Below are 70,148 nucleotides of genomic sequence, written 5' to 3' on the forward strand. Positions count from 1 at the left end.
TCTGTTTGTTTGCGTCGTAGGACACGGAGTGAACGACGAGGTTCCCGACTGCGACCAAGCAACTGAGGACCAGTTCTGCGACCCCGAACCCGAAGGACAGTGCTTCGATCAGGACTTCCCGCAAGGGTTTGACGATGGCAAGTTCAATTCCGCCCTTTGATGCATGTTTTTGTCCTAGTTTTTATAAACACAACCCGATGGCCTGTTTTATAAAATTGCATGGTTTTACGTGCCGTAACCATGGTAGGATAGCCACCCTTGTTGTGACAACCATACCTTGACCACCTGATTTTATAAAGAAAATGCGTGTGTGTGGGAAAGGGTAAAATGTGGATTTGAGAAACGAGTCGGACGGGATGGATGGCATTTCTATGTGAATTGCCGTTGGTGTGCTCGTACCTGTGTGGTTGAGCGTGGAGGGGAGATATCCATCTTGTCACCCCTAAGGACCGAGTTGATGTGTCGTCTCACCTAGCTTCCTGTCGTGCAAACCACTTGACCGTTGTATGGGCAACGGCTTGGCCTAACCCCACTAGTTAGTCTGATAGCCATCAGGAGAGCTGGGAGCAACGGGTGATCAAGGAGACGGGATAAGCTCTGTGTGACTTATGCCCCGGTTAAACCTCGGTGGTAGGTCGAATGACCCCTTGATAAATCCCGTGGTGGCTAGTCAGGTCTAGCTAAGGTGGGTAAGGGCTTCGATAGGATCTGCACCGGCACTAAGGTGTTCGTGCTGTGGTACCCCACCTGTGGGTAAAGTTGCACACCTCTGCAGAGTTGAAAATCTATTCGAATAGCCGTGCCCACGGTATTGGGCAAGTTATGGTGTGGTCACATAACTAGTGTTTCTCTTTGGGAATGGTTGGGCTGGCGTGAGTTGTTTGGAAAGTGTCCGGCAGTTGTGCCGTGTGCTACGGCGGACGGGGAGTCCGGTAGCAGTTTAAAACTTGGATCCTGTGTGGATCAACATCGTGTATTCTTGGTGCCAGAAAACTCGTTTTGGAAATGGATTTTAAACGAACCCTTGCATACAATTGAGTTTTTCGCAAACGAACCATAACCTACCCTTGGATCGTCCTGTGCATATGATTACTGTTGTACCCCCCCCCCCCTCCGTGGGTGCGATTAGACTTGCTGAGTACGTTTGTACTCACCCCTTTCTTACTTTTACAGTGGAAGACCCAGACTACGTCCCCGAAGACGACGAGTAGGGTTTCGTCCTGCACCCAGTCTTGCCTGTGGTTGAGGCCACCGTTGGATTCCGCATGGCGCAAGACTCTGATGATCCTCTTTTCGTAACTAGTGTAGTGGTGTGGGTTTTAGTTGTAATCCTCGCGATAGTGGCGCTTCACTGCCCATTACCGCGAAGAGTTGTACGGTGATGTGCCATCTGTTGTAATAAAAGTGTTATCAGCCTCCTGGGACTGATAAATTAACACTTTTAAGTCTTCCCTGATGGGGGACGCTTCACATAGCCAACAATCTCCTCTTGGGAGCCATTAGATTCATCAAACTCCACATCACATGTTTCTTCAACTAACCCGGAAGTTTGATTGAATACTCTATATGCTTTGGAGTTTGATGCATAACCAAGAAAGAAACCTTCATCACACCTACTCTCAAACTTACCGAGCCTTTTCTTCTTATAGATGAAGCATTTGCAACCAAAGACTCGAAAGTATGATATATTTGGTTTCCTTCCGGTGATGAGCTCATATGGAGTTTTCTTGAGGAGTCGGTGAGGATACACTCGGTTGGATGCATGACACGCCGTGTTGATTGCTTCCGTCCAAAACTTCTCGGACGTGCCATAATCATCCAACATTACTCTTGCAAGAGTGATGAGTGTCTTGTTCTTTCTTTCCACCACTCCATTTTGTTGAGGCGTGTAGGTGGCAGAAAACTCATGTTTGATTCCCTCTTCATCACACCATTCTTCAATCTTCGCATTCTTGAACTCAGTGCCGTTGTCACTCCGGATCTTCACTATTTGGGAATTGTATTCCCTTTGAGCTTTTCTTGCAAATGACTTGAAGATTTCCGGAGTTTCACTCTTATCGCCTAGAAACATGACCCAAGTGTAACGTGAAAAATCATCAACAATTACTAGGCAATAGAGGTTACCACCAATGCTCTTGTATGTAGTTGGACCAAAGAGATCCATGTGTAGTAGCTCGAGCGGCTTGGAGGTAGACAACATCGTCTTGATGGGATGATGTGTTGCAACTTGCTTCCCGGCTTGACATGCTTTGCACAACTTGTTCTTGTCAAAAGTGACGTCCTTCAAGCCGGTGATCATTCCTTTCTTGTGGGCTTTCTTGAGGTTGCTCATGCCAATATGAGCAATTCTTCTATGCCAAAGCCACCCAAGATACGACTTGGTGAAGAGACATGTCATGGTGCTTGTTTGCTTTGAAGAGAAATCCACTAAATAGATGTTGCCATGCCTAAACCCCGTGAATACCAATGACTTGTCTTTTTCATGAGTCACTACAACACCATTCTTATCAAAGGCACACGTTAGTCCAAGATCACATAGTTGAGCAATAGAAATAAGATTAAAACTAAGTGTTTCTACAAACAAAACATTTGAAATGGATAAATCTTTTGAAATTGCAATTCTACCCAAAACTAAGACTTTCCCCCTTGAGTTATCACCATAGGTGACATGTTCATGATCGCCAGGGTCTTCAAGAGAGGTGAACATGCTATCATTGCCGGTCATATGTTGAGAGCAACCGCTATCAAGTACCCAATGTTTTCCACCGGCTTTGTAGTTCACCTACACACATGAGAATTCATTTTTGAGTTTTAGGAACCCAAACAAGCTTTGGGCCTTGCACATGTGTGACAAGAGCTTTTGGGACCCAAAGTTGCTTGGGGAGCTTCTTCTTCGACTCCTTAGCAATTTTGCCAATGAACTTGGCCTTCACTTTGCCCTTCACATTACTCAAGAGAAAATGGTTATTTTGGAACATTGATGAGTAATTCTTGGGTAATTTAGGAAGATGACGTGATGGTAAGGTGCACTCCCTAGTGTGGTGCCCGGTGACTTGGCAATGTTGGCAATATGAACCGACTTTCTTGATGAAGCTTGTCTTGATCTCCGGGGAAGAAGTTGTAGCCATGTTTGGCTCCGGAAATGAACCAAGACCTCTCTTGCCATAGTCACGGGCATTGTTGAAGAGAATCTCCTTGTGGATGTATTCTCCTCTTGAGAGCTTCTCCACACAACTCTTGAGACTTGCCACTTGATCCATCAATTCCTTTTCCCTAGAAGGAGCAAGCTTGGGCACAATATTAGTAGCATTTGCATCAATGAGTAGGTCATCACATAAAGTAGAAGCCGCAGGTGGCCGGCCCGTCCACCCCTCCCTCGCTCGTCGTCTTTCTCCTCCACGGGCGGTGGCTGCGAGCGGTCTGTGTCGCTTGCCTTGCTATCGATTCATGGGCATGGCGGCTTCGCGTCGCGAGAATGACGCGGGGCAACGGCTAGTGGGTCGAGCGCCTGGGCGAGCCGCTGCACGCCTGCGCCGGAGTGACGCGCCTGCACTCCCCGGGAGGGGAGGAGAAGACCTCTGTGGGGCTGCGCGCCGGGGAGGCCAGCCGCCGGCGTGGCCGCTGCCGTGACGGGCTGGCCGCTGGGGAGAATCGACGCGCCGTTCGTCGCCTCTGTTCGTGTCCCGCGAGGAGCAGCGGCGTGTGATGCTTCTGCAGGAGAAGAAAGCCCCGTGACAGGATAAAGAAGTTGGGGCAAAACTGACATTCCCTTTGGCTGTCCAATTAAATCAACTAAACTACTGCTAACAGTGTTATGGATGCTGTTTTACGGTGTCCTTCAGCCGAGACGTAATTTTTAATGGCCTTCAGCAAAATCCACCTTTTAACGGTGTCCCTGCGAAAATTTTGCTAAGGTTTTAAATCTCCCTATAGCTATTTGAAGCTATAGTCCCTATAGCTATTTGTAGCAGTGTCCACATATTTGAGCTTACTACAATTTAGCCGCTATAGCATGCTATACCTTCATGTAGCTTCTCTATTAGCTTTTTTAAAAAAACTCTATATTAGCTGTTTTAGGCACCCGCAGAGGTTAAAATAAGCTACTCTCTATAGTACCGACGTGTCACTGCCACCTCAACTTAGGGTCTGTTTGGATCCAGGAGCAAATAGCAAAAAGGCAAATGGCAAAATTTTTACTCCTGTCACATCAGATGTTTGGATGCTAATTAGAAGTATTAAATATAGTTTAATTAAAAAACTAATTACATAGATGAGGACTAAATGACGAGACGAATCTATTAATCCTAATTAATCCATAATTAGCAAAATTACGGTAGCATTTGCCCTTTTGCATTTTGAGGTGTTTGAATCCAAAAGTGCAAAAAAAGTGCAAAAAAGCAAAAGTTTTGCACTTTCTCTTTCTCTTTCCATTGGATCCAAACATGCCCTTACATACAGTATTAAACGGCAACCGCTCCAGCAGTTTACCTACAGCCGTGGGTTCCGACATTTTATTAAAAAAACGGCCGCTAGGCTCTGCCCGCCCCACGCGAATCGGCCCCAGGCTCCACCCGTGCGTCCGCCAGGCTCCGCCTATGCCAGCGCGCGCAAGCCACTGAGGTCCGCCCCCGCGGACGCCGGCCACCGGGCTACGCTCGGCCCCTACGCGCGCCAGCCGTCAAGCTCCGCCCCTGCGGACGCCGGCCGTCGGGCTCCGTGGCCCCCGCGAGCGCCGGCCACCGAGCTTGGCCCCTGTGGACGCCGCTTGTTAGCCGGAACACCGGCGATAAACACCCGAGCACACACACACGAACACAAGGAATCCGTGTTGCTAAAATGTTGCAGCGTTTTCTAATTCTGTATTATCTTTCTATTGAAGATTACAACCGAAAGAAAAGAAGCGCTGGAGCACTTCTCTCGCCGTGAAATTGCCGCGTCCATCCCCACGATACGCGACGCGAGAGCGAGTACAGAACGCGGAGGACTCGGACTGCGCGAGCTATTCTCGCCACCAACGCACGCATGGCTGCACACACACAGATCGTGAGCTCATGCATGGACTCTTGACATGCTAACAAACTAAACAGCTAGACGCAGATAATTGAACAAGCTTGACACGATAACATTTCACCCCCTCAAGCTTTGTTCATTTTACTTCCAGAACTCCAAGCTTCAGTCGCTGCTCAACGAACTTGTTGCGCGCCAGAGGCTTGGTCATGATGTCCGCCAATTGTCGTTCTGTCCCGATGCCTTCGACCTTCACCTTCCCTGCATCTGCATGCTCTCGAATATAGTGATATCGAGTATCAATGTGCCTGCTTCTCTCATGAAACACCGGATTCTTCACAAGAGCAATGGCGGACTGATTATCAATCTTCAGTGCAAACAACCTGGCTTCTTCATTCCTCAATTCACCCATCAGCTGTGCCAGCCACACACCCTGGCAAGTTGCCATGGTGACTGCAATGTACTCCGCTTCACAGGAGCTCAACGCCATAACACGTTGATTTTGTGACTGCCAACTGATCACATTCTGCCCAAGGAGGAAGAGAACACCAGACGTACTCTTTTGGGTGTCGACGTCGCCGGCCATGTCGCAGTAGCCGATCAGCTTCGCCTCGCCATCCTGCCTGGTTGAAAGGATCGATGGACCAAGAGGGGGGTGAATTGGGCCTTTTTCAATTTCTAAAACAAGATAAAGCAACCTTAACCTATGCAAAAACTAGAAAAGCACCAATTCACCAACCGGATAACTAAACAACTTACACAAGCTAGATAAGATGAAAGGAGATAAAGCCTAGCAAGGTAGAGCTAACTAGTGATCCCTAAATCAAGCACATGAATGAATTGCATGAAAGATAATGCTTGAGAAAGTAAAGTGGACAAGGGACAACCGGATTTTTCCCGTGGTGTCGATGTGTTGGCACACACCCCTAATCCACGTTGTGACACTCACAAAGAGTATTGTCACCTCCCAAGTCACCAAGACGAGGGCGCTCACTAAGAGTCTCCGTTCACCATCCTGGTGTGGTGGAGATCAAGCCACGTACAAATCTCTTCTCCGGGCTTCCACAATCCTTGGCAAGCTCCGCGAGAATCACCTCGATCACCAAGATCGCCTAGGTGATGCCAATCACCAAGAGTAACAAGCTAAGGCCTTCACTTGAGCAGGAACCAATCACCAAGAATGGATGCACACAAGCTTCTCTCTACTCAAGTCCTTAATCTTGCTTCTTGAATGATTGAAATAACAAGTGTATGAAATGTTGAAGCTCAAGGTGGCTCTTGACTAAAGTAAGTGTGTTTGGGTGTTGCCTGGTGTCAAGAGTAGTAGAATGACTCATTGGAGGGGTATATATGGGCAGCTCACACGAATAGAGCCGTTGGAGAAAAAGCTGCCAGAAAAACTGCGTATCGCCGGTTAATCCGACGTCCCTCCAATAGTCATCGTCGGTTTAACCGGTGAATGTAAACTGCCTCTTCTGAAAACTAGCCGTTACAGCTTGGGCAGATTAACCGTCGTTGCATCGGTTTAACCGGTGAGTGTAGTCATCCATTGACCAACTGAAATACCAAGTCACTGGACAACTGCACCGACGTCCAATTTCAAATAGCGTCGGTTTAACCGGTGAGTGTAGTTGTCCACTGATCAACTGAAAACCGAGTCTCTGGACAACTGCACCGACGTCCAATTTCAAATAACGTCGATTTAACCGGTGTATTAACTTGTCCTGACCTGTAGACCATGTTTAACCGATGTATTGAAAACTTGAGGCGTCGGTTAATCCGGTGATAAGGATTTTTCTGATTTTGCCTTTTCTGACTTGAGTCTTGAATGAAATCCAAATATTTCTTGAAATATAAGTTAAGAACCACTTATTTGAGCTTCTAGAAACCTGAGTGACCATTGTGTGCATCCATTTTCAAATGACCATGTCCATGCTCAAGTTACTAAGCCTAAACCCCTCTTAATAGTGCGATCACTACAAAACTATAAAACCTATACTAACCTAAGTGTCCTGCTCAACCTTATGACACTTAGGACTAGAAAGATCCTTAGTCTTGACATATTATTGAGTTGAATGCCGAGATCGCCTTTTTGAATAATGAAAATTAGGGGCCTCTTTTGACATATAACCAAATGAGCGATAATGATCTATAAAGCTGCACAAACTCATTAGTCACAATAATGGTTGTCATTAATCATCGAAACATACCTTGAGGGCCTAGATGCTTACACTGGTGTAGAGACACCCGCAGTTAATCGTCCTGGCGACGTAGCGCAGCAGCCTCTGGACCGCCGCCAGGTGCTCGATGGTGGGCTTCTCCATGAATCTACTCACGTATCCCACCGAATATGCAAGGTCTGGACGCGTGTTGATGAGGTAGCGCAAGCAGCCGACGAGGCTGCGGTACTCTGTCGCGTTCATCGCCGGTGCCGAGCTCTCCTTGTTCAGCTTGAACTGAGGCTCCATCGGAGTATGCACGGGATTGCAGCCAGCCAAGCCCGCCTTCTCCATGATCCTTGCCACGTACGCGCTCTGGTTCAGGGTCATTCCCTCGGCTTCCTGCTTCACTTCGATCCCAAGGTAGAAGCTCAGGGCTCCAAGGTCACTCATCAGGAATAGCCGCGCCATCTCCTTCTTGAACCTGTCAATCTCATCCACGTCGCTTGATGAGATCATCAACATACACACCCACCAGGAGACTTGATGCGCCATCTCCACGAGCATATACTCCGTGCTCGCACTTGCTTTGCTTGAAGCCGATGGCACAGAGGCTGTGATCCAGCATGATGTTCCAAGCCCGGGGAGCTTGGCGCAGCCCGTACAATGCCTTGTTGAGCCGCAGCACCTTCTCTTCCTCCCCTTCTTGCACAAAGCCCGGTGGCTGGACGACGTACACCTCCTTGCTCAGCTCTCCATTTAGAAAGCCGATTTGACGTCCATATGGTGGACGACCCACCCCTCCTGGGCAGCCATGGCGAGCAGCACTCGAACTGACTCGAGCCACGCCACAAGTGCGAAGACGTCATCGAAATCCATGCCTTGCTTCTACACGTAGCCTTTCGCTACCAATCTGGCCTTGTGCTTGACCACATTCCCTTGTGCATCCTTCTTCAACTTGTACACCCATTTGAGTCCGATCGATCGGTGCCCAGGTGGGAGATTGGTGAGGCGCCATGCCTTGTTCCGCTCGATGGCCGCCATCTCCTCCAGCATTGCCCCGCGCCATGGAGCGTGCTGCCCCGCGTCTGTGAACATCGTGGGCTCTTCTCCCGCCGCTAGCATGAGCTCTCCGTAGTCAAGCTCGCGTGCCGCTAGGCCCGGGACTTCCGCATCCCCAATGATGTTGTCGAGGGTGCGAAGTCGGAGCGGGCAGCTGGTGTTGTGATCGGCGTCGAGGTGGGCACTGTCTAGCGCCCCACTGCTGTGCTGGGCCCTGTCCAGCAATCCACTGCTCGTAGGCTCCTGTCCTGGCCCGGCCGCGCTCTCCTGCGTAGTGCCGGCCGATGTCGCGAGCGCGCCTGGGAGTGTTAGTGTCAGGGTACGGGGTGTCGGGGCAGGAGACGTAGCCATCGCAGGTGTCGCTGTCGCAGGCGACCATCCACCCCGCGCCAGTGTTGCCGACATTGTTGTTGCCTCCGCAGGTGCCGTCACAGCTTGTGACGGCTGCTCTTCATGCACCTTCTCCTCATCCACAACAAACTCCCGGCTCCTCACTCCCGGCTCCTCTCCCCTTCGGCGTCACTCCAGCCCCAGCCCGCGTCCTCATCGAACACGACATCACGAGAGACATGGACGCGCCATGCCACCGGGTCGTGCACCCGGTATGCTTTGGCCCCTGGTTTGTAGCCAAGCAACACCATCTTCTTGCTCCGGTCCTCAAGCTTGCTCCGGTGTGGCTTCACTGTCTTCACGTGCGCCACGCACCCGAACGTGCGCAGGTGATGCACCGCCGGCTTGACACCGTGCCACGCCTCATACGGTGTATCGCCCGGCGAGGCTCTTCGTCGGTGCACGGTTGAGGAGATATACGGCCGTCACGATGGCCTCACCCCAGAACTCCGCGGGCACACCTCTTCCCCTTCAGCAGGCTCCGCGCCATCGCCACCACCGTTTGGTTCCAACGCTCGAAGATGTCGTTCTACTGCGGCAAGTATGGCGCCGATAGGTGCCAACGCACGCCATGTCCTGCACACCACTCGCCAAACTCAATTGAGGTGAACTCACCCCGGTGATCGGTGCACAGCACCCGGAGCGCTCGACATGTCTCTACCTTGATGAGTGCTTGCCACTGCTTGATCGCAGCCGGCGCCTTGTCCTTTGTCTTCAGCAGCCTCACCCACATGTACCATGAGTGGTCGTCGACGAGCAGCAGGAAGTGGCGCCAGCCTCCAGGTGTCGCCGGTGTGATGGGCCCGCAGAGGTCGCCGTGGACCAGGTCCGGCACCCCCTGCGCCTAGTACTTGGCCGCTATAGGGATCGAGGTTCGCCGCTGCTTCGTCGCCACGCAGCAATTGCACAGCTGCTCGACGTGCTCGATCTCAGGGAGTCCTTGCACCATGTCGTCTTGCGCCAGCTTCCTCAGCGCGTCGAAGTGAAGATGCCCAAATCTCTCGTGCCAAGGCCACGCATTGTCCCCGCGCCGCACCAGCATGCACACCGGCTTGGCGATCGTCACACGGAGGAGGTACAGGCGCCCTAGGGATCGATGTACCCGCGCCACCAGTCGCCGCCACTGATCCTAGATCCGCAGCACGCCGGTGTCGATGTCCACCTTGCAACCTCCCTCATCAAGCTGCCCGAGGCTCACGATGTTCACCATGAGCCGCGGGATGTAGTAGACCCTTGAGAGACCCTAGTGCTCGCCGGTCTTCGCCTCGAATAGAATGGATCCGCAACCCTCAATCGAGAACACAGACCCATCCCCAAATATGATCGTACCTTGGATGCTGGTGTCGAGCTCACTGAAGACATCCTGCGCCCCCTTCATGTGATTGGTGGCCCCAGTATCCAAATACCAGAGCCCTGCGTCGCGCTCGCCATCGCCATCAAGCTTTGGCACCACCTTCTTCTCCACCAGGTGCACGGTGGCGGATGCCGGTGCCGCCTCAACATAGACCGACGCCACTGCAAAGAAGAGAGCAGGCCCCTCATCCTCCTCTCCTTGGGCCACATGGGCCTCCATGCGCTTGGGCCTTGTTGGGCCTTCCTGGGCCGAATGACCGGTCTTGCCACATCTCCGGCACTGGTCCAGCCCAATGCTGCGCCCGCCGCCCGACGAGGAACCTGGACCGCCTTCCTTCTTGCTCGTGCCGCTGCCACGGCACCCGCGCGAGCGTCGCTTCCCCTGAGCGCCGCCGCCGCTACTTCCGCTGCCGTGGGCGTTCTGATCCTACTACCACAGATCGTCCTGCTCCCGCTGTCACCGACGGGCCATCCATTGCTCCTCTGTGAGGTAGAGCTTCCCATCCGCGCGCATCGGAGCTGGCTTGTCGTCAGTCGCCACCTTGAGGCGCCCGGTGATCTCCTCCACCGAGAGCGTGTCGATGTCGAGGAGCGTCTCGATTGAGACGACCAGTTGCCGATATCTTGGTCGCGCCACGCGTAGGTACTTGGTCACCACCTTGGCCTCTGGCTCCGGATCGCTGAGGATTGATAGCCGCTGCACGATATTCGTCAGGCGAAGGGTGAAGTCTTCCACTGGCTCACCGTCGCGAAATGCAATCTGTTCATACTCCGCGCGCAGGTTTTGAGCTATAGACTTCCGCACCCGATCATCCCCGATCCGCATTGTCCGGATCGCCTCCCACGCCGCCTTGGCCGACGCCTTGGTCGCCAGGGTGGGGACCATCTCCGTCGGGACACCGGTGTAGATCGCCTCCACCGCAGTGCGGTCATCGTGGAAGTCGACGTCCCCAACCTCGATCACTTCCCAGAGGTGGCGCGCCTACAGCTTCAGCTTCATCAGCAACGACCACGAATCGTAATTCGTCTTGGTCAGTTGCGGCTAGTTGCTGGAGCCGCCGCTCTCACGGATGACACGCTCGACGACGACCTCCCGGGAGCGGCGCGACCCGCACCAGCCCCTGGCATCGCGGGTGGGCAACTGACGCGAGGACGAGCGGCTTGGTGACGGCGTGCGCTTCAGTGACTTCCCCTTCGGCGAACGCGGCGGCATCTTCTCGCCGCCTAATCCCTCCTTGTCACCGCCCGACGTCCCGACCTTGTCCGCCGGCGGCAGCGATCGTCCTCGAGGCTTCGGTGACGCCATCATGATATGGGTCCTAGTTTACAGCTCTGATACCAACTGTTAGCCAGAACACCGGCGATCACCGGCAAACACCTGAGCACACACACGCGAACACAAGGAATCGGTGTTGCCAAAATATTGCAGCGTTTTCTAACTCTGTATTATCTTTTTATTGGAGATTACAACCGAAAGAAAAGAAGCGTTGGAGCGCTTCTCTCGCCGCGAAATTGCCACGTCAATCCTCACGACGCGCAATGCGAGAGCGAGTCCAGAACGTGGAGGACTCGGACTACGCGAGCTATTCTCGCCACCAACGCACACACGGCTGCACACCGATCATGAGCTCATGCATGCATGGACTCTTGACATGCTAACAAACTAAACAGCTAGACACAGATAATTGAAACAAGCTTGAGACGATAACACCGCTCGCCTATCTCCTACCTTGTTGCCGCGCGCGCCGGCGGCCCTCATCTCCGCGCGTGCGCTCCAGATACCTGCTCGCCCCGAGCCAGGGACCTTGCGGGCATGCTCGAGCTCCACTGACGAGAAGCCAGCAGGCGGGCGCCGAGCTACGCGGCCGAGGGTGCGGTGCCGAGCTCCCGCCCGCCCGCAAGCGCTCCGGCGGCCATGCGTTCGGCCTCCGCCGGCGCGGGCGCGCCGGTGGCCCTGCGTGGGCCTCGCTGCGCCCGCGCCCCTAGCGGCAAAGCGTGCCGGCGGCCGAGCCGCCCCCCAGTCGACGGCCGCGTTCCACCCGCTCGCGCCCGATCCCTTCCCTCCCCGTGCGGGACGCCGGTGGCCGCACCTCGTCCTCCTCCCCGCGCCGCCCCGCACCGACGGACGCGCCCCTTCCTCCCGTGCCAAACGCCGGCCGCCGCACTCTCGCCTTTGCCCGCCCTGTTCGCGCCGCCGGCCGCACCCCGGCCGTCCGCCGGCCCAAGCAGCTCGCCGGCGTTGGTACGGTGGCAATGGCAGGGGAGTTGGAAAGGGAGACGGGGGGTAGGAAGCGCGGACGGAGCACCACAGCGCCGAGCAGAGAGGGGGACCGAGTCTGACCGAGACGAGACGAGCTGGACCCACTTGGTGTCGGGAGCCGTGCTATCGGCTCTCGCCAGAGCTAGCGACGTGCTTTTCTCTCTCTTCGTTTCTCTCTGCTTCACGTAATAAGAAGAAAGGTGACGTGGAACTGTTGTAGCCCTCTCTTAAAGTCATGCCGTAAGGGCCTGTTCGGATCCAACGAAAAGAGATTGAGAAAGTGCAAAACTTTTGCTCCTTTGCACTTTTTTTGCATTTTTGGATCCAAACACCCCAAAGTGCAAAAGGGCAAATGCTACCGTAATTTTGCTAATTATGGATTAATTAGGCTTAATAGATTCGTCTCGTTATTTAGTCCTCATCTATGTAATTAGTTTTTTAATTAAACTATATTTAATACTTCTAATTAGCGTCCAAACATCTGATGTGACCGGAGCAAAAATTTTACCATTTGCCCTTTTGCCATTTGCCCTTGGATCCAAACAGCACCTAAATCCCTAAGCCCGCTATTTAAAATATTGCTTCCCTGCTGTCCGCAGCGGCTCGAACAACACCTCGTTCGCCGCGCGCATCATCTCCTTGGGCGACGCGTAGCCGTCCACCTCCATGTAGAACAGGTGCACCACCTTGGAGATGTTCCAGAACTCCCGCCGGCACTGCCATGGCACCTCGCCGCCCTCCCGGACCAGCATCCTCAGCAGCTCCCTCCTGGATGCCGCGATGACGCTCCTCACCTCCGCCTTGGCCGCCTCGACGGAGCCGCCGTGTTGGCGAGCGAGCAGCAGGACGCTGTTGATCTTCCCCTGCCTCTTCTCCCTCTCGCACGACTGGATGTCGTTCAGGAGGCGGCCGCAGATGTTCATGTGCCGGAACAGCTCGGCGTACTCGGCTCCCCGGACCACGTCCTCCGTCAGCTCCGGCCCGACGAAGAAGAGGAACGTGAGGACGGTGGTGCCCAGCCCGAACGACGGCTCCGCGGCGGCCATGTACTCCTCCATGGACGGCGCCGCGCTCCCGCTCATCCGCCACCCCGCCTCCACCATCATGACCCTCGCCATCTCCACCCACTGCATATGCAATCGAGAGAGCGTCATCATCAGCCGGCTCGATCTCGATCTCGATCAAACGTCGATCGCCGGAATGATCGGTACGGTTCTCCGGAGCTTACCCGTTCGGCGATGTGGTGGATGACGCTGCGGTTCTGCACCGCCGCGGCCCTCGCCGCGAGGTCGTTGCTCGTGTCGTACACGGCGCGGAAGACGATCTCCACGCGCTCCGAGCAGAAGCCGACTTGTTCGTACGCGTCCCACCTGCATACGCCGATCAGAATTCAGGAAGCAACGAAGCATCAGCTAGTGAAGGATGAGGTGTGGCTATCTGCAGGACGTGCATTTCGATCAGGGCGACGAGGTTCTCCATCTCCTCCCTCGACTCCCTGACGTCGAAGAGGTCGTCGACAATGGTCGCCAGGATGTTGGTCTTGGCCGCCGCGATGCGGGCCTCGGACATCTCGGCGGGGAACATGGTGGCAGCGGACGGGAAGAGGCAGGTCAGCGGCATCACTCTCGCGTAGTCCAGCTCGTCCAGCCTCATCTCTTTGGCCCACCTATTTAAACGTTAACGAGATAGAGCAGAAAAAAAAGTTTAAATCAGCTTCATCCCCAGTGGTTTGTAGAATGGAATATTCTCTTAGTTGGATTCTGGACACGGCAGCGATAAGGAGGAGGGTTGATGGAGATCGATCCGGACCTCTCGACGCATTGAAGCTCCTCTTGGTACATAGCCTGAGCGGAGTGGAACCCATCCACAGCCAGAGAAAAAATTTCTTCATCTGCGTGACAAGTGCTGATCCGACGTCGGATCAATTATCGACGGTCTAAAAATTGATGCTAAACGATCATATTCATATCATCTAGGGTGACAATCTCACCGGTATGCCGACTTCAGCATCTGGAAGCCCTGCTCCTTGAAGTGTTCTATGTGCCACCTGTGCTCCAGCCTGTCCACGTTGGAGTGGAAGGGAAATTTGAGCACATGTTCCACCTGGAAAATTAAACACCCTACACACTGAGAAGGGGTTCTGAATCCTGATGACAGAGATTCGGTAGCAGCTACCTCCACGGGGTCTACAGTTCTTGATATCTTGCCGGAACGCAGCTGTTCCTTCAGGAGCTCGGACGACCAGGAGCCGATGCTCTCCAGGATCAGCTCGCCGTCCGTGATCTGGACGTGCGAGGCTTTCAGCAGCTCCAGCAAGGCCTCAGTGTCGTTGAGGTGCCCCTGGATCGAGCCGTGGAAACTGGACTCGCTGCTGAATTGGGACAACCCATCTGCGCAAAAGCTTTGCTTTCAGCCTGCAGGCGATTCCGATCCGAATGCGAGGAATTTTAACCGAAACCAAGCAGGAGATGGTGGAGTCTTTTGCTTACCGGATGAGACGTCGTACCCGTGCAAACGCAGGAGGCGGAACGCCATCGCGCATGTCGCCATGTCCAGCATGATCTCCTCGTCGTTGGCGAGCCAGGACCTGCAAATCTAACAATTAGACCCTGGTCATGGACCACCCGACCCGGTCCGCACCGAAACAGTCTGATCTGACCCGATCCAACTAATATGTTGACCGGGTTTGGGTGAAATTTACGACCTGTCATAAAAATCGGACCGAGCACATACCATTTTATTTTACCCTAACCCGAAAAAATCCAACCCAATCTAATCAAATCCAAAACTTTTGTACATAAAAGGAATTCAAATTTTACCTAGCCCAATCCGAACCCGACCCAACCAAAAATTTTGACCTAATGGTCAAGTCAGTTCAGATCAGGCTCTCGGGTTGAAGAAAAAACAAAAGGTTTTTTTACCAGATCCAAACCCGACACCATAAATGATCAGGTCTACTGACAGTCCAGTCACGCTACAAGCTTCGCCACCTGTATATCATGTCGAGTGTGCTGTTTATCTCGGACAAGAAGCTCCTTGAGATGCCCATGTTCTCCAGAGTGTCCACCATGCGAAGCCGGGAGTAGGCGCTCCGAGGATACACGGTGGGCACTGCAGCAAGTCATGGCCGTCGCCATGTATGTTACTAGCTACAAATCTGATCTTTCTTAGGAAGTGGGATCTTAGCTTGTTTTGCACCTGCGCTACCGAACTTGGCGACGACGGAGTCCAAGTAGTCGAGCGCTCTGTCATTGTGGCTGTGGATCGCGGCGGCGGCTGTCGTGGCCGGCGAGTCGAAGAAGGACCCGTTCTTCCTCTGGTACGCCGCCGCCGCCTCGTCCCAGTCCAGTGAGTCCCCCAGACCTTCGGCTACGTAGGCCATGAAAGCTTGGCTGCCTCCAGAAGCAGCCATGCTGTTCAGTTGGCGATCGAGCACAAGGTTATTAATGCTGTGCAACGACACAGATAGCAATGAGGAAGAGACGGACGAACCATCTGAGCTCGCTGTCACGCAGCCGAAGGACGGCGTCGACGTCGGCTTGGCGGACCAGGGGGATCTCCAGCCCCATGTCGATGGCACGCGCGACCATGCCGGGGAAGATGACGTCGAACCCGGCCGGCGCGGCGCAGCTGTCGTCCGTCACGCAGGACCAGTTGCGCCCGATGAAACGGAGCCCTGCAACGGCGCCGTCGGCGGCGAGCGAGCGTGAGATCGAGTCCGGCCGGCGCGTGTAAAGATGAGGACGACGACAGCGCCGGCGGCCGGCGGGAACGAATACCTTTCGCGACGGCGTCGCCGCCGACGCCCCACGTCGTGAGCGCGAGGACGCACGCCAGCGTGGACGAGAGCGCGTCCTTGCGCAGCGAGGGGTCGCCGGCCCCCCACGACCCGTCGTCCCGTCGCTGGCTCCGCAGGATCCAGTCCACGCACCCCGGGTACCGCGGCGACGGAGGGGACCCCGCCGCCGCCGGCACCATCGCGACCCACGCCGTGTCGTACGCCGACGGCGTCGGCGCCTCGCCGCTCAGGAGTCGCTCCCTGATCGCCGCCGCCCTGTCCTCCTGCTTATTACCCCGCTCCAGCACTCCCGCGGCGTGCGAGCCGGTCCGCCGCGCGCGCGGCTGCACCGACAGCTGAGGCTTGCGGCGACAGCGGTGGCTCTGCGGCGGCGCCCGCGCCACTCCCCATCGAGGTCGAGGAGCAGCGGGGGACCGGTGCCCAAACAGGGCGAGATGAGGCGCGGCGAGGGCGAGCCCCAACGGCGTCATGGCCGCCACTGCACGCACAGCTCTCGCTAAAAGTCAAAGAGTTCAGACTAAGCTGCAGAGGTCGATGCTTCGGGGACGACGAGGATGCTACGTTTTGTAGAGCCGAGATGACGATGGCGAGAAGAGAAAAATGCGAAAGATGACGGGCGGAATCTAAGCTCTCACCGTCTCACTGTTTCTGATGTTCTCTCTCGCACTGAATCGAACATGGAGAGGCTCCAAGATACTGGTCGCCGCGTCGTTTGATGATTTTTCAGCTAGTTCCTATGCAACTTCGGAGGATTTCTTTTTGTAACGTCAAAGTCTTGGTGAGCATCTATACGGGCGGGCGTCAACTAACCCACCACGTACTCATCACGTCTTGTACAGTAAGTCAGCCCAGACTTGAAGCACGTGTGGTGACCAGCATGCGCACACGGTTGACTAAGCATCCAACAGTACTCGTTGCTGCCTTGCTGGGCCTGATTTTTTTTCCTTTTTTCCGAGACAGGCTCGACGAACAACTTCGCCTCGGAATAAGGTCTCCACCTCGGATGGTGCTTTCTCAGGGGCGCCTACAACAAAATAGATTATATTTTTAGAAAAATGATTGGTACCAGTTTCGTATTTTGAAATTTCAAGTGAGTTAGTTTTGAATATTTTATATTTAACCGGAATTTATTTTATTTTTATAAAATGGAAAGACACCTTTGGAACCAATCAATGACTGAATTTTTTGAGTTTTGACAATTGAATAGCCTTTGGTGTCTGATCTTGTAGTTCAGATTTTGAAAACCGGACTATTGTGCTTGTTGGAGGGTAGAAGTTGGACTTTTTCCGGGGAAAAATAGATGGGATACTGGGATGTGTGGGGAAGGATTCTTTTAGCAGCGTTCGAAGAGGTCGTTTGACTATGACTTTCAAAATTTTGTAATTCGGATACTGCTTGTGGCTCATAAACCTGTGACATCCAGTCATATATTTCCATTTTAGAGTATGTATATCAGAATATGTGGACGAAAGACCTGCACAACGGCCAATCGGACAATCTATCGACGGGCACATGTTTGGACTTGAATTATGGTTGGATCTTTTCTTCTACATGTGGTCTTGGAAAGAGAACTCGTTTAGATGCACATACATGCATTCTACGCATGCACGGAAACCATGCAGAAAACTGGCTGGAAGATGTACCGTGTTCCCGCCTCACCGGTCACAAAGTCCCGGTCACGATAGTTATGTTCGGTTGGCTTTTCCAACTTTTCTAAAAGACTGGCTTCAAAGTAACAGACTAGCTGCACATTTGTCCTTAAATAGTGAGACAATGTCACACCCGGTTTAGAAAAGGTAATCAGATGCATCCTATATGTGCGCCAATATCAAGTTTCGCACATACAGTAGCCGTCACAAGTGAGTACCCGAAACAATCCATTAACGAAATAGAGTGTAATAGTACTTTTATTACATGACCAACAGTCTTAATCTTAAATAAATAAATAAACATCAATAACTAGCAGCGGACTTCAACTTCACAGGCAGATAACTGGGAGACATACGCTTAGTATTCTTCGAAATCTTTAGGGATCAGACAATTATCTTGTTCTGAGCAGCATTATTTTTAATAAAGTAAGTGTGAGTACACTTACGGTTGGTACTCAGCAAGTGGAGTAAATTATATGACATGCAAGCCTATAATCAAGGAAAACCTGACATGATTTGACTGCGATAAGTATTTTTAGTTGATCAAGTTTTATTAAGCAAGCATTAACTAAGTGTAAGTATATACCAACCCTTAATCAAAATTTCAGAGATAAATAATCCACAATATAAATAAATAAATGAATAAGGAACATCGATTTAGATCATGTTTAAGTTTAATTTTCATGTGAGTGTCCAAGCCGCTCTTAACCGTGAGCACGTTTGATATATCAGTTTTCACTCTGCAGAGGTTGGACACTTTACCCACAATTCGTGTTTTCCTTGATGCCCGGGTTTGCAAGGCCCTTAAACACTTCCAAAGTGAATGACAGGGATTCACTACAAGGCCTTTATAAGATTCCCTAACTTATGACAATCCGCTAAAATTTCAAGTCAAAGTAGTCATAACCCTCCCTAATGAGGAAACGCCTTAGTCAAGGACCACATATATCAATATGCCTCAAGAGGACCGAGCTATACCCCGACGATGCAACCCCTCTTGCCCTTTTGGTAAGATTATCATAAGCTAAAGTTTCTAATTAATTAGCCAAGACCAGAGCCATGTAGTATCGTGATTGCACTGTTTTTCTGGGTGGTTGTCCATATTCCAATTAATATAATGATCTTAATTACCATCAATAAAGTATTCTATAACATGTGTAAACTAGTGTAACATGATTTTTAGATTATCGAACCAAAATCTAAGTAATAGAAACTAGCGTAGTTACAACATAAATATAATAACCCAGGTTTAATCAAGAAAGTTCAAAAGAAACTGGGCACATCCTTAGTTTGGGATCCATCGTATTCTAGACACATGCATGCATATAAAGTAATTATGTGTATTTATAAATATATTGGGACTGAAGTATGATCAAGGACCACTTGCCTTCATTAATGAACTGCGGCTGCTCGGGAACGTCTTCGAAGCTCGGCTCTTGCAGACCCTCGAACTGCGTATCATCTATCGTAACACACAAATACATACAAGCAAACAAATACAATAAATAAGAAATAGTACATCAATCAATATGAATAGAGCAAAATAATATAATAAAGCTACTGCATATGTCCTAAGGATCGCGTGAGCATAAGAATTGATGAAAATAGAGTTAAAACGGAGAAGGTAGGGCTAAAATATGATTCTAGGGGCTTATTTGTAGAAGATTTGAAACTAAAAGAGCTCTGACTGAAGAAACCGAGGGCTAGATCATAATTAAACCTTAGACTTAGGGGTTAGATTATAAAATAGAAGGATTTAGGACTGCGAGTTCTATTTTTGAATAAGTCAGGGGCCTACAAAACTCGAGGGCTTAAGCGCAAATTGGCCACGGGTTGACCGGTATTGGATCCTATTGACTCAGGTTAGATTAGATTCAAACTGTTGGATCTAGATCTAACGGCCAAGGACGCTGGGCGGCGCGGGGGCGGCGGCGCGAGGCGCCGGCAGCGGTTGTGTGCGGCGGTGAGCGGCGGCGCATCGCCGGGGAGACGCATAAACGCGCTCCCGGCCTCGGTTTCGAGCGGGGATCGCACTGGGAGATAGCGGGCGTCGCAAGGAACCGATCTAAGGGCTTTGTGGGGACGGCAGAATCGGCCGGAGCGGCGGCACGACGGCAAGCGGCGGCTCGGGATCGACGACGAGGTCGTGCGGGCGCGGGGAAACAAGAGAGGGGGAGAGAAGCGGTGGGTGAGCATCCTCACCACCATGTGAAGCTTCTAGAGCACTCGTTCGTTGGCGCGGAGCAGCGGAGTGGTGGCACGGCGAGTTCCTGAAGTGCGGCGGCAATGGCGACGGCGGAGACCTCGGTGCTAGGGCTTCGCGGGCAGAGGCAGCGACTGCGGCTTGGGATAGTTAGGGCACGGGTCGGGGCCTTAAACAGGGGCGGTTGAGGCTCCTGGGCGTGCGGGCCCGAGGCGGCGCGTGGCAGAACGCCACAGCACCGGGGTCGGACTCGGCCTCGATCCCGAGCCTTGCTCGAGGTCGGGGATGACCCTAGCGGGTGGGCCCTGGCAGTCAGCGGGAGAAGGAGGGAAAAGAGAGAAGAGCAGCCCACGTGGTGGAGGTGGGCCGGGGGAAGGGAAAGGCCAGCGCGCGGTGTGGCCTGGGCCGGGGCGTTGTTGGGCCGCGCGGAGGAAAGGAAAGAAAGGAAGGAAAGGCCGCCTAGGCTGGGCCGTGCGGGAGAGAAGAGAGGGCCGGTTGGGCTGGGCCGCAAGGAGAGAAAGAAAGAGGGAAAAAGAAAAAGAAGGATGGGCCGGCCCAACTAGGAAAAGAGAGGAAAAAAGAAATGCTTTTCAAATACATTTGAATTGAATGTGAAATTTAAATTCAAATAGAAGGCAAACAATAAAACAATGCAATGGGCATGAAATGCACAAATCCTATAGTCCCTTATATTTGTTTTTTATAGTTTATTAAATTGCTTTTATTTCATGATAAATGCTCTAAAATCCAAGATGAGGAGATAAAACCCTTAGGGTCTAAGAGTACTCTTAGCAAAATTTAATTAAGCTTTGTAATTTCAAAATTAGGGTGTTACAAAACCTACCCCCCTTAAAAGGAATCTCATCCTCGAGATTCAGTTGGGCTAGCAAAGAGCTGGAAAAATTCTGCCTGTAACTCGTCCTCTCGTTCCCATGTAGCCTCATCCTCTTCATGGTGGCTCCACTGAACCCTACACATTCGTATCCTCTTAGTCCGGGTGATTCTCTCTACCGTGTCCAGTATTTTGATCTGATGTTTCGTGTAAGTCAAATCATCCTGCACATCCAGCTCCTCCAGTGGCAACTTTCCTCTGGTACCCTCAAATACTTATTCAACTGTGATATGTGAAACATGTTGTGCACGTCTGACAGTCGCGCAGGTAGCTCTAGCTGGTAAGCTACCTCGCCTTTCCGTTCTGAAATTCTGAACGGGCCAGCGTAACGAGGCGACAACTTCCCTTTGACCTTGAATCTGCGCAAACCTCTGATAGGTGACACATAGTCTCCTTCCTCAAAAGTCAACTCTCATCGTCGAGTATCTGCATAAATTTTCTGCCTCGACTGACCCACCTTCAAATTCTCACGGAGAACCTGTACCTGTCTTTCGGCCTCTTTAATGATCTCAGGCCCGAACAACTGACTTTCGCCTGTCTCACTCCAATACAACGGAGTCATGCAATTCCCATACAATGCCTCAAACGGTGCCATCTTCAAACTGGCATGGTAACTGTTGTTGTAAGAGAACTCTGCGAATGGTAAACTCTTATCCCAACTGCCTCCATATTTTAGGGCACAAGCCCTAAGCATATCTTCTAACATTTGGTTGGTCCTTTCTGTCTGCCCATCAGTTTGTGGATGATAAGCGGAGCTGAAATTCAACTTTGTGTCTATTGACTCATGCAACTTCTGCCAAAACCGAGATGTGAACTGAGTACCTCTATCTGACACTATCTTCTTAGGTACCCCATGCAAGCATACAATCCGAGAGATGTATAACTCCGCTAATCGTGCCCCTGTGTAAGTAGTCTTCACCGGTATAAAGTGAGCTCCCTTGGTCAATCGATCCACTATAACCCATATGGAATCATATCCATCTCATATGCGTGGCAATCCCACGATGAAATCCATACCAATCTCTTCCCATTTCCATTCTGGCACCTTCAATGGTTGTAACAAATCGTCTAGTCTCTGATGTTCTGCCTTGACCCTCTGGCATACATCACACAATGCCACATGAGCTGCAACATCACGCTTCATGCCATACCACCAATATCTCTCCTTCAGATCATGATACATCTTGGTACTACCCAGATGGATAGAATAAGCTGAGTTATGAGCTTCCTGTAAGATTTTCTCACGAAGATGATCCACATTGGGCACACGTACCCACATTGGAGGCCTGCTCCGCAGCACGCTGTGGCGCAACGCGCGCCACAACCCTCGACGGTGGACAGCGAGAGGCATGCGGCGCAGACGACGCCACTTCCTCCCCCATCAGGTGGTCATGGTGCTCGACTACCCGTGGCATTGTGGCCTTGAGCCTTGATCAAGTGCAAACCAAACCTACCCCTACCTGGCGCGCCAAATGTCGGAGAATTTCTCCAGCCGGGTGGCGGAGTGCACCCGTCTAATTCTAGTTTAGGATGAGTTTGGGGCAAGTTAAGGAATGTTCGATCTAGAGGCGTATGAACACGGTAAGCACACAAGGGTTTAGAGTAGTTCAGGCCGCCGGAGCGTAAAATCCTACATCCACTGTGTGTTGTATTGTTTGTGAGAACTTCTATGTTCGTGGAACTTGTGTGTGTGAAAAGCTTGTGTTCTAACGTGTGCGCTCTCCCTTTTATAGGCTCAAGGGGAGCGTGTACACTGAGTGGGGTCCCGACAGGTGGACCCGGCGATATATTAAATAACGTATATATTGGAGCCTTAAATACCTCAGATCCTGAGATCTTCCTCATCAGCCTTCGTGTGTATCCTCCATCACGATATGTTCCTGTGCCGTCCTGTTAGCATAGGGTCTGCTGGCGCTGACATGCGTAGAGGGAGTCGTGCCGTCGCTATAGAGTTAGTTCCTGCTGACAGGCGAAGGGGCTATACTGACCTGCCATGCTGTAGCCTTTGCGCACTGTAGCAGCGCATGCTGTAGCCTTCCTGTAGCAGGTCATAATAACCCTTCGCCCACGCGCGCGGCACTATGATGTGACCATACGCCCCTCGCCCACGCACGCAGCGCTGTGACATGACATGCTGCCTCGGTATCTGGCGGGCTTACCGTGATGTCAGTCATACCTGCCCAACGTGTTAGAGGGCAGCCCATGCCCTGTCTCAGGCACGCGCACCCCAACCACCCACATTTAATGCGGTAGTTGGGCTAGCTTCTCGCAGAAGGCTGGAATCCACCGGACACGTGGCGGTGCTGGTTTAGCGGCCGCTTCCTCAGGGGTACGTGGCGGCATCGGACCTCCCATCCCTCCGGGGATGGGAGGTCCGGCCCCTTGGCTGGCCCTGGCACTCAGGCTCCTGGGGGGCCCGGCTTCCACACGTGGGGGCCCAAGACCATCTCGCGGTGGTCCGGACCCGTGGTAGCTGTTCCTGAGCACATCGTCCTTGCGGGCACGTGGAAGCGCCGGACCTGCTAGTGCGTGGGGGGAGATCCGGAGACCGTCCCCCAGTCATCAGGCCTGGGCCGTACGCCCTGTTACCCAGATGCTTAGCGCAAGGTTACGGATAACCTCGCGCCCCTCGAGCTGAACACACTAGTAGAAGGTACCACTGTCTGTACGTACTGACAGAAAGTATGCAACATTCTGCGCACATCAGCCTACTACGGAGACCTGGCGTGATACGTGTGCTGAATGTTGGTGTGTCATGATGCCTGCCTTAGCGAGGCCTTTTTCAAGTGGTATTTCTTTGCCGAGAGGTGCGAGGAATCTGAAGGCCTTGCGCACACTAGGTGAAGTGGACATCAGTCACTGCCGGAGAAAGGCACATCAGTGCCGGTCACAGGGAGCTTTAGTGCCGGTCCCTGTGACCGGCACTAAATGGCCGGCACTAACGTGACAGTCGTTAGTGCCGGCTATATTGACCGGCACTAAATGGCACGTGTTAGTGCCGGTCCGTTATTCCAGCCGGCACTAACGTGTGCAAATATCAACCCCCTAGAAACCATTGTTCAGCATGCTGCATTGCTGCTAGCTTCCTAGTCATTGCAAGTCTCAGCACTTAGCAACTTTTCAAACAAAAATTACATGCGAATGGCAGGAGACAGTATAATTTTATCAAAACTTAGCAGACCAGACATGGAAATAAGTACAGAAGCATCAAAACATTATTGATGTGCAATTAACCAGATGCTTTTGCAAGTTGATGTGCTCACCTCGAATCCGTTTTTGCGATCGGAGGGCGAGGTGGAGGTCCGGAGGGAGGGGTCGACGGTGGGGGCCGGAGCTTCGGGCGGCGGCAGCAATGGGGCGCGAGGACGCGGAGCAGTGGCGCGAGGACCTCGAGGCGGCAGGGGCAGCCGGGCGGCCGGGCTGCGCGGAACGGGCCGCGCGCGAGGACGACGAGGTGTGCCGCGGCCGGAGCTTCGGGCGGCGGCAGCAATGGGGCGCGAGGACGCGGAGCAGTGGCGCGAGGACCCCGAGGCGGCAGGGGCAGCCGGGCGGCCGGGCTGCGCGGAAGGGGCCGCGCGCAAGGACGACGACGTGCGCGGCGGCCGGAGCTTCGGGCGGCGGCAGCAATGGCGCGAGGACGTCGGGGCGGCAGGTAAGTTGGGGCGACATCGTCGATCTGAATGGGCGAAGGGGCTAATTTGTTGAGGGGATGGCGCGGTTAGTGCCGGCTAGTGTTACCAGCCGGCACTAACGCGCCCACGTGACGTCAGATGGACAAGTTAGTGCCGGCTAGTGTTACCAGCCGGCACTAACTTGCTCAAGTTAGTGCCGGCTAGTGTTACCAGCCGGCACTAACTTGTCCATCTCACGTCAGATGGACAAGTTAGTGCCGGCTAGTGTTACCAGCCGGCACTAACGTGTACCATCCGCGCGGGAATTGGCACGTTAGTGCCGGCTGGTATTTCTAGCCGGCACTAACGTGCCCGCCTTATACTGTTGAGGCACGTTAGTGCCGGCTCGTTCTTGACCGGCACTAACATGCTGGTACCGATAGACCGTTTTCTAGTAGTGAGTGGTGGGAACACCCTAAAGGAAATAAAAAGTCTCACGCAACTGACCAAGTTGAAGGTCGAAGGTATCAGCAAGAAAAATTGCCATGAGTTCTGTTTCACTCTTTTGGTTCTCCGCGGCCTGGAATCATTGGCAGTGGTAGGTAGTTTACATGGCTGTTTGGGTGACGTATACTCTCGCCTCCCAATGACCTCCGCAGCCTCAGGCTGTGCGGCAATCTGGTCAAATTGCCGGCATGGATCATGCACCTCCGGAATCTTGTGAAGATGGGCCTATATGATACGAGTCTATTGGATTCTGATGGCACCATGCAATTCCTTGGCAACCTACCATACCTAGCCATCCTACAACTATGGGGTTTTACATTTGACGTTCAAGGGCTCCATCTAGATTTCCTACCGCAGGCATTCCCTAGTCTAGTGGCGCTGCACCTGGGTAGCGCACAGAGATGCACAGACGACGAAGGTGAGATCAACGTCGAATCTGTGCAGTTTAAAGAAGGAGCAGCACCTAAGCTTGAGATGCTGGAATTTATGGACTGTTACAGTGGAATAAGCAATGCTGGGTTGTTTTCTGGGCTAGCATCCCTACCAAGCCTCAAGAAATTTGAGCTGGGCTTCAACACCTTAAGGGACAAGGAAGCGTTCGTGGAAGACGTGGAGGACCAGCTTGCCCAGAATCGAAACCGGCCTGCTTTGATAAAAACATGGTAATCTCTTTGATGCCACTGCATATACTAAGTCCTTGATTTATCCATCCACAATGTGCAATTGTATCTGAACAGTTGATGCACCTCTGTCAATTTTCCATTTCTTTACTCATGTATTGAACTGTTGACGTCTTTATTTGTCCGAACAATTCTGAACCTGTCCAGTTAATGTCGATCTTGTCAGTAGCCTGAGCGGCAAATGTGTCCTCCACCTCGTTTGCGTCTGTATGCGCACCCTTTTTTTTGGTGTGTGTTTGTGTCAAAATACCAGTTTAATTTGCGAGTTTCAACCTCGATCTGTTATATTGCCTTCCGTTTGGCAAGTAGTTGTACCAGTACTTTAAATTTACCTGATACTGTTTTATATGAAGCTAGTCAGGTTGATGAAGCACCTAGTGTGCCAAGCAAGTTAATTTCTATATGATTCCTATATGCTTCTTGCCCGCTGCTGTTCAAGTTGGTTGCATGGGCAGCGGTGCTCAGTGCGATTTTTCAGGTGGCATTCAGCATCGATCCGCCTGGATCAACATCTTTTTCGTTGTAGTTTCTTTCCAAACACTAAAGAACAGGAACTTCACGCAATTAACTATATGTTTAGATAATATATGGAAAGATATTTCCATCATTTACATGAGGTCCCTTGTAATGCGCTGCCTGCCTTTGTTCATGCTACTGTACCCTTCATTGTTTAGAGTGACTACTGAGACAAAGAAATACTACATTTTTGAAACTGTGTATTTTGACTAGGAATGAAGATTTGAGATTTGAGATTTAAAGAGGATGATAGGGAACATGAGTGTGATGAAAGTAATATACAACTAGAAATTTAGCGCGCCTATTGGCGCGCCCATTGGGCCTGTGAGCTGATTGAATTATTAAGGGAAAAGTAAGGTTAGATAAATTGAATTTTCATTTACTATGTTTTTTAACTGTATGTCTACCACGAGTGAGCAGACCTGGTATCTGGTGGCGTATATTCCGACCTAATAAGATCCAGTTTCTTTTTCTGTTCAGGCAATGAGCTCTAAACTTATCTGACGGCCAACCCTAGTTGGTGATGGGTGACAGTGGCTGTGGGATCCGTGAACCACCAAACTGCGCGAGATCAAAGCGTTGAAGACTCCAGCGGATCAAATTGGAGGCGCATTTGCGTGGAGCGGAGCGGCCTACACAGGCGCCCCACGGCTGGCCATGGCGGTGGCGGCCTGATCTGGGCGCCGGAGGCTAGTAACGGTTGTAAGAGCGCGGTACTACGGCATGCCACAGGCCAGCGGCTGCGAGCGGCTTGTCTGGGTGGCCAGGCAAGGCACACTGACGTGCGAGGCAGGGAGGACGGATGCCGTGTGTGCGAGCTACGGCCGCCTTGCCGCATTTTGTGCGTTGTGCGGACAAACGCTGCTGTGGCCTGGTGCTTGCCATGTGATTCTGCGAGCCACGAGGACTACTTACGAGCATGGCAGGGTTTGGGGCTGTTTGGTTAGTGGCCTACCGTGCCACACCGCGCCGCACATCCTGCGCCGCAGGTGTGGCGGCCGAATCGGCCGCCGCACCTTAGGCACAGTGCGGTGTCCTAGGCCACAAAGCAAACAGCCCTTTAGATCGCTCCTTGGCCTCTGCGGATGGCGTGATGATGTGTGACACTTTACTGTAAACTGCACACAGCCCAATATGCGTTTGAATAATCATTCAACATAGATATGGTTAAGTAAGCTGGCAACTAACTTCCCGTGCTCTTACATGTATAGAGCGCTGAAATTGTCGCAGAGGAGCTTAAAGCTTTCAAGTTTCCCAGCCACGGTGAGCTTCGCATTGAAACACAAGCAGAATGTGAGGTTTTCATGGATATTGCGTGAAAGTCGAGCAACTAAAACTGAATCAAGTTGGTAAGGCATGTTTGCTTCAGTGTTTTGTACTGGATGACAGGATGAGTGAGCGGAGGAACAGATGGAGACCTTCAAAATCTCCATACGCAGTGTTGAACTGGTGTTCCCATTGCTTTCCCTTCCGAGAGAAGTAGAATTCAAAGGTTTGAAACATGTGTACGTTGGCATGGCTATGCGCCTACACCAGAAAGAATGTTATGCATTAGCTACTACCTAAGTTGAAGGTACCCAAGAAAACAACACACTACAACATGATTAATTACACTTTATATCTACTAATACTACATTAACTACAAAAACAATCCTAACATATCTTCATACCAATACACTCCAGTAAGATTCAGTTCATCCATAAAAAAACAAAAAAACAACAGTTAACCCGTACTCATTGGAAAAATAGAACCAAAGTCTTTGAGCCAGGAATAGAGAAAGCAAGAGTAAAGGTTCAATATGTCATGCAAGAAGATTTCCTTTGAGTTTTTTTTTCTGCAGCTTATTGCTCATATGACCATTTTAGGTGCAATAGCATGATGTGTTCATCACAGGATTATATGTAATAGCCGCTTGGTATTGGCAAATAAAGAAAAACTTTACAGACAGATCATGTTATTAGCAAAATGTAGACATGAAGGTTCATATCATGGAATTGCGCCTAATTCTAGAATGGAAATTCAAGGTTTTAAATCATGGTGTCATCTTCAAATCACAAACTGGCAAAATTGCATAAATGAGCCAAATTTCAGAAACAGAAGTTCAGAGTTTTAGTTAATGCCACAATCAAATATTTGATCTGGTGATTCGAAATTAAAGAAAGAAATTTTTGAGCAACATAACAACATGGGATTTTCTTTTACTTATTGAACGATATTAAGTGCTTGCAAACCAGATGCAGAGAACAAAAGGTTAATATGAAAAGGCAGGAAACAAGTAATTAATGTGCTTGCAAAAAGCAACATGAGACAATCCTGTAACCTTCTTCAGTTCCTGCACTCTTCCTTCCTCCCTATTTGGTTTTGCCATGGCCACAACTCGTTTTGCTTCCAATATATTCAATCTTGATCTTTTCTAAGCATGCAAGACAAGAGGAAAAAGGAAAGCAAGAAGAAATAATGCAGAGAAGCAATTAGTACGGTTCATTCTGTAACCTACTGCTACTGCTAGCTAAATATCCCCTCGTGCATCGACAGCAATGCGGCCTGGTTGCGCCATACAAGCTCGTGCGGTGGCACACTATGCATCTCTGCTACTTTGCAGTGCCGGCGCTGACCTTTGCCTTCCATAATAACATAAACATGGCCAGCACATTGCCCGCCTCCCTATCCGTGCCCGCATGTATCAGAATTTTAGGGGGACACATTACCTAGACAAGACGATCTGCTAGGGATAATTGCAACAGTCTACATGGAATGCGTGGGACTTGCATTGCTGCCTCTTTTAGGCATTTCGTCGAACATGTGTAATGCAAGTGTATGGCGCCGAAAACGAACCTCTGGAAAGACATGACCGAGGACGTCGCTGTCGCCGGTTGACCACGAAGGGATTGAGTGGATGCCACCACGCCAACGCAGGTCCATGCCCGCCGCGGCGTGGACAGAAAGCAGCGGAGAGGGAGGAGCAGAGGAGCAAAACGAAGAGAATTTCGGTGTGACGGGCTAATGGGCCAAGAGAGATCGCGAGACTTCGGGTTCTCGGTGAGGCGGGCAGAGGATCCGAATCGACCCGCATCGGACGATTAGTTTCGCGAGCACCGCGGATCGGACGGCTTGCGGGTTAACGGGGCGACGTGGATATGCGCAATGAGCTGGGAATGCACCAGCTCTAAAATGGAGAGATGCTCCTATTTGAAATTGAGCGTAACTTGGCTGGTAATAAGGTGGAACCTGTTCACCCGGGTTCGAGATTTATTCTCTAAGAGGTGATCATAGGAATAATTTTGCATACATTTATATGAGCGTTACATCGCTGTGCTTCGCGAAGAAAAAAAAAGAAACTCTTGTGCTTGAAACAAGATAATACATAAATTTAGACATCAACCATCATGCTTGAAAATATATGCAAGGCTTGCATGCAGCTTTAGTGATGTTTTTGCACTTTTGTTCCCCGTTAGTCTTATAACTTCATTACTCATCAGTAAACACCCGCACAATTCTACCATTCCTTAATCCCGTGCTCAATCAAAACAGGTTTTATATAAGGATGAAATCGTAAACACACATAACTCTAAAGCATCACATGCACCCAAGTACATTTTGAAACAAGATTTTACAAAGTTAATAAATACTGGACCAAGAAGCGGTGATGTATTATATCTTTCTTTTACGTCGGTATGATGAATTAGGCATTGAGCGCCAAAGACTTTGGCTACATGGCAACGCTCAGTGTCTACGTTGCATACTCTAGGAAGTAAGAACCCTTGAAATCGATATTTTAGCCGCAATACTCCAAAACTTTGACCATTTGCAAGAACTTTATAGCTACATGAAAACTTCACGTTGCATAGTCTTGGAGAGACTATACTGTAATATGTAAAATTAATACTTTTATTTTTAAAAAGCAAAAAAAAGATAGTCAGAACATAGCAAAATAATTTAAAAATAAAAATAGAGAAGAAAAGGATTTTAGTGTGAAAACAACAAAAGTTAAAAATATTAAAAATAAAATAAAGAAATTTCTTGGTGTAGAAAATTTGAAAGAGAAGGATTTTAGTGATAACACAACAAAAAGCTTTTTAAAAATAAAAAGAAAACAGAGAAGAGATGGGTTTTAGTGAGAAAACAGAGAACGTTAAAAAACATTGCTGGCTGTGGGGTTCGAACCCACGCGCACTTGAGTGCAGAAGATCTTAAGTCTTCCCCCTTAACCACTCGGGCAAACCAGCCCGCGATGTTCTATCGTCTACAATTAGATTTATTAATAGTATAAATTTTTCTGTCCTTTAGCTAGGGCGTCAATCACTGCATACTCCCTCCCTCCTGAAATAAAAGGTATTAGAGATTTTAAAATTTATACCTAAATAAAATATTCTAGAATATTTTAAAACTAACTATTCCCAACCTACCATAAAATCATCGAGATGACAATCAAACAAGGCATTAAATAGAGGTACATGCGTCATTTTCTCATCTCCTTAATCTATCATAAAAATATTAAAATACCTTATATTATATCATAGGACGGAGGGAATATTTTGGTACAAACGTGTCCTTGACTCCTTTGAATAGGGGGAATACACTTTTGTTAAACTTACAACTAGGATGCAGTATAACCTAAAGAAGAATGAGGTTCAGGAGAGGAGTGACAAATTATAGTCACTGCTCTGCTCAATGTAAGCCACCTTTGAACAAAACACTATTTGTGTCTGATGCAAATAAAACTGACTAGCCAGTGGAGTGTATCATGTCCCACCATAAAATGTACCCAGAAGATTAGGCCCCCCACAATCCTTGCCACAAGGCGCAGCCATTCAGCTAATCAGGTTGGTTTGTAGGGGAGAAGGTGAAGTTAGATGATCTTGGCCTCTTGGGGATGATGAAAAGACTCCAAAGACAACCACCGAGTATTACAAGTGAGGACGAATCACGGGAGTAGGAGAGAGGTAGGGAAATAGAGTTGCCAGGACAGCAGACGTCACAATTCTTGCGTGAAATACACACGTGCGCAGGTCCCTCATTGTTGACAGCAATTGATAGTTTTATTTTCTCTAACCCTTATTTGCTAAAACTTTGTATAATTATCTGCACATCTAAATGATTTCAAATTTAAAATTTATCTAACTATAAAGTTGTAAATGTCATCGAGATCCACAATTTACTATAGAAAGTATCTCCATCCAACTAAGTGTGATTCTTTTTATAAATTTCTAAGTATTTCTCTACAAGCTCTCATAAACACTTTTTGTCACTACCTTTAGAGTTGATCTTCCATTAGAGTTAGATTCTACTTAACAACTTTGTCTTGTTTTTATCTTATCACAGCTAGTGTTGACCCTACTTATGGATGATCTTGATATTAGTATTTCACTAAGCCGCTAGGTAGCACCCATGTAGCAAAAATTTTCAATGGCCATAGATTTTGTGAAGTATTCCTTTGTTGTGTGCTATGCTGTTGGCTCTGGTAGATTAGGAATTTCTTTAGAGTTATAGGGATTAACCCGGTCTTATGCCAAGCAAAAGACGGTCAAATGATTATAGCACTCCCCTCACTTCACTATCCAGTACGAAAGACCAACAGAGAATTAAAAGATGTTCTAGTCAAGGTTAGGGTGCACAATTGTTACACAACAACAACAACAATTTAGCCTTTTTTCCCAAGCAAGTTGGGGTAGGCTAGAGATGAAACCCATAGAAAACAAAAATAACACAAAAAGGGTACAAGCCAAAGGAAAAATTAGGCGTTAAACAAAAAGTAACAAAGGTTTTCAGGTACGTTAATTGCTAATCTCCAAGCCCTCCTATCCATAGCTAATTCCATAGCGATATTCCACTCCTTAAGGTCTCTCTTGACCGTCTCGTCCCAAGTTAGTCTAGGTCTACCTCTACCTCTCCTTACATTATCGCCCCGTTTTAAAACTTCACTACGCACCGGCGCCTCGGGAGGCCTCCGTTGTACATGTCCAAACCATCTCAACCGATGTTGAATCAACTTCTCCTCGATAGGTGCCACCCCGACCCTATCTCGAATCTCTTCGTTCTGGACTCTATCCCTTCTTGTATGCCCGCAGAACCAACACAACATACGCATCTCTGCTACACTCAGTTGCTGGACATGTTGCCTTTTTGGAGGCCAACATTCAGCACCGTATAGCATCGCCGGGCGAATCGCCGTCCTATAGAACTTACTTTTTAGTCTTTGTGGCACCTTCTTATCACAGAGGACGCCAGAAGCCTACCGCCACTTCAACCAACCGGCTGAAATTCTATGCCTAATATCTTCATCAATGTCTCCATCTTAGCCATTTTAGGGCACATTTAGGGCAGATACATCGGTCCATATTAGCCATTTTATAGGTTGTGTTATGCATTGGCATGCATGATTTTAGGTATTGGGGAGGAGAGAAAAGAGGTCATTTCTTGCAAAAAAAATGTTTTATAAATTGCAATTTATCGTTACAAGGCAAAGTCGTCGTAGGCCATTTTACCCTATTGTGATGCGATGGATATGTTTTATTATATTGTAGCAGCCTGCAAATTAGGGGTTACATTTTGGAAATAATGGTCTTTATTCCTACAATGACATCAAAATCCATTACCACATATTAGGGGAGATAGTCTTACTAGAATGACTGTATGAGGGGAAAAATAAAATCTATTATAGTAATTTGGTTATTAAGTCTTTGAAATTAAGTAGTATAGGGCATCAGAAAAGAAAACAACACCATGCTTTCCGTAACGCAGTGACCACAGTTTGCATGAAGAAATCTACGTAACCCTCTGAACTATTATGGTCGGAACACTTCATCCTCCAAACTATAAAATCAGATATTTAACCCCCTTAATTTACAAAACCATTCACTTAGAACCCTTTCCTAATTTTGCAGAGTGGTTTTCTACACGTGACGTGCCGAGCTGGATGTAGACAATGAGATGTTCCATCTGACATGTGGACCCTGCTCGTAAGTCGGCATCTCTTCTCCCGTCTCTTCTTCTTCCCACCTCTCTCGGTCTCTCCCACCCTCCTTGCGTGCGGGCGACTGCAGCCGCCGCCGCTTCCTCACCTCCACCAACTCCTTCTCCATCTCCAGAACCCTCTGCTTGTTACTCCTCGCGGCTGCCACGGCATCGTTGAGCTTAGCGCGCAGACGCCGTTCTCAGCCTCGGGCCGGGACAGCACGTCCCAGCACAGCAGCACTGCTTGAGCTCGCTGCTCTTGGCAGCGAGCTAGATCTCCGGGAACGGCACAATGACGACGGTCTCCTTGCGGATCATGTGCTCCAGCAGCTTGGTGCGGAGCCGCGATTCCCGCTCCTGCCCCTCCTCGACGAGGGGACAAGCTTGCCGGGCTCAGACGCCATGTGCACCGGCTGCAATTGCGCGGAAGAGCACGAGAAGAGCCACGCCTTGGACCCAGACCCCGATGGCGCCAGTGAGCCGGACGACCTCCGCCGCCGTGTCTCCGGCTACGTCGCCCCCGAGGCCGCGGATCCAGGGAGCTGCAGCGGCACCGGTGCCAAGGCCTTGCGTGCGGATGTGGAGGAGGAGGGGCTGATGGAGTCAGGGCCATCTTAGGCTTCAAGGTGGGAGTACATGAGGTGGGGTGTACCAGCCGACGAGTGCGGCGTGGAGGAGGTCGGCGAAGGCGATGCAGCGGCGGATGAGGAGGAGGATGGTGTCGGAGGGTGAGAGAAGAGATGCCCACTTAGAAGCGGGGCTCACATATCATATGGTCCATCTCATCATCTACGTCCAGATGCCACGTGTACAAAACCACTCTGCAAAATCAGGAATGAGGGCTAAGTGAATGGTTTTGTAAAAATCAAGAACGAGGGCTAAGTGAATGGTTTTGTAAAATTAAGAGGTTAAATATCCGATTTTATAGTTTAGGGGTGAAGTGTTTCCGACCGTAATAGTTCGGGGTTAGTAGACTTCTTCCACAATTTGCATATCCAAAATCTATAGAAAAAAGGAAAAAAGAATGGAAACTCCCACAACGGGCTCGCGGATGGGCCGCACGGGCCAGACGCCTGGATCGAAGAGAATTTGGGCCGCCAAGCCTCCCACACGCGACTGATGAATCCCACACGGCCCATCAAGTCGTCTTCCACCTCCGTCCAAGTCCATCGCAGCAGCAGCGTCAGCGGCACGGCTCCTCCTCCTCCCCCTCCTTCCCACCCATACCCCGGCGAGCCATGTCCGGCGGCGGGTGCAGCGTGCGCGCCATCTGGATCCTCACGCCGCACGACGCGGTAGCCTTCTCCAGGTGCCCATCCGAACTTTTCCGGTCAGGATTAGGCCCTTCTGATCCCACGGGGCTCACATCTTCCTTCCTCCCGTCAGGCGGTTCGCGGTTGTGGAGAAGCGGTGGCGCGCCTCCTGGGAAGCGGAGGGTGGAGGCTGCGGCGAGGGGGACGGACGGGGCGCTGGGGCGCCGACGCCACCGCAGCTGCCGGCTGACCACGAGGTCGCTGCCGCCTTCGCCGACCGCCGGAGAAGGTTAGCCGTCGTTCCCTTGGTTCTTCGATCAGCTTATGGTGTGCGGATGCGTGTAGATTAGTCACTGGACTTTGCTCGTTGAGTAGAAGCGAATTGGGTGTTAGGATATGATCCATATATATATGGCAGGGACAGAATGATACAACAATGTTTTTTTTTTTGCTTGAAAACACCACAGACTGATTTGAGCTCCTGATACATGTAGCACAGCAAACAAATAAACATTGAAAGTACAAACCATACAGTTTAAGATCCGATATCTGTTGATCATATTTCAGTCACTGAAACCAAAAGCCTATGCTGTTGTGGCATGATGCAGCAATGCTGTAGGAAGTAGGAACAATGTAATACATAATTGACATATCTTTGTCACTCTGTAGGGAAGGCACTGCACGAGGTTCTGGAATTCGTACAAGCCTATCATCTGTGGGATCGGATTCCTGGGTTGATGATCCAATCACTCGCCAAGTTATATCGCTTCACATTAAAGAGGAATCGGATGACTTCATGATCTGGCCTGTGGTTCTGCAGAAACGCGGAGGGTATTATGTCCTTGTGTTACCTCTGGTGGATCCTCAGTCATTTAGAGCGTATGAGAATCTCTTAAAACGGTCTGATTGTGGGAGTTCGGCCAAGGAGAATGGGAATCTTTCTTCCATCCTGCTCAATCTTCCATGCATAACAGGGTAATGTAAGTTTGCTTACCTATTATGGGTTGTGTTTTTTTTTAAATGTCTAAGTTTCATTTTTATCACCACCAACCCAGCCACCATTTAATATAGTAATATGAAAATGCTTCCTAGTGATCTGGTTCCATCTTCAGCAACAAATTAAGGATTATGTTCATTACATGAACATCTGATGTTGTTCAAGCTACAGCTTGATTAGCTTTCACGTTTACACCTCATGTTTAATGATAGGGCATTTATGGTTGCTCATGTTATTGGGGACATAATTACTGGTGATATTGCTGAACCTGAGGTGATCGTTAGCTCTGGGCCCTCTGTTGGTGGGCTGTTGGATTCATTGACTGGAAGTATAGGTATTTCAGCACGATCAAAGCCTATTGCTGCACCTGTGGCTGCACCGACTGCTTCAGTCTCTTCACCTGTTGGTTCTGCTCAGTCAGAGTCCTTAAAAGGTGGTGTTAGACCTTTTGACAAGGATTTATTGCGCAACTTCATCGTCGGTGCAATGCCTTTTGGTTAGTATTAACAAAGCCTCCTACAATAGCATATAATACCTCATATTGTTCTCTTGTAAAGCTTCGTCAGGGATGTACACTTTAATGAACCAACTTAGCTAATAAATTCTTTTTTGCAGGCACACCTCAGGATCTCAATTATACCAATGTTACTTCGATAAGGACTACTGGATTTTCTGGCGATCCTCTTCCGACAGACCAGAAGCAACCTGCCTGGAAGCCCTACCTGTACAAAGGGAGGCAAAGGATTCTCTTTTCTAGCCTGGAGACTATAAATGCTGCACTGTATGACCGCGATGATGTGCCAGATTTCCTTTCTGTTTCAGGACAAGTAACCTGTAGGGCTGAACTAGAAGGACTACCTGATGTTTCTTTGCCACTGGCTGGGTTAAAAACTGCTCATGTTGAGGTGTCATCATTCCATCATTGTGTTCAAGCTTCAGATCCCACTGATAATAAACAAACCCTCATTTTTCAGCCACCGTTAGGAAATTTTGTATTGATGCATTATCAAGCACCATGCAACATTGCTCCTCCTGTTAAAGGGTTCTACCAGTTGTCCATGGTTTCTGAAAATGAAGGCGCTTTTCTATTTAAGCTGACATTGATGGAGGGTTACAAATCTCCCTTCATTATGGACTTCTGCATGATTACAATGCCATTCCCTCGAAGAAGAGTTGCATCATATGAGGGAAATCCATCACTTGGGACAGTTTCAATGACAGAGCACTCAATTGAATGGAGAATTGTTTCAAGTGGACGGGGGCTCAGTGGTAGGAGCATTGAGGCTACCTTCCCTGGTACTGTTAAATTTTTGCCTAGAACAACACAGAGAACAAATTCATCATTTCGGTCAGTTTCAAGCACTGCATATACTGAAGATAGTGACAGTGAGCAAGATAATGTTAAGAATGGAGCTAGCTTGGATGACTACATCATGGAAAAAATAAATAAGGATCTTCAGGCAGTTGATTTAGAAGAGCCATTGTCTTGGCAAGCCTATAATTATGCTAAGGTATGTCTCTAACAAAGGGTATTACTAGGAGACCTTCAGAAGCCTTCTTGTCACTTCCTTTTGGTTTGAACATAGGATAGTAAGTAATTACCGCGTATGGTCAATGGAATGCTTCATCTCTGTTGTCTTTCTCTTTTCAGCTTGCTTAGTTTTTGCTATTATGTTGGTTCATATAGGATTGCCAAACATTTGACTTCTGCATTGTTCTTCATATAGTATCTATGCCCAAAATAGATAAAAATATTACTGGAAATCAGTATTACGCTTAAGATTTATATCAACTATATTGGTGCTGTCGATTGGATATGTGGGACCTATTAATTTTTTTACACATTCATGAAGTTTTGTAGTGCCCAAAGACTATTCTTTTGTCTGTGTTTTCTATGGACATGTGTTTTTGTTTCTTGTTAGGTTTCTTTCTGCTCTGCTTATTGATTATGAATCATTTTTCTAGGTTTCTTTTAAGATAACTGGAGGCACGCTATCTGGGCTTACAATTGATCCAAAATCTGTAAGTTACACATTACTTTTCTCACTCACTGTAGTGAGGTGTGATCAATAAATTCATTCGTTGGTGAAAACATCCTGATAGTCAATTATGTTCGTAATTTAATTGGCATAGATATTCAAATGAAATGTTGTTGTTAACCACTTTTTTTTGTTAAAATTGGAGAACGACAATCACACCGCAACATGTCACATGTACTGCCCACAAACTCCCACGGAAACTGTGCCATCCAGTTTAAAACGTTGCGCTATTTTGGTAGTAGCTCGATTCCGAGCAAATCATATATTGATATGTCTCAGTTTGATGTCAGGCAGAATTTCTGCCTATATATTTACTTAATATTTTCTGCTTACATGTTGTACTGCTGCACAGGTGATAGTATAGGCGTTCAAGTTGCATTTTGCTCTTGTAATACTGTCATTAGAAATGTTTTGTATGCGATTCTTTATCGAAATACATCTATCACAAATATTTGTTTTGATTCTTTAATGACCTCCTGCAGGTAAATATCTACCCTTCTGTTAAAGCCCCAGCTGAATACACGATGCAGGTACTGATTTGATCTTGATAGCTACTCTGCTCTATTTAATCATTAAATAGTGATGAACCCTCTGAAATAGGATAGCTGGTCTGCACCAGTTTTGTATTTAGTTTTAGAGGATTATTTTCTGTCAGGCTACAGTTGTGTAAGCATGCATCTAAGTGGGCTTTGTTATGTCAATGCTGAGATAGTGACAAGCTAATACAAATTTAATATACCACCACATTGCTTTGGAGCTTATCTTACGTAAACATCTCAAGATTGCTTAGTTTCCTCTTCTTCCGAGAGCAGACTTGATCTTTTCATTAGTCGACTGACAATAAAATGCTTGCAATTTCTCTAATCTGTCTAAATAATGTGTGTGCGTGTGTGTCCCACCCCCCCACCACACACACACCCTTTGACAGGCATCTTCCGGAGATTATATACTGTGGAACACCTTGGGAAAATGTCCTACAGCAGCTTTGCCTAGAGATCTTTGAATGTCAGAATGCTTCAGCATACAGTGTCATACGTTGGTGTAGATTTTATTTTCTGTACAGAGCTGTAAGAGGCGTCGATTATGCTCCTCCACATTGTTTCTCCTGTTTCATTTGTTCCTGCCAGACCTGTGCTGGAAAGTTTTGGTCCTCTTTGTTTCAACTTTCAAGGAGGAAAACTACAAACCTGCAGATTTTGTTGTCTCAAGTGGTCAAGCCCCATGGACGTATCCAATCATGGCACGGCCATTTTATGAGCAAATTGATTTCCATCTCTAGCTGCTGTGGCCTTTCTGTTGATTGTTGGGTTACATGCTGGATTGCTGGTGTAGAAATACCTTCTAACTTGTAGAGTATCAGAGTATGATCGCAGGTGGATGTGTTGTGTGTTGAGCAGCAGCACCAGCGAGGCTCATCGACTTTTTCTTTTGTTTGCTATGATATACTGTTTGAGATGGATATATGCTTTGTAGTGCTACTGCTATACTTGCTGGTTCATTGAAACAGGACATTCTTTGCCATGACATGTTTGCTGCCACTGAGTTCGAATCACAGCATTGCCTTTTGAGTCTTTTTCACAAAAGAATTGCTTTTGAGTGAGGATTGCTCCTAGCCGCCGCCTATAGCCTGCACACAAAAGGCAGATGGACCTGGTGACAAAAGCAAGCACTGAAAGGGTCAGGAAAAGACATGATCATATGCTGACTTTTCATAGAAGGAAAACTACCCCTAGTTTTGAAAAAAACAAAATGGTTCCGAGACATTTGTCTTTGTTTCTAATATTATTAAAACCTTTTCCTGTAGATCTTTTTGCAAAGTTCGTTCGTGCTGCCTCAAGCAGAGAAGGTGATTGGCCCGCTTCACAAAAAGGCAGAATTGACCTTGCCACTTTCGCGCAGCCCCCTCGGCCTTCCACGAAATTTCAATCCCCACCGGCCACCGCGGCCATCCTATAAAGCCAACTGCTCTCTCTCTCTCTCTCATGTCGTTTATCCACGGAGCTGGTCGTTTACAAACTACAGATACCCCCTCAAGGAACGTTCAAAATTCTGAACGCGCCCTTCATCCGACAACCTCTGCGATGAGCGCCGCGCCCGTGCCCGCGCCCGCGCCGCCTCCGGTGGATCCCGTTGCGGCGGGGGAGATGGCGCGGGAGGCCGCCGCGTGGTGTGCACTGCACGGCCTCGTCGTCGGGGACCGCGCCGACCCGGTGAGCTACTTCTTCTTAGGCGGCTTCTTGCTCCTCCCCTTGTCTTGCGCATCGACAGCGCGCTGAGTTAGTTCAACATACTGTTGCTGAATTGAGCAAGATCACGGACTCTAAGATGGGCGATAAGAGGCCTCTATGTTCTGGTTCTGGTTCTCGCCTCCTTTGTATATATGGAAGCCACTTAGTTCACTCACTTCTTCACTCATTCACTCATTCACTGGAGCTAATAGTTCTGCTCCATCATTTTTTTTTGTCACTCGGTGTTTGGTGAGCATGGTTAGATCCTGTCATGTACTCTTGTCTCCTTTATTTTGTACTGAATTTTGGATAGAGGGTCTAGTATGTACTGATTGCCTCTGCTTAGGGTCATGACCAGACTTATATGCGCGAGAAATTGCTGTTGAGTGATACTATAACGATAACTTCTTCTGAAATTTGGTGGAACGAGGAACGAATACAAGTTAGCTACTTAGCTAGTCCTGTCTTCCTGATGAAGCATTGTGATTGGCCTCTCGCAGAGATCAGCAACAGTCCCTGGTGTTGGTTTGGTTCATGCTCCATTCTCCCTGCTCCCAGCACATCTTCCTGAATCCATTTGGAGGCAGGCGTGTGAGTTGGCTCCCATTTTTAACGAGCTTGTGGATCGTGTTAGCCGCGATAGGAAATTCTTGCAAGATTCTTTGTCCAAGTAAGTTTCTTTTCCATATTAATTTCTCACCATGTCATGAATCATCATTCAAAGTTCTGTTTGCAGCTTGAATTAATTAATTAACTGAGAATATCAGTTCATTTAATCCTGCAAAATTCTCTTGTGCATTGCCAGAGGCGCACTGTATGCTCACTAATAGATTGTTGGAAATTTGAAACGACCTGTAGACATTTTGAGTAAACAAAATGGCCATCCAGGTCACAAGTTCAAAATCTCCATATCTATGGAACTGTTGGACTGATGATAGTGGTTGATCATGTTGTAATTTCAGAACAAGGCAGGTTGACGATTTCACATCTAGGCTCTTAGAGATTCACAAGAAAATGATGGAAATAAATAAGGACGAGGTAATTTTCTATGCGCTCCTACTTGGTTCAATCCCGAACCTGAGTATTAATAAGCACATCTTATCTCTAACTTCTCGGTGTCAACTTCTTAACCTGAACAAATATTAGTATAATTTAAGTTATCTCAAAGTTCTCTTTTCTATCTTTTATTGGGGTGGGGACGGTGGTAATGCTTTTTCTATGGCAGTACTGATCAGTGCTCCAATATTTACCAGAATATTCGCTTAGGGTTGTACCGATCGGATTATATGCTGGATTTAGAAACGAATTCTCTTCTTCAAATAGAGCTCAACACCATTTCAACATCATTTCCTGGGCTTGGATCTTTAGTAAGTGATCTTCACAGGTAAAGTCCGGCATGTCATTTCTTTCTGTAACAGAAATATCCTGCTGTGGATGAAGATAACTTTTTTTAAAAAAGAGAAAAATCTGTTTCAATAATAGAAAGATATTGTACCGAATAAATTCCGCTTTTTTTAATGAAGATAAGTAGCACTTGCTAAATTACACATGATAGAACAGTCGGCTTTAGTTGTGTTTACTTCATATGTTTATTTTGCTCTGATATGGAAAATGAATATTAGAGTCCAGTCTAGTAGCATAATATGTAATGCTACTAAGTTGCAATTATGTTATTGAGATCATCTTGCAATTTCTCATTTTAGAAGTAATGGAAAGCTAGCGAATAATGTATCTAGTGGATTCTTTTCTAGTAGGGCTATATTCTCTGGAGTGTGAAGACACAGTATTGAAGAGTTTCTGTTCCAAGTTCTGTAACTGAAAATAAATAGAGAAAACACATTCTTAGTTGTATTTGTGCATCCAATTTACTTCCATTTCTTTCCAATGAATCTACTTGGACTGTTCTCCTTTTATTGGTGGTGGTTCGTATTTATTCAATTGATCAGCATTATTTTTGTGTCTCCAACGCAACTGTGATTCAATTGAGCATTCGATAATTGCTATGCAGGACCTTAATTAATCAGTATGGACATTTATTAAGTCTGGAACCAAAGAGGGTTCCTGGAAATGCAGCTAGCAGTAAATTTGCTGAAGCATTGGCCAGAGCATGGGCTGAGTTCAATGTTGACAGGTTTGGTATGCTCTAGTAGAACATGCATATTTTTGATATGTCATTATACTTATGCTACTATCTGAATGAGCATTAACAGTCACTCTTTTCCATGAATTTCTCAGTGCTGTAGTTATGATGATTGTTCAGCCTGAAGAAAGAAATATGTATGACCAATACTGGCTTACTAAATATTTAAGGGAATCATATCCTTTTACATTCTGCTTTCTTATTTTCTGTAATGATGGAAGCTACAATTTCTTCTGTTTGATTCCTGCATAGTGACTCAGCTGCTTGGTTGACTTTATTCAATTATCACCCATATAATTGCCATTATTTTACTTTCCTGCCTATAATCTTGAGTTCAATCTGCTCACTGCCTTTTCACCAATATCTTTCTACCCAGTTTGCTGCTGAGATTTCTGAAGTTTTTGATAATTTTGAAACACTGTTATATTTGAATTTTAGGCAATATCGAAATTCTAAGATCAAACTTGTGTTCCCTTGACAACTTATCACACATGGCATAACAACTATTAGGAAAACATTGTCACAGGTCGAGGCCGAAGGGCAGGTTCTCCCAGATGGAACTCTTCTGGTGTATGTATCCATATATGTCAAAAATAACTTATGCATGATTTTCTCTAGGCATCTTTGCAATTAACCTTGCATTATATTCATTAGAATTTTATGTTTTGAAATGAAAAATGCAGAGATGGCAAGAAAGTTGCTGTGGTGTACTATAGAGCTGGATATACACCAAATGATTATCCTTCAGAAACTGTATGAGTATATAGCTTTTTCCTTACAACATAGCCTTTTCTGACTGCAAACTAAGTCCCCCAGATTTTTTTTCTTTAACTATTTCATTCTTAGTCAAATGTTTGAATGCTTCTACATTCCCTTATTACACTTGAACATCATCTTTTGTCTTGTTATTAAGTAAAACATTTTGCTGTATATGATTTTGATGCGTTCTGGTTGGTTTCTTGTGTTAATATTCTCAAATTACCATGACAAGCTTCTTGTATATTCTAGGAATGGAGTGCAAGACTTTTGATTGAACAATCATGCGCTGTGAAGTGTCCTTCGATATCGTATCATTTAGTGGGAACCAAAAAGATTCAACAAGAACTAGCCAAGCCCGATGTGCTTGAAAGGTAACAAGATTTCTTCAATAACAATTAGTACACATTTTGACATTCATATGTTGTGCATATGACACTATGGATCTGCATGCATTCATAGACAAATGTGATACTTGTCGGCTGCCTGTACTGTTGTTCCATTACTACTCAGTTGCTACTATAATGATCAGATCAATTATTAGCCTTTTATGTAGGCTAAAAACTTCAAGGTTTCGTAACCATCGTTTGTTCTTTCAATAGGTTCCTTGAAAATAAGGAGGAAATTGCTAAGCTTCGTAAATGCTTTGCTGGTCTGTGGAGTTTGGATAATGAAGAGATTGTTAAAACTGCGATTGAAAAGCCTGAGTTGTTTGTATTGAAGCCTCAACGTGAAGGCGGAGGTTTGTATTTACATTAGCATATGCATATAATTCTTATTACCTTTTCTTGAATATGCTCTTTATATCCAGGGAACAACATCTACGGTCTTGATTTGCGAGAAACACTTACCAGACTCCAGAAGGAAGGAGGGGATGCACTTGCAGCCTATATACTTATGCAAAGAATCTTCCCAAAAGCTTCTCTTGCTTATCTAGTTCGTGGTGGTATTTGCCACGAGGGTCTTGTGATTTCTGAGCTTGGAGTTTATGGCGCTTACTTGCGGTATGGTAGTTTCGAAAACAAACACACTAGTGGTCTGCAAATGCTGATGTTTTTTCTAATGAAAAGGTACTACGCTGCTCAATTTCTGATCAGGAACAAAGATAAGGTAGTAATCAATGAGCAAAGTGGTTACTTGATGCGGACAAAAGTTTCTTCATCGGATGAAGGCGGCGTTGCTGCAGGGTTTGCTGTTTTGGATAGCTTATACCTGACTGACAAGGTGATATGCAATCGATCAATGTTTTTCACCCTCTAGTTTTCCTTAAATAGATGAAAATTTTCTTTTGGGTGTTAGGCTTTTGCTCAGCAGTCTCAAAATTACAGTGACTCTTATTAGTACGTCCGAAAACCCTGCACGTAAAATTTTGTTAGTGACCAGGTCAAAACCAAAGGAGACTTCAGAACAGCTGTTTCATCCAAATTGCATTCCGTATGTCATTAAGAAAAAAAGTCAGCATTTGTTAACCAGATCATTAAATTTTATTTTCCTCAAACTGTCTTCTTGACATGTACTTCTGTAACCAGTAAAAGAGTTTCCCTATAAGAATTAAATGTGAAATACTGGAATCGTCTGCTATATTGCCTATGTTTTCAAATTTGGCTACAAGTTTCTGCGTTGTCCGTTTCATTCTCCTTTTCGATGGGAAAATCATGCTCATGTTCTTGCTTCGTGCAGTGAGGTACTGATGAAAGGACTGTCAGCTGCAGCTTTCAGCTGGCTACTGGCTTACAGCGACAACAGATTCAACATCATGTTTTCCATTAAAGATCTGCAGAGAGGTTGCTGCAGACTACAGCCATGTCTGATCTGTCATCGTTTGCTGATTTCCTACTGCCCGTTCCTAGGGAGAGAATAAAATGTACATGTACATGAAATCCATGAAAATAATGACGAATAATCATATTATGTGTAGATGATGCCAATGACCTGCGCAGGTTGCAGCGATGTATAGATCACGCGCTGCCGTTTCTTGTTCTTCATCATCATGACCATGAAAGCAGCCATCTGTGGGTGTGCTTCTGTTGAAGACACTTGTGCTGGTCCTGTGCATCACCATGCGCGGAATACAGACGAGACGGTGTGTGTGCAGCGTACAAATAGGAAAGAAACAGTAGCATAGCCAAGCGCCCAAGCCACCTGACCTGGTGGTCTCTTGTATTGTGGTGACAGTTTTTTTTTTTTTTTTTGAGAAAGTATTGTGGTGTCAGTTAATCTCAGCCGTTTGCTCGGCCCACAGCGCGTCCTACTAAAGCGGGCCCTATGACAAAACACAGACGAAGTGGCCTTTGGGCCCATTGGGCTTGTCGGCTTGGTGCCACTTTTAAGGCAGCAACCGGCTCCTGTTTCCCTTGAGCCGGTTTGGGCTTATTCCAATCCTTTCCAGCCGCCGCCGCTCGGCGCGCCGCCACGTTCCTCCCCCGGGCGTGCGGCGTCGACGACAAGGGCTTCCGCTTCTCGTATCCTGTGGTTTGCATGGAGGAAAGGGGCTCTCGATCGGGTTCGGTTGGTGTAGCATGAGCACAGGGGCTCGATTGGGTAGGTTGGTGCAGGGGTGGAGGCAGGGCCCATGCTGTAGCTTAGATTGTCCCATATAAATCTGTAGTAGTTAGATTCAGAAACAGTAAAATTCAGTTAAATTTTAGCTACCCTAGCATTTTGTCCGCTCGTCAGCCCTAGGTGGAAGTCTTTTCCGGCTCCCCCCATTGGTGTATCATGGAGGAAGGGGGCTCTCGATTGGTCGGTTGCTGTGGCATGGAGGGAAGAGGCTATCAGTTGGGGTCGGTTGCCCTAGCATAGAGGTAAAGGGCCAATCCTACAAAGGGAGAACGAGGTTTGACGTTTGTTTCTGAGATGTGTGCTGCGGGCATATCTGGTAAGGCATGTGCTCTATCCAGTATCCACTTACATGTAATTGGCTGGTTAGTTGACTGGATCCAATAATAGGCAGTGATGTTTGTTGGAAATCCGTCTCCCACCGAGTGATTTCTCAGTCACAATCGAATCGAATAGTTTGTCTAAGCTGGGAGGGGATGAACGCACACGTTTGAGGTTGTTTACACTAGGGCTCCAACTGGATCCCTGTTGCTGCTGTGAGCTTTGATTTAAATAGATGTTCCAAGAGGATGGGATACAATGAAGTGGCGCTGGATATAAGATCGGGCGCAAGTTACAAGAAGAGTGGACCTTGGTCCACGAGCTGCACGCAGGCAATAATAGTAGGTTGGTTGCAATCTACAACTAGTGTAATTTATCCTAAATGCTGCCTACACACAAGGGTTAATGCCCCCAACAATTCTCTCCCTAAGCCTTGTATGCCTTGCTCGAGGTAACTTAGATCGTCCCGATCCTGGATCACAACTCCTGAAACTTCACTCGCCCGAATGCCTTTGTCAGAATATCAGCGAGCTGATCCTTGGTGTTGATGCAGTCGGCGTCGACGAATCCCTTCTCAATGCAGTCGCGAACGAGGTGGTACCTCAACTCGATATGCTTGCTTCGCTCGTGGAAGACGGGATTCTTGCTCAGTGCCAGTGCCGACTTGCTATCCATCATGAGCTCCACGCATTTAGCCTTCTTCCCCACGAGCTCACGGAGTAGTCTCGCGAGCCAAACCGTTTGAGTTACTGCCGTGGTGGCTGCAACGTACTCTGCTTCATATGATGACAGAGCCAACACACGTTGCTTGAGCGATTGACAACTCACCAAGCACTTCCCAAGGTAGAAGAGGTTGCCGCTGGTGCTCTTGCAATTGTCGACATCGCCGGCGTGGTCGCTGTTGACGTAGCCAGCCAACCGAGTTGTTTTGGTCGACTTCTCGTAGCGCAGGCTGTATCGAGCGTGCCGTTGACGTAGCGGAGCGTGCCGTCTTCATGTGCTCTTCAGTCGGCCTCTCCATGAAATGACTCGTAAACGCAACCGCAAAGGCCAGATCTGATCGCGTGTGGAGGAGATACCGGAGACTTCCGACTAGTCGCCGGTACTCGGTAGAGTCGACTTCTGGAGTGGTGCTGTCGCAGCTGAAGCATAGCCTTTCCTCCATTGGCGTCTGGGCAGGGTGGCACCCCTCTATCCCGCCAATCTTCACTACTTGGGCGGCATACTGTGCTTGGTTCACAGTGATGTGCCCGCCCTTCTGATGCACCTCAATGCCAAGGTAGAAGGAGAGAAGTCCGAGATCACTCATCTAGAATTGGCCCTTCATCTCCTCCTTGAACTTGTCGATGGCTTACTCGAATGACCCGAGGATCACTAGATCCTCAACATAGACACCGACCAGCAGTGGCTCCCCGTGCTTGCCACCACCCTGCCTGTAGATGGTGTGCTCGTGCGCGCTCTGCTTGAACTTGAGTGCTTTGAGCATCGAGTCAAGCCGCGTTCCATGCCCGTGGCGCCTGCCGTAAGCCATAGAGGGCCTTACGTAGCCGCAGCACCTTTCCTTCCTCCTATGGGACGACGAACCCGGGGGGCTGCTTAACGTAGACCTCCTCCTTCATATTTCTATTCAGGAAGGCCGACTTGACATCCATTTGGTGGACAGTCCAGCCCTCCTGAGCTGCAAGGGCCTGAAGCACTCGCACCGACTCCATGCAAGCCACAGGCGCATAGATCATATCAAAATCAACGCCGGCCTGCTGAAGAAAGCCGCGCGCCACCAGTCGTGCCTTGTGCTTGATCACCTCTCCTGCCTCGTAGCGCTTTAGCTTGAACAGCCACTTTAGCCCAATGGGATGGTGCCCAGCTGGGAGATTGACCAGCTTCCAAGTCTTGTTGCGCTCAACCGAGTTGATTTTATCGTGCATTGCCGCCCGCCAAGCTTCCTCCCGCTCCGCCTCAGCAAAGGAGCATGGTTCCCCCGTGCTAGTGAGCATCAACTCCGCCTCCTTGAAATCTATTTGCTCAAGGCTTGGGTGTGGCTCACTGTTCAAGTCTTCCATTGTGCGATGTACAAACTATCAGTTCTTCAGCAGGCAGCCCCATGTCCCGGCTCACAACCTTATTACCATACCACCTTCATGGTCGTTCGCATGCTGGGGTCTGAACATGTTAAGACCCTTGACAGCTGCGCTAGAAGCTTTTACTCACGTTTTGGTGGCCATCAACAAGTTCACGAAGTGGATCGAGTACAAGCTCATTGCAAAGCTCTCTGCAGATCGAGTGGTCAGCTTCATCTGCGATATCTTGCACCGATTCGACTTCCTAACACTATCATCACAGATTTGGGATCCAATTTCCACTCGCATCAGTTTTAGAATTTCTATGAGCGCAGCGCCATCGAGGTCATGTATGTTTCAGTGGCTCACCCATGGGCCAACGACCAGGTTGAGCGTACCAACGGCATGATCCTTGATGGTCCGAAGAAGACTCTACGACGAGAATAGCAAAAAGGATGGCAAGTGAATCAATGAGATCTCGTCAGTAGTTTGGGGGCTTCGCACACAACCAAGCAAAGCTATAGGACAGTCACCTTTCTTTCTCGCCTACGGGTCCGAAGCTATACTACCAGCTGATGTGATGTGGCAATCTCCTTGACTGGAGATGTATGAAGAAGGCGAGGCTGATAACGCAAGATATCTCGAACTTGACTCGGCAGAAGAAGTCGGATGCAATATTTTGTTTCAGTCGGCTCGCTACTTAAAAGACATCCACCGTTACCACGACCGGAACATTTAATAAAGATCTTTCAACGTTGGAGAGTTGGTCCTTTGTTGTATCTAGGATGAAACCAGACTGCACAAGCTCAATTCGTGATGGGAGAGATCCTTCATAATGCTTAAGGTTATAAGGGTCATATCGCTTATAGTATCCTAATGGCCAGGAGATTCCAAACTTCTGGAATATTGAGCACCTATGCCATTTTCGACTAGTACTACGAGTAGTTTACTGAAAGGATCTCGCTCCCATACTTCCAGTAGTGATTATGAAAGATATCTAGGCCCCTAAGTGGGTTTTGGTGATATATGACAAAGCACATGTATATTTAATTGTGTTATTAAGCATGTGTGCAGGTGCTAATGGTGATTAAGCAAAGCTTTTAGAGAAGCGTGAGCCCTCAAAAGGGATATGAAAAGCGGCGTCCTCAAGAGTTCTTAAAGATTAGATTTTATGTTTGAAATTGAGTATAGGAAACGCCGTACTATCAAGGGGAACTGTGATCCACTAGTGTAGACATGGTAGTTGTGCTCAAGAGAACCCACAGAAATCATAAAGAAACCATCTCAACACTAAAAAGGGGACTTAAAAGTGAAATTCAGTGTCTAACCCGGAGTGTCCGGGTCCCAGTCCGGAATGTCCGGACAGAATGTCCGGAGTATCCGGACGTATACCCGGAGTGTCCGGGGTACTGTTACCCGTCTGCAAAAACCAGTTTGGTCCGGAGTCTCCGGACCCCTATGTCCGGAGTATCCGGACATATACCCGGAGTTTCCGGGTACCACTCTCCCAACGGCTAGTTTCTGGGAGAGGGAGTATAAATACCCCCCATACCCCCTCTCACTCTCTCTCTCTTGCTCATTTTCGACCAGACCTGCAGAAAGCCTAAAGAGAGCCCTCTCACTCCCCATTTGCTTCATTCTTGAGTGATTTTCATTGGGGTTTGAAGTGAGATTGTTGCAAGAGCTAAGATTGTGCAAGTAAGCCTTGATTTCATCTCTTGAGCACATCAAACCAAGTCTAGCCCGTGGATTCTAGTTTATTACTCTTGGAGCTTCAAGCTCCTAGACGGCTAGGCGTCGCTTGTGATTGCGTGATTGTTTTGTGAGCATCACAGCTGGTTTGTAATCTTCTCTCCTCTCCGAGGAATTCATAGTAAGTGACCCTAGGGTCTGAGCGTTGGTCTCACCCTTGGGAGAGGAGCATAGGAGTTCTTGAGCACCGTCTCTTGAATTCTTCCTCAACGGAGACGTAGCTCCTTTGGGAGCGAACTTCGGGAAACAAATTCTGTGTCAATCTTATATTTCTACCTCATACTTTTGATTATTTGCTTGTGAGACTAACCTTTTAGGGTTTGAGGCCGATCTATTTTTGTACAAGTCTCACGAGAAAGAAAACTGGTGAGAAACACTTCAGAGGTACCCCTAGTCCATCTAAATTTACCTGATCTAATTTATAGCATCTACAACAGTGATTAGTAGCACGCTTTTTCATACCCGGATAGTCCGGACACTATATCCGGAAACTCCGGACTCTACATCCAGAGTATCCGGACATATATCCGGAGTATCCGGATACCTGTGTTGCTAACCGTGTTCAAAGTGTTTTAAGTTGCAGATTAGCCTATTCACCCCCCCTCTAGGCATCTTGAGGTCCTTTCAATTGGTATCAGAGCGAGGTTCTCCATATTTGAAGCTTAACCGCTTGGAGAGTCAAGATGTCGAGTGACGCTTCATCCAAGGGTCAAGCCGATCCAATGGTTGAAGTTCAGAGGGAGAAGTCATCTGAAAGATCAGAGGATAAGAAAAAGAACAGGCTACAAGAAGAGGAAGAAGATTTGGAAACAACCGACGATGAGATGTCATTTCAAGAATGGAAGGCTTGGAGGAAGAAGAAGAAATTGCAAAGAAAGAAAGAGAAATCAAGCACCAAGATTATGATAGAGTCAAGTGATGACTCGGACAACGACTATAAGAGAAGATCTTCAAGCTCTTCAAAGGTGAAGAAAAGAGCCAACTATCACCAAGTTGGTCATGACTATACATTTCAAATTCCTAGTGATCATAGTGCTTCAATTCACATGGGAAAGCCCCCTTATTTTGATGGAACGGGGTATAATCAATGGAAGACCAAGATGTTTGGTTATTTGAGTGCAATTCATAAGGATCTATGGAAAATCATTGAAGTAGGGTGTGAGATCCTGGAAGATGGAGAAGCCACAACACCCGTTCAAGCATATGTCTTACAAAGAAATTATCAAGCTTTGAACATTCTTCACACTTCCGTGAGTCCGGAAGAGTTTGACAAAATTGAAGATTGCTCCACCGCCAAGGATGCTTGGGACACTCTCCAAGTAAATCATCAAGGATCAAGAAAAGTCCGAGAATCAAGAATCAAGACTTTGGAAGATGAACTAAGTCTATTCTCCATGAAGAAAGATGAAACCGTTAAGGAGATGTATAACCGTATGAAAAGGATCACCAATCAAATCAAATCTCTTGGTGGAGACAAATGGGGTGATCGTGAGATAGTGGATAAGCTCTTAACCGTCTACATGGCTAGGGATGTCACATTACCTAGTTTGATAAGAGCGGAAAGAGGTTTCAAGCACTTCACCGCCGAGAACGTTCTTGGAAGAATTGAGGCTCATCATGATCAATTGAAGAGAGTCAAAATAAATCAAGATTTAGCCGACCTACAAGAGCAAGCTGCAAGGAATAATGGGTTGGCTCTTCAAGCTAAATTGAAAGGCAAAGAAAAGGCATCTCAACCATCAAAGATTGATGACTCTAGTGATAGTGAAGATGATGAGCTTGATGATGAGCAAATGGCCTTTTTCATCAAGAACTTTAGAAGAGTTCTAAGGAAGGGCAACTTTCGAAACTTTGGCAAGAACAAGAATGAATCAAGAAGAAGATCAAGCAAGCCATGCTTCGGTTGCAAGAAAATCGGGCATTTCATTGCGGATTGTCCGGAAGAAAAGAAGAAGAACAAGAATGCCAAGGAGAGTTCATCCAAGAGGGATAAGCCAAGATATAAAAAGCATGTTGGTGAAGCTCATCTTGGTCAAGAATGGGATTCAAATGAAGAAAGCAACTCCGACAATGAAGACATTGCAACCATGGCATTCAAGACTTTATCTTCACATCAACCAAGCTTGTTTGAAGATCTCACCGATGATGAAGGTCAAGACCAAATTATGTGCTTGATGGCAAAGAACTCAAAGGTAATATCTCCAAGCTCATCGGATGATGAAATAGATGATGATGATGAAGTTGCTAGTCTTATTAAACAATATGGCAAGAGTGCGGCAACTAGAATAATGAAATTAATAATGAAACTAGATGATCTAGATGAGACTCTTGAATCGCAAGAGGAATTGTTTAGGCTTGAAAGAGAAAAATCCGAGACTCTTGAAAAGAACCTTACCTATGAAAGGAAGGAAAACAAGAGGCTTGGAGAATCTCTAAAAGCTAAGGATAACATGTTTCTTGAGGTAGAAGAGTCATTTACTAGTGAAAAGAGGAAAGTGGATGACTTAACTAAAGAACTTCTTTTAGTTGAAGACACTCATGCTAGATTAAAGAGAGACAATGATAAACTTCAAGAAAGCTTAACAAGCTTGCAAGCCATGAACATGGCACTTGAAGTTAAAGTTAGCACTCTCCTAGTAAGTTCCTCTAACACTTGTAAGACATCAAAGTCATCTAGTCCTTCAACTAGTAATGGTTGTGCACGATGCTTTAATGTTGATATTCAAACTTGTGTGACTAACCATGCCGAAGTGCAAGCCATGAGGAAAGAGATTAATAGACTCACCCAATTGGTGCAAGAAGAGGAGAGATCTCACAAGGGAGTACTCAAGACAAATCCCTCACCGAGGGTAGGTGAGTTTGAGAAGCATACCAAGGGATTTGGTTCAAGATACTTAAGTAAATATGGTTTTGAGAAAGGTAAGGGATTAGGAAAGAATGAAGATGGCACTTCTCAAACCATTCCTTATGTCAAGAATAACAAGAAGGCCGCATTAGGGGCAAGAGGAGGCCTAGTGAACATGACAACTCCCATCCATAGGAGAAGTAGTGAGAAGCAAGGGTTAAGTCAAATCAAGTTTGTGAAGAGAGGCACAACATGTGATGAAGGTGCCAAAATTGTTGCATCCTCTTTGAAGCAAGACAAATTTCAAATACCCAAGACACCAAAAGCATTATCTCAAATGTCATTTTATGCGGATTATGTTTTAACTAGGAACCACCATGGTAAAGTGGTTGCTAGGTTTGTGGGTCACCGCTCATGGAACACTAAGGTGAAAAGCCATGTGTGGGTACCCAAAGTGCTTTTGACTAACACTCAAGGACCCAAGTATTGTTGGGTACCTAAAAGAAAGGATTAATCTTGTTTTGTAGGAATACTTTTCCGGTGGATCAACATGGGTAATTGATAGCGGATGCACCAATCATATGACCGGAGAAGGAAGCATATTCGAGAGTTTGAAAGAGTCAAATGATGATCATTACATTACTTTTGCCGGAAATCAAAAGGGAAAAGTGCTTGGTACCGGTAGTATTGATTTAAACTCAAAATTCTCTCTTTCAAAAGTTCTTTTAGTCGAATCTTTTGGGTATAATTTGCTATCCATATCACAACTTTGTGCATCGGGTTTCAATTGTTTATTCACTAACGAAGGTGTGACCGTCATTAGGAGAAGCGATGGCTCCATTGCCTTCAAAGATGTACTCAAGGGAAAGCTTTATCTAGTGAATTTTTCACAAGAAAAGGCTCAACTTGATACATGCTTGGTGGCAAAGTCTAGCTTGGGTTGGTTATGGCATCGCCGACTAGCTCATGTTGGGATGAGAAATCTCAACAAGCTCCTAAAGGGGGATCACATTCTAGGACTAACAAATGTCTCTTTTGAGAAAGATCGTATTTGTAGTGCTTGTCAAGCCGGAAAGCAAGTTGGTGCTCCTCATCCGTCAAAGAGCATCATCACCACCGTCAAGCCATTTGAACTACTACACATGGATCTTTTTGGTCCGGTGGCTTATATAAGTGTTGGTGGTAACAAATATGGACTTGTTATTGTTGATGATTATTCTCGTTTCACTTGGGTATTCTTTTTGCATGACAAAAGTGTAGTGCAAGAGACATTCAAGAAATTTGCAAAAAGAGCTCAAAATGAATTCGAGACCAAGATCAAGAAAGTGAGAAGTGACAATGGCACCGAATTCAAGAACACCAACATTGAAGAATTTTTAGAAGAAGAGGGCATTGGGCATGAGTTCTCCGTTCCATACACTCCACAACAAAATGGAATTGTTGAAAGGAAAAATAGAACTCTCATTGAAGCCGCAAGAACAATGCTTGATGAATACAAGGTCTCGGATCAATTTTGGGCGGAAGCAATCAACACGGCATGTCACGCTGTCAACCGTCTTTATCTTCACAAGATCTTGAACAAGACGGCCTATGAATTTCTACTTGGTAAAAAGCCTAATGTGTCATACTTTAGAGTTTTTGGAAGTAAGTGCTTCATTCTCAACAAGAAGCCCAAGAACTCTAAATTTGCATCTAAAGTTGATGAAGGTTTTCTTCTTGGTTATGCGTCAAATGCTCATGGATATCGTGTCTTCAACAAAACCTCCGGTTGTGTTGAAGTTGCGTGTGACGTGACATTTGATGAATCTAATGGCTCTCAAGAAGAGAAAGTTGATGATGTTGTAGGCATGGAAGAATCACCAAATAAGGCGATCAAGAAGCTAGCCACTGGTGAAATAAAGCCACAAGAACAAGAGGATCAAGACGATGATGATGTGTTGATGTTCAAAGGGTCATCTACATCAACTTCCGCAGCGCAACCCGGAAACTCCGGGTACAAATCCGGAGACTCCGGATCACCTGTCCGGAGTATCCGGACACAGGTCCGGAGTATCCGGGTTACAGAAGATCGACCATCATCTCCACATCAAGATCAACTTCAGGCTGAACAAGAAGTCGAGCCCATACAACATGAAGCTCAAGTTCCTCATCCAAGAATACATCAAATTATTCAAAAGGATCATCCCGTGGATAACATTCTTGGAAGTATAAACAAAGGGGTAACTACTCGTTCTCGTTTAGCAACCTTTTGTGAACATTACTCGTTTGTTTCTTCTTTGGAACCACTTAAGGTTGAAGAAGCTCTGGATGATCCGGATTGGGTGATGGCCATGCAAGAAGAGTTGAACAACTTCACACGGAATGAAGTCTGGTCCTTGGTAGAAAGACCCAAGCAAAATGTCATTGGGACAAAGTGGGTCTTTCGAAACAAACAAGATGAACATGGCGTGGTAACAAGAAACAAGGCAAGGTTGGTTGCTCAAGGCTTCACTCAAATCGAAGGTTTGGATTTTGGTGAGACTTATGCACCCGTAGCTAGGCTTGAGTCAATTCGTATCTTGCTTGCCTTTGCAACTCACCATGATTTCAAGCTATACCAAATGGATGTGAAGAGTGCTTTTCTTAATGGACCAATCTCCGAATTGGTATATGTTGAGCAACCACCGGGCTTTGAAGATCCCAAGCTGCCTAATCACGTCTACAAGCTCCATAAGGCGCTCTACGGGCTTAAGCAAGCTCCTAGAGCATGGTATGAATGTCTTAAGGATTTTCTCTTAAGGAAAGGCTTTGAGATAGGCAAAGCCGATCCTACTCTTTTCACTCGCAAAGTTGACAAAGAAATTTTTTTGTGCCAAATATATGTCGATGACATTATATTTGGTTCTACTAATCAATCTTGGTGCGAGGATTTTAGTAGGATCATGACGAAGAGATTCGAGATGTCTATTATGGGGGAGTTGACATTCTTTCTTGGCTTTCAAATCAAGCAACTCAAGGAAGGAACCTTTATTTGTCAAACCAAGTATACCAAGGATATGTTGAAAAAGTTTGACATGGAGAATGCCAAGCCTATCAAGACACCCATGCCGACTAATGGACATCTCGATCTAAATGAAGATGGGAAGGCTGTAGATCAAAAGGTATATCGCTCCATGATTGGATCCCTTCTTTACCTTTGTGCATCTAGGCCCGATATCATGCTTAGCGTGTGCATGTGTGCAAGGTTTCAAGCTAATCCTAAGGAATGTCATCTTATTGCTGTTAAACGAATTCTAAGATATTTAGTTTTCACTCCGTACCTTGGCTTGTGGTATCCCAAGGGCTCCACTTTCAATCTACTTGGCTACTCCGATTCGGATTATGCTGGTTGCAAAGTAGATAGGAAGAGTACATCGGGGACTTGTCAATTTCTTGGCCGGTCCCTTGTGTCTTGGAGTTCCAAGAAACAAAATTCCGTTGCCTTATCAACTGCCGAAGCCGAATATGTTGCTGCAGGTGCTTGTTGTGCACAATTACTTTGGATGAAATCCACCTTGAGAGACTTTGGTTGTAAGTTTAGTAAGATTCCACTCTTGTGTGACAATAAGAGTGCAATCAAGCTAGCGAACAATCCTGTTAACCACTCAAGAACCAAACATATTGACATAAGGCACCATTTCTTGAGAGACCATGAAGCCAAAGGAGATATCGTTTTAAGTCATGTGAGCACCGATAAACAACTAGCCGATATCTTCACTAAACCACTTGATGAGCAAAGGTTTTGTACCTTGAGGAGTGAGCTAAATATTTTGGATTCTCGTAACTTAGTTTGAGATCATGCACATGTTTGAGTGCTGTAGAGAAATTATTTTGAAAAATCTACTAGAATTAGTAGGAGTGTGATTTTAAAAGTAATTTGAATCTCTTCTTACTTGCTTGAGACTATTGTTCCCATTGTTGATTGCTGGCTAGTCTCAAGTTAAGTAAGCCTCTCACATCACTAGATCTCTTCTATCAAAATTCAATCTTATTCTCTTTGGAATCCTTCACAGTTTTAGGGGGAGCCGGATACTCCGGTAATACGTCCGGATACTCCGGATATCCGGATACTCCGGACATACGTCCGGATACTCCGGATGGTAAAACCATCTCATATATATACCGCGGGGGTTCGGTCAAAACGGTTCTATCTCTTATTTTTCACCTCCACCGCGCCTCTCCTCCTCTCCTCTGTCTCCCACTCGCCCAAGGGGAGATTTCCACCATCTTTTCGCGTAAGGTTTGCGAATCGTTGAAGGGAGTGCTTCATCTCGTCCGGAATCTCCGGGGAACGCTTTGGATTTGGAGTTTCCCGCGCTTTCCTCTTCATTAAGGTATTCAAACTTCAAATCGCCCGATCTCTCAATGTAGTGGTCAAAACTAGATATCCTTTGGGGCATTATCTTCCCTCATGTGCAGCAGCTTGTGCCCCAAATTTCATTCAAATCCCATGGGCAAATCTCTAGATTTCATGAAAGTAGGGTTTCCATGTCGATGCCCGGAGACTCCGGGTTTTCTGTCCGGATACTCCGGACTGTCCGGAGTATCCGTACATATATCCGGACTCTCCGGATTCTAGAGTTTCAGCCTATCTGTCTCATTCCTATTTCGTCTAGCTGCTCCTAATCGATATATCCTATATCCAGGCTATGGGACGTGAGCGTGCACCTGCTTCTTCCGGCCAGAGACGGCAAAAACGCCGTCATGATCCCCAAATCCAAGAGGAGGAAGTTTCACCTCCTAGTCCTCCTCCAAGAGAACTTCGTCCTCGCCACCGTCCGGGCAAAGAGCCTGCAGGAAGCAGCTCACATGCCCGTCCACCTCGTCAAGCTCCATATATGATGCCAAGCATGGCAGTGCCTCCTCCTTCTCGGGCAAATCCATCAAGACGGGGAATTGCTTGGGATATCTGCCCTCGCACTCCTCCTCGTCTTCAAATTGAATATCCACAAGATCAACGTACATATCCAAGGTGCCCAAAGCTTCACCGTCCTCAAATTCTCACTGAGTTTTCTACCACCATGGGGAGGAACTATTTCAAGCAGACTGTGGCTCTCACTGATGCGTGAAAGGAGGATGTCTACAAGTATGAGAAGGCTGAAAATTTGGAAAGGAGGTTTTGGTGTCAGTTACATCAAGACTTCTACTCCTCCGTTGTCATGCGCAAGGGCAAAGCTCCAATTGTTCCTTGCAAGTATGTTGATTGGGAGTATTTTGAGAGGATGAATGATCCATTCTTCAATCAAGCTATTGAAAAGTGCAAGGAATTTGGTCTTTATGACATTATGGGCTTTCGGTATGATTGGAATGAAGAGATTCTTGCTCAATTTCACTCCTCTTTGTTTTATGACGCAAGGCAAATTGCCTTCTTTTGGACTACCGAGGGAGTGAAATATGGAGTTGACTACATGACATTCTCTAGACTCCTTGGGCTTGGCTCAGAGGATGAGAAGAGGGATCCCATTCATGTGGAACATCAGTTAAAGCCAAGTCAATTACCGGCTATTTTCTACAACCCTATTCTAGCGGAAGCCGGCAATGCAAGCACTCTTCAACCATTCTACTATACCATGAACCAATTCTTTCGTGCCACCATTGATGCTAAGGATGGTGATGCCACTGCTCTTAGGTACTTTGCTTGCAATCTCCTTGCTCATGTCATGCTAGGTGGGCGACCTTTCTCCATTATGGATTTCATGTGGAATGAGTTAAGGAGGACGATGAATGATCCCCAAAAGTTTCTACCATCTGCTCCTTACATTATGTATATGATTGAGAGGGTCACCAAGGTCACCTTTCCCAAGGATTGCAAGCACGCTGCCCTACACCTTCATCCTCGATCCGGTGATGCACCACACGCCCCTCCTCTTCATGCCGGTGCAACAAGGAACCCAAGGTTTGATCCAGCTCCATCTTATGCGGGTCCATCTTCCTCTCGTCGTGGTCATCATGATTCTTTCATCAAGAGAGCTCTTAAGAGCATTTTCTGCATGTGCAAGATTGCAACTCACGAGATTAATGAAAACCGCCGTGACATTATTGAGATTAAGAGTCACTTGGGGCTTCCGGCGGATCCATATCATGAGTTGCCCGAGTTTGATGACCCATTTGCCGAATGGGATGCTGCAGATGAGGCCGCCACTGCTGCTGCTCATGCTCCTCTTCCTCGCCCACGTCAGCGCACCCGTGCCCCTACACGATCCCGTCGCTCTCCTCCTCGTGGCCAAGAGATTTTTGATGAAGAGGAAGAGACCGAGGAAGAAGCACCTCCAAACTACCGCGAAATCCCCGATTCGGATGAAGATGAGGACACCTCCGATGAGGATGCCAAGATGATGATGAGTAGAAGACTTTCTTGCCATTTTTCATTTCCTTTTTGGCACTTGATGACAAAGGGGGAGTGAAAATGTCATTTATGTACTCATTTGGGCTATGTATCAACTTTATGCGTTTCTTTTGAACAATTATTCATGTAAGGACTATGTGGTGTGAGGAACTTTGTAATGTGTGCTACTCTGTGATTTACTAGTTTGCAGTTTGTTTTTAAGGATGAGCTGATAGTGTGATCTTAATTTGATTATGATGCAATTTTATTGTTTCTGAGTTCTGACCTGATGGTCCGGATACTCCGGATATTATTCCGGATACTCCGGACACATGGTCCGGAGTCTCCGGATTGAAACCCGGAGTCTCCGGATTGCCTTGATCGAAGACTGGTGATTCTTGATTATGACATGTCTTTTGCATCACACACTCTTCAGCACACACATGCTCACCCCACTGTAGAATGTATAAAGAGTTTCCATATCTTTTTCTAAATATGCCAATCTTGACTTTAGAGAAGTCAATTTGAAATTCAAATTCATGGCATACATTAAGGGGAGCTCTTTACATGCTTAAGATTATATTTTTATGGTTATCAAATGAGATACATGTGAGTTGTCATCAATCACCAAAAAGGAGGAGATTGAAAGATATCTAGTCCCCTAAGTGGGTTTTGGTGATATATGACAAAGCACATGTATATTTAATTGTGTTATTAAGCATGTGTGCAGGTGCTAATGGTGATTAAGCAAAGCTTTTAGAGAAGCGTGAGCCCTCAAAAGGGATATGAAAAGCGGCGTCTCAAGAGTTCTTAAAGATTAGATTTTATGTTTAAAATTGAGTATAGGAAACGCCGTACTATCAAGGGGAACTGTGATCCACTAGTGTAGACATGGTAGTTGTGCTCAAGAGAACCCACAGAAATCATAAAGAAATCATCTCAACACTAAAAAGGGGACTTAAAGTGAAATTCAGTGTCTTACCCGGAGTGTCCGGGTCCCAGTCCGGAATGTCCGGACAGAATGTCCGGAGTATCCGGACGTATACCCGGAGTGTCCGGGGTACTGTTACCCGTCTGCAAAAACCAGTTTGGTCCGGAGTCTCCGGACCCCTATGTCCGGAGTATCCGGACATATACCCGGAGTTTCCGGGTACCACTCTCCCAACGGCTAGTTTCTGGGAGAGGGAGTATAAATACCCCCCATACCCCCTCTCACTCTCTCTCTCTTGCTCATTTTCGACCAGACCTGCAGAAAGCCTAAAGAGAGCCCTCTCACTCCCCATTTGCTTCATTCTTGAGTGATTTCATTGGGGTTTGAAGTGAGATTGTTGCAAGAGCTAAGATTGTGCAAGTAAGCCTTGATTTCATCTCTTGAGCACAATCAAACCAAGTCTAGCCCGTGGATTCTAGTTTATTACTCTTGGAGCTTCAAGCTCCTAGACGGCTAGGCGTCGCTTGTGATTGCGTGATTGTTTTGTGAGCATCACAGCTGGTTTGTAATCTTCTCTCCTCTCCGAGGAATTCATAGTAAGTGACCCTAGGGTCTGAGCGTTGGTCTCACCCTTGGGAGAGGAGCATAGGAGTTCTTGAGCACCGTCTCTTGAATTCTTCCTCAACGGAGACGTAGCTCCTTTGGGAGTGAACTTCGGGAAACAAATTCTGTGTCAATCTCATATTTCTACCTCATACTTTTGATTATTTGCTTGTGAGACTAACCTTTTAGGGTTTGAGGCCGATCTATTTTTGTACAAGTCTCACGAGAAAGAAAACTGGTGAGAAACACTTCAGAGGTACCCCTAGTCCATCTAAATTTACCTGATCTAATTTAGCATCTACAACAGTGATTAGTAGCACGCTTTTTCATACCCGGATAGTCCGGACACTATATCCGGAAACTCCGGACTCTACATCCGGAGTATCCGGACATATATCCGGAGTATCCGGATACCTGTGTTGCTAACCGTGTTCAAAGTGTTTTAAGTTGCAGATTAGCCTATTCACCCCCCTCTAGGCATCTTGAGGTCCTTTCAGATTAGGTTAGTAGGTCCCGACTATTATTCTATATTACTGAAGGGGCTTTATTCCTATATGTAACACTCCGTTTACTAGTTTTCGACTAGTACTACACATAGTTTACTAAAGGGGCATCACTCTCATACTTCCAGTAGCGCTCAGGTTACTAGTTTCCAACTAGTATTCTATATTACTGAAGGGGTTTCATTCTTATACTTCTAATAATACTCTGTTTACTAGTTTTTGACTAATACTACGTGTAGTTTACTGAAGAAGACTCGCTTCCATACTTCCAGTAACGCTAAGATTACCAGTTTTCGACTAGCATTCTACGTTACTGAAGGGTTTTCGTTCCTATATGTCCAGTAATGCTCCATTTTCTAATTTTTGACTAGTACTGCACGTAGTTTACTAGTTTACTAAAAGGGCCTTACTTCGTGACGCTGCGTTTACTGGTTCACGAGTAGTACTACGCGTAGTCGACTGAAGGGGCCTCGTTCCTATAGCGCTGCGTTTACTAGTTTCCGACTAATATTACGCGTAATCCTCGGAAGGGGTACTTACACCTGTATTCTCAGTAACACCTTGACTTGTGCTACGACGACGACCTCGACTACTCAGCTTGTCTTCCGCTTGCGCTGCAACGTCGACGCGCCGTCAACAACCTCGACTCCTCGTCTCGACTACAAACAAGACACTTAGCGTGCTTTTCGCTGGCTTCTTGAGCTCCCATGCTGGGAGGCTAGGCGCAGGAAACAACTCGGCATATCTCATACGACTCGTCTAGCCCCGATACTCGGGGGCTGGGCTCAACAGGGCACCAGCGTGCTTTCGGCGGATCATTTTGCTCCTGTACTCGGAGTCTAGACGCCGCAAACTATTCCGAAGATTTGTAGAAGAACCCTATTTAAGAGGCTTTTAAGGATTTATCTCGTGAAGATAATTGTTCAACCATTATTTTAGCAATTTTTATTCCGAAATAAGGGATTTTCAAATTTTTAACCCAGAGATCTTTTGTAGCTATTAAATCAGGGATAAAATTTATTTTGAACGATAATTTCGGATTACTTTCACTACCGGAGGCTCCCCCTTTGCCGAGTGTCCCAGGCACTCGGCAAACCCACAAAAACGCTCGGCAAAGCTTTTGCCGAGCACGACACTCGGCAAAGAGGCGTTGGTAAAAAAATCATCGGCAAAGGCATCTTTGCCGAGAGCCTTTACACGGGCACTCGGCAAAACCTTTGCCGAGAGCCGGAGCCAGCACTCAGCAAACAAAAGTGCACTGACGGCGCGTGGAACGGTGACGGGGCCTTTGCCAAGTGCCAAAACAGGCACTCGGCAAAAGCTGCTGGTTTGCCGAGTGCCTATAGGAGGCACTCGGCAAAATTTCAAAACTTTGCCGAGCGCCCCAGAGTAGACACTCGGCAAAGGATCCAGGCTTTGCCAAGTGCTTTCTGAGTGGCACTCGGCAAAGCTGGGATTTTTTTTTTTTGCACAGCCTGTTCTTTTCCATTTTGCACAGCATATACAACATATACACGCAATCAAATTTCAAGCAACATATGCAATATATACACAACCAAATTCACAGAAGCAATACATATATTAGCACACAAACACGAATAATAATCGTCCACAAAGTTTACAAGAGTTCAACGACGAAGTTCACAAGCAATTCAAAATAGTTTTAATGCAAACAGTTCAACCACGAAGATTCATAGCTTCCATGCTTATATTTTCTAACAGTTTAGAAGTCACAAAATAGCCATATATACCCTCTATGCCAACAAGTCCTACATATTTAAATTACACACAAGGTCACGACATGCTGAAATCAACAAGGATCGCAAGTTCTAAAGGTTCACAAAAGAGCACAGCATCATCAGATCAATATAAGAGTCACCACAACTTCGACAAAAGGCAATAAGTTAGCCGAGAAGTATAAGATCATGTTGAGTTGGCCTGATTTGGCGTGGACTCATCAATATGAGCTTCATCTGCAGCCACTTCCACTTCTCCAACCTCTCTAGCAGCACCACTGTTTGCAGGACCCAAGTTGGATCCTCCAGATGTGCCCTTCATTTTCAGCAAGCGAGATTGCTGGAGTTTGAAATGACAATAGAATGATTCAACTGCACTAACCAGGTGAGTTGATCCAGTTTGTGATGGCAGTACCAGTGGAGGGATTAGTATATTGAAATGTGTTTGGATAATCTACATCAATAATTATAAATGAACATACATTAGCTAAATCACTACAGCAAGCATATTATTCACATATGAATTCTGACAACTACACATATTGAGATAAAACCGTGTAAATTAGCAATAAACTGCAGAAATGCCCAATACAAGCATATGGTAAAGGCAAAAAATCTTTGGCATTTTTCAAGTAAGAGGAAAATTACCAAGGCCAAACCAGCATAACCTTCTTTCAAACAGTTTATTATCTCGGTTTGGCTATCCACCTTCTCCTCTAGAATCTTCCTTGCCTCACTTTCTTGCTGCGATGATCCATAATGAGGATATGTTTGTTGACATCTCTGAGAGCGTATTTCATTTTGTGACCGACAACCTGATGCTTGGACATCTGAGAGAGTCAAGGGAGTATTAATGCAACCATCAGCAATCAAGTACTGCCCATGTTTTTTTCCACGCCCAGCCCTGTACACAGCAACTTGGTCAAGTGGAGCATGCATTGCGTCGAATTCTGGACCATGCTGCTCCTTAGCAGCCTCAATATATGCTTCCTGTTGGGAATGACAATCAGAACAACCCAATGACAATATATGCATTTAGGTAGCAAATATTCAAAAGCATGACATAAAAGAGAGATATATTAAATCTTATGATATTCATAGCTACTCTAGGATTGCAGTAGGTTCCCTCTTGATTTCCCATCCTCCCTGACGTATATGCTTCAACATCGGAGACAGGCCTCTGCTTCACCTTCTCCTGTGTTCCAAAAAAAAAAGAACAGGTTTCTTCACAAAACATGAATTCAAATTCAGTTTGAACAGACAAAACACCAGGTGGGATGTTTAGTGGTATGACAAATACAGGCCAACATGAGTATGGTGCTGCAGTCATACTAAATGGATTAAAACCATCTGTTGCAATAGCAATCCAAACATTTCGAGACTCTATAGAAAACTCTGGAAAATCCCGATCAAATTGCTTCCATGCTTCATCATCAGATGGATGGACCCTCTTGTCAGGATTGTACCGATGACCATACTTATGCCATGTCATTTGTTTGGCAGAAGTTTCAGACATGTATAATCTTTGGATTCATGGAATAAATGGTAGGTAATGGAGGATTTTTCTTGTAATGGGCAGTTGCCTCTTCTGTCCATCACTAGAGTCAACTTCCACGTATCTAGACTCACCACACTTATTACAATTGAGTCTTATCTGCATTCTCCTTCCTAAACAACATGCAATGATTTGGACAAGCATCTATTTTCTCATATGGCATGTTAAGTGCACCTAGCAATTTTTTGGCCTCGTACAAGTTTTTAGGAAGCTTGTGGCCAATCATTGTTCCCCTTATTTGTGGCCGTTTGTTTGAACAACATCCACAAGGGCACAACACACCAGTGCTTCCTGTGTTCCTAGCAAATGCCCAGATCACAAAATCTGTGGTCTTATCCATCCATTCTTGGGTATACTCATCCCTCTTTCTGCGCCTAGTGTACATCCAACTATGATCTTTGGCCATACTAGAGTGCAGAAATATTGAATCAGAATGCAAATAATACTCATAGTTGAGTCGCATAACATATACAACCTGATGTAGGTCTAGAGAGCACTGAAATGTGCATTATACATGTTTCATTTGCTATTAGTTAACCATTTAAGACTTACTGCATATTCAGGACTATAAAGATTAATGCATCATGCACGACAGAGACATATATTCAGCATACAAAGGAAGCAGATAGAATCTATCAAAAAAATGCATAAATGGAAGAAGAATTACAAGTATACCTTACCTAGCTTATCCCAACAAGTATATGTAATTTAATGCATACTTAAATTTGTAATACAATAGATACAATCTATCAAAGGAGAGATATATTCAGCATTACAAGGATTAGTGCATTTCGCTGCAAAATATGCACAACAGAGACATATATTCAGCACTCAAAGGCAGCAGATAGAATCCAACAAAAAATTTGCAGAAATGGAAGAAGAGTTACAAGTATACCTTAGCTAGATTATCGCAACAAGTTTATGAGCAGCTGCAGATTTGGTGACTTCAGAGTTAACTTCAAGTGTAATCGAACTTAGGAAAACCCTGAATCAATATATAGGTCTCAGGTATCAAAAAAAATTGCAGTAAATCAGCAAGGCAAATACATTTTACTTAATGTACTACAAGGTCAATTTCTACAGCTTGAATCAGAACTAAACTCCAGTTGCAAGTCGTGACCCTCCCCAGCATATGGAAACTGAAAAAAAATAAAAAAAAAATCTCTTCTTCCTTCCACCTTCTTACCTGACACGGCCTTATTTGGATCCAGGAGGGGGAACGGAGCAATGTTTCACCAAATCCTGCAGCTTGGGACAAAATTGATAACCCGGATTCAAATAGTGACCTCCCAATCACAGGATGCGAACTGAAAAATGCAAAAAAAATCATCTTTTTTCCACCTTCTCTCTCTTAGCACGCTGCCTGTTCGTCTCCAGAGGGGGGATGGAGATGGAGCACGGATCTGCAGTGGAGGGATCCATCTGTTGAGCTGAGGGTGAGGGAGGAAGAGGGAAATCGAAGGGAGCTGCGAGCTGGGGTGAGGGAGGAAGAGGGAAATCAGAGGAGCTGTGATTTGGGGAAGAAATTGGAACTCCTAGGCCCTGCGGCTGAGCAGATTAGAGGCTTGGTAGCCTGCAGTGTTTGGGGATGGCAGCGGGAGCAGCAGTTGAGAGCGATGTGGGTCGGGTTATGGTGGCGCCGGGCTAGGAGAAGATGGTGGCGGCCGGTGAGATAGGGGGGAGGTGGTCAGCTGTAGAGTGAGCTCATGTGTGCGGTGTGCTGCGGCGGAGCGTTCAATATTTTTCCGAGCGAAATATCTGGCGGGAGTTTTCCGCGCGCACCAGCTATTTTGCGGCCGTTGAAGCAAAACAAAGATCCCGAGTGCCATATCTCAGCAACCACGAAGAGGCCTTTGCCGAGTGCTAGATCGCGGGCACTCGGCAAAGCCTGTACGGTCCCTTCTTTTTTTTAATTCTCTAGAGCTCTTTGCCGAGTGCCACTCTCAGACACTCGGTAAAGACGTCTCTTTGCCGAGTGTCAGCTCAAACACTCGGCAAATATATTTTGTTTTGTTTTTTTCAACCAAACTTTTTGTATTGTGATTATACATTAAGTTGAACTATATATACAATTTTAGCCCATTACTCTAATTGTTTGCTATATTTAGTCAATTTATTTTATTTGATTGAATTTCTTGAGATAATTCAAATTTGAACTGCGAGTCGATCGAGGAATTGAAAAAAGTGAATCGAAAAATTATATTCATATTATTGAGCGTACGTTGATGCCATATCCATGAACAGATAAGAAATTTCAAAGATTATGTTCACAACACGTAACCACAAACTTGGGATCCAGTTGTTTTTAAATTCTATAAAACGCAAATTTGGTCAGAAAATTATGAAATTTATCAAGATGTCATGATATCATATGGGGAGGCTATGATAAAATTTTGATATGGTTTTGTGAAAGTTGTAACGTACGATGCTTACAAATCTATACGCCCTTCACATGTGATAATGAAACTTCTTTCCATATGTTTCGCATTCTAAGCATCGTACGTTACAACTTTCACGAAACCATATCAAAATTTTATCACAGCCTCACCATATGATATCATGACATCACGACAAGTTTCATAATTTTCTAACCAAATTTGCATTTTATGGAATTTAAAAACAATTGGATCCCAAGTTTGTGGTTACGTGTCGTGAACATAATTTTTAAAATTTCTTGTCCGTTCATGGATATGGCATCAACGTACGCTCAATAATATGAATATAATTTTTCGATTCACTTTTTTCAATTCCTCGATCGACTTGCAGTTCAAATTTGAATTATCTCAAAAAATTCAATCAAATGAAATAAATTGACTAAATATAGCAAACAATTAGAGTAATGGGCTAAAATTGTATATATAGTTCAACTTAATGTATAATCACAATACAAAAAGTTTGGTTGCAAAAATAAAAAAACAAAATATGTTTGCCGAGTGTCTGAGCTGACACTCGGCAAAGAGACGTCTTTGCCGAGTGTCTCGTAGAGGACACTCGGCAAAGATAACGGCCGTTAGCTGCCGGTGGCTAACGGCGGCTCTTTGCCGAGTGTTCGTTTTTGCCGAGTGTTTGGCTCTCGGCAAAAACTTGTTTGCCGAGTGTTTTTCTTTGCCGAGTGTTACACTCGGCAAAATCCATCTTTGCCGAGTGCCCGATATTTTGCTCTCGGCAAAATATTTAGCACTCGGCAAAGACCGCGTCTCCGGTAGTGTTTGGCAAATTTATTTGCGCACCCCCGCACGGCGACGGAGGACTACATGGTCCCGCCGGCGTGGGTACCCGCCTTCCCCTGCACCCTCTCGCTCCGCCGCCACGAGGCCGAGGCCATGGCCGCTTTGTTCCGGCCGAACGCCTCCGGCGTGTCCGACGCGGACCGCTTCTGGGAGATGCTTCGCCCCCGCTGCCGCCTCCTCGTCCTCCGCAGCTGTTCCCGCTCCTCACGGACATCTTCGCCAGGCCAGTCGTCCCCGCCGGCCTCCTCCTGCCCGGCGACGACGCCGTGGACGACGACGACCATGACCAGTCCTTCTCGGCCGCCATCCGTTGGCTGGACGAGCAGCCCCGGGGGTCGGTCATCTACGTGGCGCTCGGAAGCGAGGAGCCGGTGACGGCGGACAACGTGAGGGAGCTCGCGCTCGGGCTGGAGCTCTCCGGTGCGCGGTTCCTCTGGGCGCTCCGGCGGCCCGCCGGCGGGCAGCTGCTTCCGGACGGGTTCGAGGCCCGCGTGGCGGGGTGCGGGGTGGTGAGCGCCGGGTGGGTGCCGCAGGTAGTGCTCGTGCTCGCGCACGCCGCGATGGCCGCGTTCCTCACGCACGGCGGCTGGGGCTCCACCCTGGAGAGCCTCTTCCGGTTCGGGCTCCCGCTGCTGATGCTGCCGTTCGTCGTCGACCAGGGCCTCATCGCGCGGGCGGTGGCGGCGCGGGTTGTTCCGCGGGGGCGACGTGGCGGCGGCGGGTGATGGCCGGGGAAGAGGGCCAGGCGCTGGCGCTCAGGGCCTGCGATCTGCAGAAGGTTGTCGGTGATAGGGCGAGGCAGGACCACTACCGTGATGAGCTCGTTGGGTATCTACAGGCTATAGCGCTACAAATGAAATGAAGCCCTTGTCTTGTTAACAGATGTGTTTGGATCCGATTCAACTTACTGTGAAAGTTGGGGTTTGTTTGGATCCTTATATTGTAGGGATTTGAATTCTCTCTTTTGAATGTCAATGGTCTATGATGTCCTTAGCTTGAATGTGGGTGGGTGATTTCATGTAAAATTGAACGGTCACTTTGGTCTTTTTTTCAATGCACAAGCTAAAAGAAAACCCTTCGAGGTAATAGCTTGTGGAATTTTTACAATCCGAGTTAGGGTATATTAAAAGGAAAAATCCAGTTTACACTCTCGAACTATCACAAAAGTCTGATTTTTCAATCTTTAACTGCAAAATTGGATAACGGATGCCATCTAACCTTTAGCTTGTGATTTTTTAATTTTTTATAAAAAATAATAATACCACCTTTAAAACCACTTAAAGGGTCAACTTGTATGCGAGTCGTCGGACCAGCCCTCCGTCTACGACTCGATCATGTAGACCTCCTGCAAACTAACGCACGTGCAACTATACGTATCCCATACTTATACAACTTTTGCCATAGCATACGGGTATATTTGCCTAGTTAATAATAAGGTGCATGCACTGCAATGGTTCTCAGATTCTACATCCAACTTTTAAATTTCACACAAGATGCGCGAACCAAGTAATCAGAAGGTGACGTCAATAAGGTAGTAAAGCTGAGAGTTTTGCATTCTAGTCTTTTCAGCTTAGATAGTAAAGTAGAGCATGCAATTCAACGTAGATTATGGAAGCACGCACGTAGATGTCTTCTGAGAACGAACACAGGCTTGACTTTCCCTCGGACGACGGTGGAATTCTGAAAAACAAATTCAACCATGAACATGAAAGGAATGACATGACATACAGAACTTTGTGTTATTGGTATATGTGTTGACTATAGGCTCATTATATTGTATCTTCTCCATTAGTTACCTTATGCCAATCTATCTGATACGTTAGTCTATTCCAATATGTTATAGTACCTACTGGCTATATGACATCAACATTTCTGAACGTAAGGTCTCAACATTTACAAGAAGGGACTGGATTGCTTCACTGATAAACCACGCTTCATATTAATATCTTAGTCATGCCTCTGACCCTATATTATAATTCTTTTCCTGACTAATTTACTTGTGTAAACCAGTCACTGCAGCTTACTTTTTTTTCTACTAGACAAGCTACCTTACATGGATAAAATCCTAAAATTGCCCAATTAGAAGGGGCAAAAAAAGACTCTTGTGGCGTAATGCTGAGAACATTGTACTCCGAGATCAATAATGGACCTCTATTGCCGGTTTCAAATCTTGGTATCAGTTTATTTAAGGACAAAATCAGAGGAATATCTTTCTCTCTAGTACTATATAAGAGTTGTGAAATAAAAAAATAACATAAAGCAGGACAAAAGAATGTAACCTATACAGAACAACAAAGGACTTACCCTGGTGTCATGCACCCAGATGCTTGGGCAGCTGAAAGGACAGGAACGATTCAAGACCCAGTTTTTTTTCTGTCGTAAAGCTCAGCGTCATCACAGAGAGGGATTTTCTTTTGTACATATACATGACGACATTAGACTTGAGAATTAAGTTGATCTTATCGATTGCAACCCAACTACGTCTATACCTCAACATAGTTATACCTATCCCCTTTGGACACCTTGTTCTTCTGCCTCGATACAAAGCAGACAACGTTTGGGTCATCCATGCTGATAGTAGGGTAAAACAAGATCTAATACGTAGATCCATATCGCTGAACTAAAAGAAGGCCTCCGGAGGCCTCAAGTTACTGTCATCTGTTACCATGCACGCGGTAGGCGCCGCACGCGAGTTGAACGTGGCCATGCGGCAGCTTGCACCTGGCTGCGTCCATCCGACGCGGTGGCCTGGGTCTTGTGAGCTTGGCTTTGGCGTCGTCGTCCTTCACAGTCAAAAAGGTTGCTGCCGCCTGGTTAGCTTCGCCTCGCATACCTCTCCTCTCACCACTAAAGAAACTCCGACCAACGGCCACTCTCCTGTTTCCGACCTCCGCTCTCAACGCTTTCCTGCTACGTCATCCCCTGCTTGGGCCTCCTCCACCACGCGGTCCCCCGTGAGGTTGCCGGAGGATATGGCGTCGCGTAATCGTTCCCCTGGTCAGCGAGCAACCCCTTCTTGCAGGGTCCGTGGGGTGCCCGTGCATCTCAAGAAGGGGCCGTGCAGGAGGACGTCTCGAGACTCGAGATCAGTCTACGAAGCGGTGGATTCTTGGAGCTAGAGGCAATCCGTTCCCCATCCTTTCTCATCGATAGGGAACCACCCATTCCCGCGCGCTCGCGCACCGTCGTCCAGTTCCAGCGCGCCAGGCTGCACCCCCGCCAGGGAACTGGCCTGTTCCTACGCGTCCGCGAGCCGT

At 47.0% G+C, this 70,148-nt stretch overlaps 4 protein-coding genes, 1 long non-coding RNA gene, 1 other non-coding gene and 1 pseudogene across 7 annotated transcripts; 3 read left to right on the forward strand and 4 right to left on the reverse strand.

The window, feature by feature from the left end:
- Positions 1-7,226: 7,226 nt before the first annotated feature.
- On the reverse strand, positions 7,227-7,721 carry LOC112885544 (uncharacterized mitochondrial protein AtMg00810-like). Its single transcript, XM_025951139.1, has one exon. The coding sequence runs from the start codon at positions 7,719-7,721 to the stop codon at positions 7,227-7,229; it is 495 nt and encodes a 164-aa protein (XP_025806924.1).
- Positions 7,722-12,711: 4,990 nt separating this feature from the next.
- On the reverse strand, positions 12,712-16,528 carry LOC112886849 (ent-kaur-16-ene synthase, chloroplastic-like). The gene is made up of 11 exons (XM_025952860.1): positions 16,011-16,528; positions 15,724-15,907; positions 15,430-15,644; positions 15,222-15,342; positions 14,721-14,818; positions 14,407-14,621; positions 14,222-14,334; positions 14,041-14,136; positions 13,682-13,897; positions 13,460-13,601; positions 12,712-13,358 (listed from the first exon to the last, which is right to left on the reverse strand). Exons 1-11 carry the CDS (start codon positions 16,498-16,500, stop codon positions 12,798-12,800), a joined length of 2,451 nt encoding a protein of 816 aa, XP_025808645.1. The 5' UTR covers positions 16,501-16,528; the 3' UTR covers positions 12,712-12,797.
- A 13,704-nt stretch (positions 16,529-30,232) lies between these two features.
- Positions 30,233-30,315, reverse strand: TRNAL-UAA. The gene has a single exon. It is a non-coding gene; the product is annotated as a tRNA-Leu (tRNA).
- Positions 30,316-34,191: 3,876 nt separating this feature from the next.
- Positions 34,192-38,884, forward strand: LOC112884659 (AP-5 complex subunit mu). 2 transcript variants are annotated; one of them, XM_025950121.1, is made up of 9 exons: positions 34,192-34,352; positions 34,430-34,585; positions 34,966-35,029; positions 35,117-35,271; positions 35,506-35,789; positions 35,909-36,804; positions 37,259-37,315; positions 37,815-37,862; positions 38,261-38,884. In XM_025950121.1, the coding sequence occupies exons 1-9, from the start codon at positions 34,282-34,284 to the stop codon at positions 38,333-38,335; spliced, it is 1,806 nt and encodes a 601-aa protein (XP_025805906.1). In that variant the 5' UTR covers positions 34,192-34,281; the 3' UTR covers positions 38,336-38,884. The 2 variants fall into 2 exon arrangements, with proteins under 2 accessions (XP_025805906.1, XP_025805905.1); XM_025950120.1 differs by having other exon boundaries at positions 34,966-35,271.
- A 433-nt stretch (positions 38,885-39,317) lies between these two features.
- On the forward strand, positions 39,318-44,441 carry LOC112884660 (glutathione synthetase, chloroplastic). Its single transcript, XM_025950122.1, has 13 exons — positions 39,318-39,542; positions 40,061-40,230; positions 40,523-40,598; positions 40,814-40,944; positions 41,569-41,691; positions 41,796-41,876; positions 42,190-42,270; positions 42,384-42,453; positions 42,709-42,830; positions 43,059-43,198; positions 43,268-43,460; positions 43,554-43,680; positions 44,137-44,441. The coding sequence occupies exons 1-13, from the start codon at positions 39,414-39,416 to the stop codon at positions 44,137-44,139; spliced, it is 1,446 nt and encodes a 481-aa protein (XP_025805907.1). The 5' UTR covers positions 39,318-39,413; the 3' UTR covers positions 44,140-44,441.
- Positions 44,442-62,046: 17,605 nt separating this feature from the next.
- LOC112886831 lies at positions 62,047-65,358 on the reverse strand. Its single transcript, XR_003227440.1, has 5 exons — positions 65,003-65,358; positions 64,848-64,903; positions 64,557-64,646; positions 62,755-63,301; positions 62,047-62,560 (listed from the first exon to the last, which is right to left on the reverse strand). It is a non-coding gene; the product is annotated as an uncharacterized LOC112886831 (long non-coding RNA).
- A 987-nt stretch (positions 65,359-66,345) lies between these two features.
- On the forward strand, positions 66,346-67,753 carry LOC112885545 (annotated as a pseudogene).
- The last annotated feature ends 2,395 nt before the right edge of the window (positions 67,754-70,148 follow it).

This window comes from Panicum hallii, chromosome 3, assembly GCF_002211085.1.
Source record: "Panicum hallii strain FIL2 chromosome 3, PHallii_v3.1, whole genome shotgun sequence".
In the NCBI taxonomy this organism is placed as follows: domain Eukaryota; kingdom Viridiplantae; phylum Streptophyta; class Magnoliopsida; order Poales; family Poaceae; genus Panicum; species Panicum hallii.

Excerpts from the sequence above, each read along its gene's own strand:
- LOC112885544 (XM_025951139.1), bottom strand. The coding sequence starts at position 7,721 with ATGGCGCATCAAGTCTCCTGGTGGGTGTGTATGTTGATGATCTCATCA.
- LOC112884660 (XM_025950122.1), top strand. The coding sequence starts at position 39,414 with ATGAGCGCCGCGCCCGTGCCCGCGCCCGCGCCGCCTCCGGTGGATCCC. Across the intron at positions 40,599-40,813 it reads TGGAAATAAATAAGGACGAG|AATATTCGCTTAGGGTTGTA; the intron begins GTAATTTTCTAT and ends AATATTTACCAG. Across the intron at positions 42,271-42,383 it reads CCAGATGGAACTCTTCTGGT|AGATGGCAAGAAAGTTGCTG; the intron begins GTATGTATCCAT and ends TGAAAAATGCAG.
- LOC112886849 (XM_025952860.1), bottom strand. The coding sequence starts at position 16,500 with ATGACGCCGTTGGGGCTCGCCCTCGCCGCGCCTCATCTCGCCCTGTTT. Across the intron at positions 13,898-14,040 it reads GAGCTTCAATGCGTCGAGAG|GTGGGCCAAAGAGATGAGGC; the intron begins GTCCGGATCGAT and ends ACGTTTAAATAG. Across the intron at positions 13,359-13,459 it reads TCCACCACATCGCCGAACGG|TGGGTGGAGATGGCGAGGGT; the intron begins GTAAGCTCCGGA and ends TTGCATATGCAG.
- LOC112884659 (XM_025950120.1), top strand. The coding sequence starts at position 34,282 with ATGTCCGGCGGCGGGTGCAGCGTGCGCGCCATCTGGATCCTCACGCCG. Across the intron at positions 34,353-34,429 it reads GACGCGGTAGCCTTCTCCAG|GCGGTTCGCGGTTGTGGAGA; the intron begins GTGCCCATCCGA and ends TCCTCCCGTCAG. Across the intron at positions 36,805-37,258 it reads AAGCCTATAATTATGCTAAG|GTTTCTTTTAAGATAACTGG; the intron begins GTATGTCTCTAA and ends TCATTTTTCTAG.